This window comes from Heterocephalus glaber, unplaced genomic scaffold, assembly GCF_053883595.1.
Source record: "Heterocephalus glaber isolate CG9 unplaced genomic scaffold, H.glaber_assembly_v1.0 deba00001532, whole genome shotgun sequence".
Classification (NCBI taxonomy): Eukaryota; Metazoa; Chordata; class Mammalia; order Rodentia; family Bathyergidae; genus Heterocephalus; species Heterocephalus glaber.
The window spans coordinates 33,727,957-33,800,045 of record NW_028258330.1 but is presented as its reverse complement, the minus strand read 5'-3'; the positions used below and the strand labels follow the sequence as shown (position 1 = coordinate 33,800,045).

General features: G+C 35.5%; 3 pseudogenes; 2 read left to right on the top strand and 1 right to left on the bottom strand.

The window, feature by feature from the left end:
• Positions 1-19,210: 19,210 nt before the first annotated feature.
• Positions 19,211-20,166, top strand: LOC147824759 (olfactory receptor 7D2-like; annotated as a pseudogene).
• A 15,994-nt stretch (positions 20,167-36,160) lies between these two features.
• Positions 36,161-37,098, top strand: LOC101723600 (olfactory receptor 7D4-like; annotated as a pseudogene).
• Positions 37,099-58,430: 21,332 nt separating this feature from the next.
• Positions 58,431-67,473, bottom strand: LOC110346914 (olfactory receptor 7E178-like; annotated as a pseudogene).
• Between the last annotated feature and the right edge of the window lie 4,616 nt (positions 67,474-72,089).

Genomic DNA, 72,089 nt, shown 5'->3' with positions numbered 1-72,089 from the left:
CCACTTAAAAAAGAAATAAATATAACTTTATTTAAAAAGTAAATAGAATAATAAGCATTAAGTGAAAGAAGACATAAAATAATTTGATGATCTCCAAATAGATTAATAATTAAACTTGCAAAGACCTACCTGTAAATATGTATAATAAAGCATATTCCTTGAACTGTGCATCCTCTAGAACAGTGGTGGTCAATATATGGCATTTGTGCCACAGCAAGCTGTTTGTTGTTATTGAAAGCTCTAGAAGCTTTTGTCATCACAGTCCTAGCATGTGCCTAGTTTCCATTTCTTGAAGGAGTTGGGATTTATGCCTCTGCATAAATGGATATTTAACATATGACAAGAATATATTTCAGTTTACTTGGAAAATCCTGAACAGTTATATAAAACCTGGCATAAATGATCTACACGGAGGAAATTTTTGATCCTATAGATTATATTTCTTACAAGTACTAAACACCTCCTTAAGAAATTAAATACAAGAGAGCCCGGGATTTAGCTCAGTGGTTTTGCCGCCTGCTGCACAAGATCAAGGACATGAGTTCAATCCCCAGTACCAAAAAAAAAAAAAAAAAGAAAACAAGAAAGGTATTACAAGGAAGATATTAAATACCGCAGTATGAAAGCAAATGATACAATTTAGTAGAACATCAAAACATTATATAAACTACAAGTATGCACAAAATCATCTGGCAGAAGACATGAAACTCAGAATTAAGGATATAGACCTATTCAATGATAAAAATTTTAAATTTTAAAGCTAAAATATCTAAAATCTAAAACTCCAAAAATTGGTAGAGAAAAACTGAACTGGAATCTTCCATTGACATACTGACAAATGTAGAAGAAATGAGATAATAGAAAGCAAATCAAAATGATGTTACTACTCAGACATAAGAAATCCCTTGTTTTATTCAATGATGCTCCAAAGGTAAATACCCATTTCTCTATTACATTTAATTAATTGAATGAATCCTTGGATGGTGTTGTATGAGTAATGTAAAGTAATGAAAATACTTTAAGTCTCTCAATCCGTGTTCTAATTTAATTTAGCAATCTACATAAGCTTCATATTATCAGGATTCAGTGTTTCCTTCCCTCTTCAGCGTGTTAAATAAGCATATCAACAAATTAGTAAAACATATAAGCTATTAACTCCAGTAATATCTCAACTCTGGGCTGGTATGGTTTGGCTCTTGGGTATCTTAGGTATACATTCTTGTCTCCAAAGCACTCAGAAGCTTCTTGCAGCACATTTTGCACTGTAGTACCCACCTGGGTGGGTTTTCTGGATGAAAAGTGCTTTCTGGAAATCCAAATTCCACCCTGGATAGTTTACAATGCAACTAGAAGCTATGCTGCCACCAAGACAGTAAGAGCTTAAGTATTATTCCCCCAGTGAGATTCAGGAATCCAAAGTAAACAACTATGCCCTATCCAGACCAAGGCTGCACACTCCAAGGGGCTCAGGCAGGAAGATATTTAAAGCTCTGTATATCTTTTTGATAATCACTTTTCCCTCTTTTCATTCCACACCTGAGAAGATAAATTCCTTGTGGAATGTTTCTCTGCACAAAGCAATTTTCCTCACTGATTCTCAGATCCCTAAGACACCAAGTTAAATGTTGGATGAATCAGTTCTTATTACTTTTTTTTCCCATAGTACCTTCTGTTCTCCAATGGTCTAACCATCTAACACCTAGTCCTAAAGCTGGGCTACAGTTCTCTGTAAAGTTTGACACTGAGAGTCTTTCTTAACTAGGACCTTGTATTCTTATAGCCTTGATCTGTGGTGGACAAAACTGATATCTTCTGAAAATTTTCTATTCACTTCTCAAAGATGTAATGTAACAGTGAACTCTTAATATACAAACATGAATACTGCAATCCTTAGCTTCTTGATGTATTTTTCAAAACAATAAAATTACAATATTGTATTACAAGTAAAGAGCTTTCATTGAATCATATACTTATAGAACTTTTGATAATTGAAAGCGACTTAATAAGATTTTTATGCATATTGACCTGAGGTTTGAAATTTATAGGCCATCTTTAATGTTTTTAAATTATATTTCTTGTTTTCTGCACTCTTATGTCCTGCATTCTAGACTTATCCAAATAGTGCTCAGAATGGTTAAAAGATCTGCCCAACTAAGAGTTCATATATAAATATATGAATTTTGAGGTCTTGAAACATTCTGTCTATAGCAGAATGAAGAGTCATGCAACCAGGCTGTGAAGGCAGGGAACACAAAAGTTTTTCAGGAACTATTTCCTGTAGAATGAATACATGGATGATTTCATAGTACAATGAGTTTTGGATCTCTGTTGGAAGCACTGGTGCCACACATAGCTCAGGCTGGTGCATGAGTGAGAACATGCAGTGTTGTGAAGAATAGTGGCATAAGTTGTACAAATGTATAAAATGGCACTTGGTGCTAGGAAACCAGAAAACCAATATCTTGCAAATATCTAGGGAAATATGATTGTTATTCTCAATTTGAAGTATTAAGCTACCATGTTTCAAAAGGCCCATATGAGTAGAAGAAGCTGCCAGCTCCTAGTGCTAAAAGAGATACTTGTCCAACAACCAGCAGGATTACAAGGCCTCAGTCACAATGACATCAACAACTGAATTCTGCCAACAACTTGATTGAGCCTAGAGAAGGGTGCTTACCTGCAGTTGAGAACACATCATAATTAATGAATATATTTGGCCAACATGAGACTCTAAGCAGATAAATCAGCCATACCAATCCTGAATTCTTATCTACAGAATAAAGGGATAATCAGTGTATATATGTTGTTTCAAGGTCCTTAATTTTTGTTAATTGGTTTGTATGTTATATATGTGTATTTAACAGGGTTTGTTTTAATTTTCAAGGGACACAGTAGGATGTATTCATAATATGTAGTGGACTGTTTCAATGCACCTACAAAATGTACAATTACTTATTCTGTGCACATAGGATGTCTATAATCTCAAAATTGTATTATTTAATCATATGAAATGCAATTTTGCAGTCCAGAGCATGGCAAAGTAGAGGTGCACAGAAGCAGTTCGAAGACAGTTACTCAAAGCAACAGGTAGATGATTACATAAGGAGATGGATGTCCACATGAAGTTTGCAATACACTTGAGTGAGCCAGAAATCAAGGGAAATGAATAAATTTTGAAAGACTAAGACCTGAAACAGCAGAAGGAACACAGCATTGAAGAGAATACATGGCCTTTTAGCGGGTTAGGAAAAATGTCCTCCTTAGAGGGGTAAAATAAAATCTCAGTGTACACCTCAGCAGCAAACATTGCTACTGAACAATGTTTGATTGAATACAAGGGTGATCTGACCTCTGAAAAGAAATCAAGCCTAGAAGATATAATTGCTAGAATTTCCCAGTGGATTTAGATTTTGCGACTGTTATCAGAAGTTGGGAGGATCAAGGGTCCTTGTGTTCTTTGATTTAAGTGCATGCTTGTGATACATAAATAACTTCATTTGTTATTTGGAATAAATATGACCTTGATTGATTTATATCACTTTTCTTTTCTCCCTCTACCCATCTGTTCTCTGGTCAAATAAGAGGAAACACTAAACAAATGGTATACTACATACTGAAAATAATACAAGGACAAGATACAGTAAATATAACACTCAATATAAGTGGTCTTAACTCCACACTCAGGAGACACCAGTGGACATATTGAATCAAAAATAAAATCCAATTCTATGTTCCCTCCAACAGACAGACCTCAAATAAATGCACAAACTGAAAGTGGAACGATGCGAAATGGTAATCTCTGCTACCACAGCTCAAGTAAGCAGGGATATCTCTTCTAACTTCTGACTTGAACTCCACTCCAAAATTATGGCAAGAGACTAAGAAGGTCAGTAATTATTGGTAAATGGAGCCATTCTCAAGAAAGAAAAAAATAATTTTAAATATACAGAATGTTATCAAATTACATAAAATAAAAAATAGAAGATTTAACAGATATCAACACAATTATAGCGATATTTCATATAGATAAAGAGATCAACTTGATACAAAATTAAAGAAATAGCAGAGTTTAATTAATGCATTGAACAAATGGATTTCTCTGTTATCTATGGATTGTGTCATTTCACTACAACAGAATACACATGCTTCTAGGCAGCCCATGGAACTTTCTTCGAAATACATCATGTTTTAGGTCACAAATCATCTTCAAATAAATGTGCAGTAATTGAAATATCTCTTAAATCCTGTAAGATCATAGCAGAATGAAAATAGAAATCAACAGATAAAGAAATTACATAAATTACACAAACACATGTTGATTAAAATATTGTCAAAAATAATCAATGGATTAGAGAAGAAATCAAAGAAGAAAATGTTAAAATCAAACAAAAATTGCAATACAAAATATCATAACCCAAAGTTCATTTTAATATGTCAAATGGAAAATTGCCAAATAAATATCCCAAAGATGAATCTCAAGGTCAGAGTAAAATAAGAACTATCCAATCCTAAATTGTAGAAGTAAAGAAATATCAGAGTGGAAGTCAATGAAAATGAGACTTAAAACAATAGAAATGATCAATCAAATATTTGGTTTCAATGCAAGGATAAATAAGGCTGATAAACTTTTAGAGAAACATATTAAAAAGGAATGACACAAGAATTTTCGCTTCTGCGCCACCTCTTCAATATAGTATTCAAATACTGTATTGCCTAGAGAAAGGAAAAAAAAAAGGATTTGAATAGGAAAGGAAAAATGCAGACTATCTATACCCAGTTAACATAATTCTTCATATAGAAAATCAAAAAGAATCTCTATGAGAAAACTCATGCCTCTAAAGAGCAAATCCAACACAGTAGCAGGATAGAAAGTCAATGCACAAAATAAAATGTTATTTCTGTTCACCAATAATGAACTTACTGAAAAATAAGTCCATAAAACAAAACCCATCTTGATATTTTAAAAATTAATTTTCCCAGAAATCAACCTAAGCTAGGAGGAAGGACTTATACAACAAAAACTTAATTACTGTGAGGAAAGATTGAAATGGACCTTACAAAAAAAAGATATTCTTTGTTTCTAAAGAGGAAGAACTCATACTAATAAATGGGTAATTTTACCAAAAGAGATCTATAGATTTATTGCAACTTCTCTTAAAATAACAAAAGCATTTTCATAGAACTGGAGAAAGCAATTATAAAAGTATATGAGACCAGAAGAATATCCAGAGCAATGCTGAGCACAAAGAGAAAAGCTGAAAGAATTTCAATTACATATTTTACATTATACTATGAAATATTTTAACAAAACACTATGATAATGGCAGAGAAATAGACACATACCAATGTCTTAAAATAAGCTACACAGAAACAACACCAGGTACTTATAGTTGTCTGATCTTTGTCAAAGGAATTAAAAACATAAGCTAAGCAATGATCATCTTTTCAAAGAAAGGTACAATGAAAACTAGTTAACTACGTGGAGAATGATCAAACCAAACCTGTGTCTCTCACCCTACAATAAAAGCAAATGAAAATGGATTCAAGAATTAGATAGTAAAACAGAAACTCTAAATATGCTGAAGGATAAAGTAGGCAAAATACTTTGAGATAGCATAGGGAAGGAATTCCTGAAGAGAATACAGAAGGCATAAGAATTAACCTTAAGGATCAACAAGTGGGATTATATCAAAATAAAAGTTTCTGAACATCAAAGAAACATAGGACAGGGTGAAAATTTACAGAATGGAAAAATTTCCAGTTACTCCTTGGAGAGAGGACTAATACAATATATAATGAAAACAAGTATATATAAAGAATATATAAATAAAACTCAATAATATATTCCATAAAATGGGTAACTGAAATGAATAGGCACTTCTCAAAAGAAGAGTAAATGACTAACATGTATTAGAAAACACATTGAGCATTTCTGCTATTAGATAAATGCAAGAGAAAATAACACTAGGATTACATTTTATCCCAGAAAGAATGGTTATCATCAAGAGTGTTTTTAAAAAGTCAATTACTGTCCTAGTATCAAAACAAAAACAAACAAGAAAAACTTGGCTTAAAAAATCAATTACTGGTGAGGTTGTGGGGGGAAAGGAACTCTTTTACATTGTTGATGGGAACATAAAATAATACAAGTACTGTGGAAAGCAATATGGAGATTCCACAAAAAAGTAAAAATTGGAATTACATTTGACCCAGCTATACCCATCCTGAGTATTTTCTCAAAAAGTTAAAGATCATTTTACAGTAATTCAGGCATAGTAATTTTTATAGTTCTGCAATTCACAATAGCCAAACAATAGAAGCAGTCTATATATCCAACAATCCATGAGTGGATAAATAAAATGTGGAATATTTATGCAATGGGACATTATTCAGCCAAAAAAAAGGGATAAATTCAAATTATCTGTATGAAAATTGATGGAAATTGGAACTCTAATATTTAGTAAAATAGGGTAAATATATACTGTTAATTATTACCTGATTTTATTTCATATGAGAAACATAAACATTAAAGAATATTTTTAAAGGCAGTATATGCAAAAACCAGGAAGACAGAGTTCTAGAATATGGAGAAGGAAACCATGGCAAGTGGGGGAGAATGGAGGGAACAAAGAGGAAAAAAGTTTGAAAGGAACAAAATTATATAAACTAAATATATATGATTTGTCAAAGTAAATGGAATTATGTGTTGTAAACATATACCCATTAAAAAACTGTTCACTACAAACTCTCCTGGACTGTAAGTTCTTTTGAGAAATTTTCTTTAGTGATGGGATTGCTCTCATAAGTAATTTGGCATTCAGTTAACAGCATTTAGTGGTCTGTCTTGATTTCTGCTTGTAGGATTTGAATATGATGTGTTGTAAAGAAGTTCTTTTCCAGTCATGTCTATTTGGAGATCTGAATGCCTCTTGTACCAAGTATCTCTCTCATTTCCTAGATTTGCAAATTTTTTTGCAAAAGTTTGTATATATTTTAACATATCAAGATATATTTTGTATTATTACATTTAACTTTAGCTGCAATTCAAATAATTTTAGATTAGTTTTTCTGAGTGATCTAGGATTTCTTAGAACATTTTTGGTCATCTTTTTTTGTTTTTTTAATATTACTGAGTTGCTGTCCTACATCAACCTGTCCATAAGTATTAAAGTTCTATCTTCTGGCAAGGACATCTACTGCCAAATTTTCTACCGAATTTTTTATGTCCAGAATTTCTACTGCTTCCTTTTCATAACTCTTATCAGCAAAATGTTTGTGCATATTTCACATGTCTTCCTTAATTCATTCAGTTGTTTATTTATATCATTTTAGATGAATTGATCTTATTATTAAAAGGATTATCTAGCTGTTTACTTTTAATGAACATCTTAGTAAATGCTTCACTCATCTGCTTATTTTTCTCTTCTTTGATTTCCTCAAATAACTTAATTACTTGTTACAAGAACCTTTATCTAGAGATTCATTCATTTCACTACCTGTGAGATCACATTTTGGAGAGTTAATATATTTTAGTCATATTATGTTGCCTTATTTTCTTGTGATTCTTATGCTTTTGTGTTGAGAGTTGTAGGTCATGGGAGAAAGCTCTGCTGATATTGTGAAGATCTCTTTACTATCTGTGTTCTCCCCTATGATATGACTATTACTTTGGGTTGATTTTGGTGTACAGACACCATTCAAGATGTTCAAAGTGCTATGATCAGTCCCTATTGCTGCATTAAGAGTATTTCTGCCATAGCAGCACATACACAACTATCCGTATATCAACAGATAATTTAAAATTTGTTAAAATTTTTCACAAATTTTCACTAACCCAGGAATGCTACAGAATAGTATCATTGAAGAGTACATTGGGATATACAGGAAGATAAAGAAAAAGAACAAAGTGTTAAGAAAAACAGATAAAGCTGTAAAAAGATGTCAGAGAATAAAAGAAACAAACATGCAAGGTATTATTTTCATGCCTGGGATGGAAAAATAGTGCCAAGGTTTTGAAAAGTTATTTGTGGAGTTGGGAAGAATAAAGAAGAGGGAAGAAAATATAATTTTAAAGTAAAACAAACTTTAAGGAGATTGGATCAAGTTAATAAAGGGGTAGAGTCTAATATTCAATCACCATAGATAAAAACCTTGTTGAGGTTGAACCTGACAGGATAATGCAAGACAATACAAAAAATACAATAATTAACTTTATTTACAGTTGCATATGCAAATACTCCAAACATATATATTCTAAAAGATCATGAAAGGAGAAAATAAATAAAAAATAATAAAAAAATTATGCTGATAGCAGTGAATATCAGAAAACAAAGTAGGTAGGAAAAGAGATTTGAGAGGCTGTGACAGAGGAAGTTAAGGACAGAGGAGGCAGGAGAGACTTTAATGGAAAAAGATGGAAGATACAAATTGATTGAGTCAAATTTATGACCTAACCAAAAATCTGATTTAGGAAACCCTACTAAACAATTGGCATAGGTTTTCTTAATGTGACATAGTAAGGACACCTTAAAATTAAGACAAATAATTCACACTCACATGACTTACTAGACACATATAGTCCCATAGCACTTACTAAAAGCAAAACCAGAAGAATAAAAACAAAAAAAAATAACTTTACATTAAAGTTTACATTCACACAGATTGCTTTTCCACCTTAGTTCAAATATTGCTTTTCCACCTTAGTTCAAATATAGAGAAACCTTGTAGTGCATGAACAGGGTTGTATTGCATGGTCCTATGGTCGGTGTGGTTATGGCTGGGCACTGAGGTAAGTCAAGCAGTGCTTGAATTATTTCCTCACAACTAACTTCTTTGTACCTGGGAGAGAAGAGTTTGGAATGTTCAGAGGGTTGCCTGAGACCCTGAGACCGTTTCTCACTCCCTCTGCAGGCAGATGGCTACTCCTCTGTGAGTGTGGCTGCCTGTGATTTGTCCCCTATCTTAGCTCCATGTACTTCAAATGGCTCAAGTTCATTTAGCACTGATACAGCAGGACTCCTTGGTTATTCCAGCCTTTCACTATTCTCTACAGGAGTTTTCAAGTCTCAGAGGCTTTATCCCCACAGAGTCCTCTATTGATGCCTTTGACTTCTGTAACACTGAAATTGCCACCTTGGGATTACTTTCCCTGCAGAGTTACAATACCCAGGAACTGGTGTGAGGCTTCTCTTTTGCTCTTTTGAATTTCCACTCTCACAGTCACCTTTTTATAAGCCCTACTCTATTAAGCTCCTTCCCTATCACATGATGGTAGTTTCATTTTGAAGTTATGAAAAATATTGTGGCTTTCCATTGCTAGGCAAAAGGAGTGAGTGAAAATGTCTTTCTGCCTGAATTCTGCTTGAGTCTACCTCCTGCTCATTTTAGTGAGGCAAAAACATGAAGTGTGTGTGATCGCTATGCTGCTCCTCTTGAAATCTTGGGAGGAGAGGATGGGAGTTATCACTCTTCTCCTTGTTTAGATGGGTGCACTCAGACCCCCTGTTTGCACTATGTGTGTCCCAACATGAGTCAGAACCAGTGAGTACAAGGGAGTGTTGTGTCATTTGATTCCTAAAGAGGAAATGTTACCCACCCCATCTCAGCAGAAGCTCATTCAACAACTGAGATCTTTTGTTTCAGTTAATTATCTTATCTTAATAATTATGAACCTTTCTGTGTTTTGCCTGGTTACCTTCACTAGCAGGATATGATACCCATATCTCCTGGTAAATCTCCTTAAACAGCAATCTCCTGTTGCTTTTGTAATATACAAGAACTGATCATGATCCAAATTGCTTCTAGTCCATCAACATTCCATATACACTTTAAAGTTTCTTTTGATATTTTTGTGATAAATATCTTCTTTAGTTTGATAGGGATTACACCAAATCCATATTTTCTTTTGTACACAAGGACATGTTACAATATTAATATTTGCAAACCATGAACATGGCAGATTTTTCCTATTTTTCTGTCTTAATGAATTTAGGTCATCTGTGTTTCACTGTAGAGTTCTTTCACCTCCTTTGTTAACTTCATTTCTAGATATTTTGTGCAATTCTGGAAATGAAATTTTTCTTCTTTTCTCTTTTTATATTGAATTAATGTTGTAAAGAAATATTGTTTGCTAAATACTGACATTATTAGAGCTTTGCTGACTTTCTTTAGCAGTCCTAAATTTTTTGGGTTGAGTCTTTTAGATACCATATTTATAAGGTCTTATACATTAGATAACAGACAGCAAAACACAATTTGAGGAGATGAAAAATGATTGACAGCAGTTTACAACAATTAATCATATATTATATAATTAATTTGAATAGAGGAATTTGTAAATCAGAAACACAAAAATAATAAATGCTTAAAGAGATGAAAATAATATCAAGAAGAATGAAAGTGGGAAAAGAGGAATTCGAGAATAGAGGATGTGGGGAAGGAGATTATAAAAGAACAATTTGTGGCCTCTCATTCCCAGGCCCCACAAGATGTTCAGCCTCCCTGAAGCTACAAGGGCATCTTGTGGCTCAGGATCAATGCAGCTGAAGCATCTGGGGCCAGAAAGCCATTGATATGAGCTCAAGAAGATGGCACAGTGGTGAGCAGAGGGGAGAGGCTTGCTTTTGTTGAAAACTGAAGCCCACTGGGAGAGAGAAGACAGAGTGGGCTAGAGCAATAGATGAGATATTGTCACTAGAGCTTCCTACTGAACCTGGACCTACAATGAGGGAAGGGCAGCTCTAACCTACAGTAGAACCTTGTAGAGTTCTAACCTGCAGGAGGTCAGGGAGCTCCATTCTGGCCTCACAGCCAGATACCAGCCTGAATCTCATTGGACTACAGCTGGTTTGCTGAGATTAATTGACTCCGTTCTGCACACTGCTGCCCACATTGTCTACCAGCAATAGCAAAGTGAAGCCTCAAAGCAGACCTTTCTTTCTTTCTTTCTTTCCTTCTTTCTCTCTCTTTCTTTTCTTTTCTTTCTTCTTTTTCCTTCTCTCTTTACTTCATATCCCTCCTTTCTTCTTCCTAGTTTTGTCCTATTTATTCTCTTATTTTATTGAATTGTTAAATGAGTGTAAATATAGTTTCTAGTTTTCCCATTGCTATACATTTGTTCTGTTCTTGTTTCAGTTCCTTCCTTCTCTTTTCCTCCTATCTTTTTGAGATTCACAAAGTTTGTGTGATCATTCCATGTCCTCTAGCCTTACTTTTAACATCTCCTATCTTTCTATACCCCTCAACTTCTTCTAAGTCTTCTTCCCAGAGGGTAAAGCTGATAGATTGAAAGACTTACCAACTGTAAACATATTTCTGGCTGGTCCTTGATTTTAATAAATAATCACATGTCTAATTGATGCAGGTAAAAGTATCAGAATAATACCTACCCCAGTTTGTCATTTTCTAAGCTGTGTTTGATGCTATGTTGATGCTGACTGTATTACTTTGGCCAAGGTGACTTGATTGCTCTAGTCAGTTGTCTTTACTAGTATACCAGGACTGAGATTGGTTAAAGGCCGTTACAGATGCAAAAACCCAAAGGCCAACTACACCAAGAAGACAAACCAAGAGGTAGTCATTCCCTAAGGGTTTTAAATACTAGCAATAAAGATATTTGCAATAAGCAAAATAGAAGCAGCAAATAAATAAAAAACTTCAACAATAACAAAAAATAGAAATGAGAAGACAACTAAACAAGATGCTAACCCAGACTTTTAGAGCACCAAACAGAAATCGACAAGGTCAATTCTCCAACCCAGATTGATGTGTTCTTCAAAACTATCTTTCAAAATAAATGGAAATAAGATATTTTAACAAAATAGAACACCCAAACAAATTGATGAATACCAAACAAGCCCTCCAAAATATTTGAAGAATATTCTAGTAAAAGACAATGAGGTTCAAAACCTGACTATGCCCAACAGAATGAATCCATTAGGCAAGATAAGAATTTAAATGCAACACCCAACCAAGGTCCTGAGTCATGCGGAAGATGCCAAATCACCCTGCTGCAGACAGGCAGGTCATCCCATGCCCTACCGAGGTCCTGAGTTGCAGAGAACACGCCCAGTCGGCCCGCTGTGGACAGGACAGGCAGGTCTGTGAACACCCTGCCTAGGTCCTGAGTCACGCAGAAGATGCCAAATCAGCCCGCTGCAGACAGGCAGGCCTGTGCACACCCTACCAAGGTCCTGGGTGGTGCGGAAGACACCGAGTCACCCCGCTGCAGGCAGGCAGCCACCTGGTTCCACACTGCGGGGATGCAGAGGACATCAGAACACCAGGCCAGGGTGCTGGGTCCCACTGTTCCTGGCCTGGAGGTGGGGGGTTCTAAGAAGTCGTCCCACTGCTCCTGGTCCAGAGGATGGGGCTTCCCGGTCACCATCCCTCCTGCTGCTCCCAGCCCAGAGAAAAGGGCTTTTGGGCCACCTTCTGTCCTGCTGCTCCTGGCCCAGAGGAAGGGGCTTCCAGGCCACCATCATTCCCACCACTCTTGGCCCAGAGGGAGGGGCTTCTGGTTTGCCATCCAACTGCTCCTGGTCCAGAGGAAGGGGCTTCCAGGCCACCATCCCTCCCACTGCCCCCAGCCCACAGGAAAGGGCTTTGGGGTCACCATACCTACCGCTGCTTGGAGCCCCTGGCCCACCTCACCCAGCTCAGAGGAGGTAATCTGTGCAGGCACTGACAGCCCCCTGGCCCAGTCGAAATGAGAAAAAACGTAAATATGTCTCAAAACCAGACTTCCAGATCACCTACAGCAACCCCAAAGGGAAATGAGATGGAACATTCTGATACTCAACCATCTGGACCCACTGAACTGGCAACAAAAGGGGATCTGGAAAAAATGAAATTAGAAATAACTTCTCAGATAACAGGAGAAATTGTGCCCCTAATGCAAGACATGATTAATAAATCTAGAGAGGAGCTCAGGAACATGATGGAATCCCAACATAGGAAACAAATGGAATCCATAAAACAGATGCAAACAGATTTCCAGGACATGAAAAACTCCATTGAAAGTCTACACAGCAAAATGAGCCAATGTGAGGACAGAATTTCAGATATAGAAGATAAGATTGCAATTAGTGACCAGGAAAAGAAAAATTGCTTCAAAATTATAAGGGAACATGAGAAATCAATCCAGCAGCTGCTATATAATGCAAAGAAGAATAACGTAAGACTGATTGGGCTCAATGAAGAAAGTGGAGATGACATAAAAAATCTCTTCACAGAAATAATGTCAGAAAACTTCCCAAGCAGGGAAAAAGAGCCTGACATACAGATAAGTGAGGCATATAGGACTCCAAATAGCCTTGATTAAAAAAAAATCTACACATAGGCATAAAATTGTTAAGATTCCAGAAACACAACAGAAGAACAAAGTTCTCCAAGCAGTCAGAGAAAAGAAACAAATCACATACAAAGGAAAGCCCATCAGAATCACAGCACACTTCTGATTTTTGCTGGGTCTGTTGTAATTTCACCCTTTTCATTCCTAATTGCATGGATTTGGGTCTTTTCTTTCCTTTTTCTGACAAGGTTGGCTAAAGGTTTGTCAATTTTGTTGATCCTTTCGAAGAACCAATTCTTGGTTTCATTGATTTTTTTTGTATCATTCTCTTAGTCTCCATTGCATTGATTTCTCCTCTGATCTTTATAATTTCCTCCCTTGTATGAGCTTTGGGGTTGTCCTGTTCTTTTTCTAGAAGCTTGAGGTTCAGGTTGCACAGACATTAGTCATCTTGGCAGCCCACTTTCTCTGTCTTAGTTCTGTCTCCTATTGTATTCTTTTTGCCTGGCCTGCGTCATATACTGACTGGGCAGGTGGGGACTGGAACCTGACTACATGGGTCTCCAGTACATATTCATATTGCATCTTGATTCTTTATACTTTCTTTTTGCCTACTCTCCCTCCCATCTTCCTCCTCCCAAGGTTCCCTTCCCATCTCCACAAATGCTAAGCATATTTTTCAATTTCCCCTTGTAGTTTTCTAAATGAGGTTCCTAGCTCCACTTTGTTGAAAATTGAAGACTTACCAGGCTCAATACAAACTGACAAACTCTGGCCCTGGCCCCAAAGGACCTGGTTTAGCACGTCTTCTGTGTGATTCTGATGCAACGGGCAGCTTTCCTTCCTAATAGTTATTTTCTGGTACACAAGAAATCTCATGATACTGACTGGTTCTGATTATCTGTAACTTGGCATTCTTCAGTGTTTTGAGCAATCATATGAGCCCCTGATAGTGACCAGTTTTGTCTTTTATTTTATTTTTACAGTGCTGGAAATTGAACTCAGACCCTCACACAGTCTAGGCAAGGGCTCTACCACAAAGCTAAATCTTCAGCTTTCATTTTCTAGATTATATCTCATTTATTTTTTCTGTGATGGAACTTCTTCTAAATGATCAGAAATAATACTAAAAATAATGAAATATCCACAATTCCATTTTTCTGCCTTTTTGGTTTTTAAAAAACAATTTAGGTTTTCATGAAGTATTTGGCTATTCTTAGTTTAACATAGCTCTTTTTATCATATTTAGGTGACAGCCTCTTGCTGCACATAACTAAAATATTGTTCTGTTATATTCTAATCACTGATTATTAAATTTTATGAAATGAAATTTGTTCATGTTAAGACTGATTTTATACATTTATCTATTCCTGAAAATATTTTATTATCTGACTTTCTACTATTGAATACTTTTGCACTCATCCAATGAACACCAACTAGAGATGGAGTGCGCTATTTTGTCAAACTGAAAACTTTTGTACTTCCCTTTCAGATATTTGCATCCATAATCTCTGAGAGATTAGATTGTAGATTTTTTAGTGCTTTATATTATCCTTTTTGGATTCGACCTTTATTCAATTTTTGGTGCTCTTTGAATATAAAACATGGGGATATTGGGAGAAAACAATTAAAAATATGGGCTGAACTTGTACTCTTTATGGGTCAGTGTTGAGGATCAAAGATACTAATCAAATATAGTGATTTAATAATTTCAAAATGTAGCAATGATTGTCAAGAGGGTGCATGAATATGGGGACAGTACTTGGTAGGTAGGGGGCACAGGATGGTTTCCTCTGAGGAAGTCAGTTGAAAGTGAGGGACAAGAATCATCACAGGAAAGTGTGAAGGAGCAGCCCAGAGGGATGCAGAGGCATAACATTTTTTTAGGATTCCTGAAGTGAGATATTTTTGTGCTTTTGGAGTAAGAGGCCAGTTGGAAACTAGCCACTACAGGTCCTTGTCATCCCCACATTAGAGGGAATGTCCTTTCAAAAGGGGTAAAGGGCTTATGTTGGGCAACCTGCCTGGGGTTGGTGGTAATTCATTCAACCTAACTTTTAGTTATGAATAGGGGGGCATTGTTCTCCCTCAAAAACATGTATTTCCATGAGTTTGACATCTTAGCATCCACTTGTACGCAATACTATTATTGTACAGCATCTCCTCTATGTATCAGAAGGGTTCTTTTCTCATTTATTTAATTAATTCATTTGGGTTTTTGTTGTGTTTTTGAGGTAGAATCTTGCTCTGTATCCCAGGCTGGCCTTGAACTCATGATCTTCCTGCCTCTGGCTGCCAGTTGCTGGAATTACAGGCGTGCAATACCATCCCTGGTTCTTTTATTTCTGGCTTCTTTTCTCATTTTCTACAAGAATATCTGTGCTTTATATCTCTGCATCTCCTTCCCCTCTTCCTTTCTTTCTTCCTCATTTACCTCCCTCTCTTTCATTTCCCTCTTTTTCTTTTTTCTTTCATTTCCTGCTTCCTTTTTTTCCTGTCCTTTCTTTTGCCATGAACTGAACAGATGTTTGCATGTTTTACTGCCCTTAATTCTAGAAGTATGCCCTTGACTTTATGGCTCAATATGTTTGCATCTCTATTTACTTCATTTACACTTTAGGATTCTATTTTCTTTAACAGTGTATGAGATTGTGTTTCTCCCTCACTCAACATAGCAAGGCAATATTGTTTTCTTTGATGCTAGAGATCAAATGCAGGGCTTTGCACATGCTAGGCAAGATCTCTGACACTGAGCTATAGTTCCAGCTCCTCCAAACTATTAGTATTGAAAAATAGAATTTACATGTGTAGTTTTTGAACATGACATATTCATCTTGATTCAGTTTCAATTTATGTGGCTATTAACAAAAGTGAACAATTTTGTGGTTATCAGAAAGGGTTTTACTGACTGTGTTTAATCCCTTGAGGCTGTTTTGCTGTTTGATATTGGGTTAGTCCATGGTTTACTATAGGTTTTATTTATTTATTTTTATCAAATAAATAAGAAGAAAAATATTCATGATTAAAGTTGAGGTTAATTAAATAGAAAACAAAATGAACTAGAAAGGTCCATAAAGACCAATGATGGTTCTTGAAAAAGATGAATAAAACTAGTGAACTTGTGATGATCACAAAAGCAGATATGTTCATATTGATTTATTTGAAAATTTATATGACATAAATTGCAAGAACAAGACAACTTACTATAACCAACCGAAGAGCAAGCAAGCTACCTGGTCATTGATAGTTTATTTTAAAATGATAAATTCATAATTTAAAGGCTTACAAAGAAATTCCAGGTGTATCATGGTTCACAGTGCATTTTCCCAAATATTTAAGGGAGAGACAATGGGAACCACACACAACATCCTTGAAATGATATGAGAATATGGAACAAGTCCCAACTCAATGTATAAAACTTCCATTACATAAATCTGGAAAGGATGTTTAAAAAAAGAAAGAAAAATCACAGAACATGTTTAGGATGAAAGCACCTTCTAAGCATTTTACTTCTTGCTTTAGCTTGAGGATAAGTGTACAAGGCCACTGTGCATAAAGTTCTCCTGGATTAAGACTTCACGGTAACAAGGAATGTGAGACCCAAATATGTGAGTAGTGGCTACTGATATCTGATCCATTCTGTTAACATCTTGTAGATGGGGTTTTCCTCTCTTATTTTCCATACCCAGTACTATTTATTATTGTGTAAGAGACTTTTATTTTGACATAATCAGTATGTACAGAAAACTTGCAAGAACAATACACATGCCTATGTTTTTCCTTACCTAGATTCCCAATGTTAATGTTTTGGTACATTTAGTTTTCATTTATTTTTCCTTTTCAGCTTTCTCTTCCTCTTTCTCATTCTCTTTCTCCTTCTCTCCCTCCTCTCTCCTCCTCCTTCTTCTCTCAGTCTCACAATTTTTGGAACATTTTTCGAGGAAATGCATTGGACATATGATATGTTTTTATCTGTAATTTTTGTTGTTTTTTGCTTATACATTCAGTTCAAATTTAAATATTTATTACCATATGTTTATGACATGTACTAAATGGATATACATAGGGTTGCTACATATGCCTCACTCATTTGGATACTTTTTCCATTCCCTTTTCCTCTCTTCCTTCCCCTTCCCCCATCCCTTGATCCCCTTCCCATCTCCACAGAGTCTATCTCACTAATTCCTAACATCTGCCTTTTATTTTGCTCTTTAAAATATTTTATCTACTTTTTAAATTTTTATTTTTTTATAATTTTATAAGTACATGTTTGCAGTATATATGAATTACATTTATTGTGGAGAGTTGATACATGTACATAATACCCTGTAATTCTTTTTTATTCCCTTCCTCTCTATCCTCACTCCCTCTCCCTTGGGCCCCTTCTCTTTTGCCAAAGAGCTATCTCCCTCTTTTTTAATATCTTTCCTTTTGCTCTTTATATATATTTTGGATTTCTCATACAAGAGAAATCATCCAATATTTAATCTTCAGTGTCTGCTTTATTTCACATAGCATTTTGGACTCCAAGTGTATTCATTAGTAGACAAAATGTCTTTCCTAAACACATGGACATTGTTTCATATAATCATAATACAATGGTCACAATCAGGAAATTAAAGTTAAAGTAATACTACTATTAAATTTATAGAACTCACTGGTATTTGAATGATTGTCCCATAATGTCATCCATGGCAAAATAAAGTCCCAAGTCATTCACTACATCAGATCACATTTTTTAGCCTTGTTTAATCTTAGCCTCTCTCTCTCTCTGTGTGTGTTTTTCTCCATCACTCTCTCTGCAGTGATAGGTACTGAATCCAGTCTTCTGCATGCCAAGCAAGCACTCTACCAATAAGCTACACTTCAGCCTCATTTCCATTTCCTACACTTTCTTTGCATTGACAGCTGTGAATTTCTAAGGGTACAAGTCAAAAAATGTGTAGAATGCCCCTCACTTTTAGTTTGTCTGAAATCTTCTCCACTTTATTTCTTTATTTTTATTATTTTTATCAATATGTTTGCAGTATATAATCATTATATTATTTGTGGGGAGTATATGCATGTAAATAACACAGCTTAATTCATTTCTGTCCCTTTACTCTCCCAATTCCTTCCTGCACCCTCCAAATATTATTCCCCTTGCAAATGCAATAGAGCATTGCAAAAGTTCCATTTCATTTTTTTCTTCAATTCTTTATTTCATGCCTTTTCCCTTTTTCTTTCACTCCTCCCTCAATCTCATGTTTTACTTCTCATTTGAAAAAAACACACCTCTTTACTTCCTAGTATCTATCTTTTATTTTGCTCTTTATTTATATTTTGGTTTTCTCATATGAGAGAAATCATGCATTATTTAAACTTGTGCATGTGACTTATTTCATTTAACATTATGGTTTCAAGGTATATCCATTTACCTATGAATGCCTCAAGTTCATTGTTCTTTATGGCAAAGTAATAATCCATTGTGTATACATTTTATTTATATATTATTCTTCACTTTAGAGTGAACTCCTTTATCTTTGACAGGAATCCCCGAGAAAGTATACTTTGGCCATTTCAGTGAATCCAACAGAAAGAACAAGATGTTAAATTGTCCTATCACTGAATCTCTATGTCTGTCAGCCAAATTTTTTAAAAACTGGATGCTTCAGATAGGAGTTGGAAATAGCCAGTCCATTTTCAAGGATTCCATCTTGTTTTGACTGTTATAAAATTGGTTAACAAGCTGAGCTGTTGGGATGAGGAGACTGCTTCTTAAGAAATCAATTTATGAGTGAAAGGCAATCTACCATTTAAGCAAGGTAACTGACTTCATAAGCAACTTGAGCGACAAGTGTGGGCACTTCTGTTATGTGGAGGACATTCATTTATTGTGATTGATTATCTGGTCTCTTCTTTCATAGATACATCTGTTATATGGAAGCAGGAAACCAAACACGACTTTTGGAATTCATCCTCCTTGGGCTTTCAGAGGATCCAGAGCTACAGCCCATTCTCTTTGCACTCTTCCTTTCCATGTACCTGGTCACAGTGCTCGGGAACCTGCTCATCATCATGACCATCAGCTCTGACTCCCACCTCCACACCCCCATGTACTTTTTCCTCTCCCACCTGTCCTTTGTTGACATCTGCTTCAGCTCCACTACAATCCCCAAGATGCTGGTGAACATCCATACAAAGAACAAAACCATCTCCTACTTGGACTGTCTCATTCAGATATATTTTTCCATGAATTTCCTATCCTGGAAACTCTACTCCTAACTGTGATGGCCTATGACCATTTTGTGGCTGTCACCCACTACATTACATGTTCATAATGAATCCCCACCTTTGTGGCCTGCTGATTTTAATTACTTGGTTTATTGGCATCATGATATCTCTCCTCCATGTTTCTCTGATGATGGATCTCACTTTCTGTAAAGATCTTGAAATTCCACATTTGTTCTGTGAGCTGACCCTTATTCTCAAGTTGGCCTGCTCTGACATTTTCTTTAATAACACATTGATCTACATCATGACTGGTGTGCTGGGTGTTTACCCATCATTGGGATCCTTTCCTCCTACTCACAACTTCTCTCATCCTTAAGGAAGATGTCTTCATGTAAGGGAAAGCAAAAGGCATTTTCCACCTGTGGGTCTCACTTGTTGGTAGTGTCTTTATTTTATGGTACTGGTGTTGGGGTCCACTTCACTTCTGCAGTCATCCGCTCCTCCCAGCAAGTCTCAGTGGTCTCTGTGATGTATACCGTGGTTACCCCAATGCTCAACCCCTTCATCTACAGCCTGAGGAATAAGGATGTGAAGGAGGCCCTGGGCAGACTCCTGGGCAGAGCATCCTCTTGTCTGTGATGTGTCCATTGGCCTTATAGCAAGAAATCTTATGTTTATTAAAGGTAGTCAGTAAGAGGAAAGAAAGAAAGAAGAAAGAAAGAAAGAAAGAAAGAAAGAAAGAAAGAAAGAAAGAAAGAAAGAAAGAAGAGTATTCTGAAATTTTTATCTCTGAATCTCTTAAGCCATTTTGTTCTTTCACTTAATGCTGGAGGGTCTACAATTTTGCCCTTCTGAATTTTATATACTGTTCAGGAACTCGTTTCCTAGTAATGCCTCTGATGGCATCTCAACCCTAGCACTGTTCAAAATTTGCACCTTTTATCATCTGTTTAACTTCCACACTGGTGAAATTTAAACTTTAACTTGAAGCATTTACTATTGCATTGTTACCTCCAGTGTTGCCATGGGGATCTTAGATTTTCTTCCTTCCCTCTTCTTTCCTTCCCCTATCTCTTTTTCTTCCTTTCTTTTTCTTTCCCTCCCTTCCTCTCTTCCTTCATTTTTTCCATCCTTTTACTTGCAATACTTTAACCCAGGGCCTCACAGATTAGTGCCCTATAGCTGAGATATGGTCTTGCCATTGGGTTTGTAAATTATGGATTGTGTTCTCTTATTTCTATGTGTTTCCATGTGATTTTGTATTTTTAATTAAGATTTTTGCTGCATTTTAGTTTTACAATATGCTGACATTCATCATTGAGAATTTGTGCCTTTACATAATATATCTTGATTCTTATTTTTTTCCTCATGCTGTTGCCGTCCCTTCAACCCCTCTACTCCTCCCCATTTAGAAAGACTTTGTTTCTGATTTTTCCTTTTCTCACATGTATTCCTGTTCCTTCTTTCCTTTTGCCTACAGTTCCTCTTTCCCTTTGGGCCTTACGCATAGAACATGTTTAAGTAAGTGGAAAGGAATTGCAGTTATCCCCTGTTTATTATCAGACCATAGTGTGATGAAAGTGGAGATCAATAACAAAGGAAACCACAAGAATTTCATGAACACATGGAAATTGAACAACACCCTGCTGACCAACCAATGAGTCACAGAGAAAATTAAATAATAAATCAAACTGTTTCTACAATTAAAAGCCAATGGCAGTACAGCATATCATAATCTATGGGACACTATGAAAGCAGTCTTAGGAGGGAAATTCATAGCAATGAATACTTATGTTAGGAAAACAGAGTGCGCTCAAATAAAAAAGCTAATGTTGAAACTCAAGCTACTAGAAAAAGAAGAGCAGGAAAAACCCAAAGCTTATACAAGGGAGGAAATTGTAAAGATCAGAGCAGAAATCAATGCAATTGAGACTAAGAGAATGATGCAAAAAATTAATGATTCAAAGACTTGGTTCTTTGAATGAAATAAAAATTGAAAATCTCTTAGCCACCCTTATCAAAAAAGGAAAGAAAAGGCTCAAATCCATGAAATTAGGAATGAATGGGTGAAAGTACAATGGACCCAGCAGAAATACAGAGAATCATCAATACCTATTTTGGGAAACTATACACCAATAAGAAGGAAAACATAGAAGAAATGGACAGATTTCTAGATACATATGAATTAACAAAGTTGAATGAGGAAGACCTAAAATTTATAAACAAGCCAATATCAATCAACAAATTTAAAAATGTAATTAAAAATGTACCAAGTAAGAAAAGCTCAGTTCCTAATGGCTTCACTGCTGAATTCTACAATACATTTAGAGAACTATCGCCACTACTGTTGAAACTCTTCAATTTTGTGTTGTTTCTATGCATTATCAACAGTGTTTTCTAAAACTGAGCAAAGCATGATTAAAGTATGTGTTAAATTATAACTGACATTTTAGTGTTTATTATGTATTAGTTGTGCTAAATATAATCTCTCTATTATCTTTGGCAGGTTTCCCAGTGGCAGGCATTACCATCACACTTATAGGTGAGGATATTGATGTTCTAGTAGAAAACATGTACACACACAAACACACAACACAAAGCAAAATAATAAAAACTTTCTCAAACTCACAGAGGGACTAAGCAGAAAAAGCAGTGTTCAAACTTAAAACTCTAATCTAAGCCCATAGTTTTGCCTAATAGAATGCATGGTGTTTCATGGATTCTGATGTTGCATGTGCCACTATAGTGGAGTTTACTGGTGATTAATGATATTTCTGGTTATCCTCACTTATGGAACACCCAAGGACATTGCATTTTCTTTTTATTTTTAAGTTATGCATGAAAAATATTTTGGTCTGTCCAATGAAATACTGGTGAAAATGATGTGTTACTTTTAAGCCAATACATTTAAGAGCTGCCACAATATTTTTAATATTAATTCTTCCCCAAATTAAAAAAAAACTTCTGCATAGCAAAGGAAAGAACAAAGCAAAGAGACAGTTTACAGAATGGCAGAAAACCTCCACCTACTATCCTTTGAATAGGGTACAGATATCAACAACATATAAAGAACCACAAACAAATAGCTGAATCAATAAATAGACAAATTAACTAACTGACAGTTCTCAAGAGAAGAAGTACAAATGTTCAATAAGTATAATATACATGTTCAATTTCTTTGCCTATATGGAAATGCAAATCAAAACCACAGTGAGATTACATCTCACTCAAGTCAGAATGGCTGTCACTAAAAATAAAAGAAACAAATGCTCATGAAGGTGTGAAGATAAATGAAATCTTCCACATGGTTGGCTGGAATGTAAATGTGTATAGGCACTATGGAAAATAATATGTAGGTTTCTGAAGGAAAAAAAATCAAAAATTGAGATACTAGTTAATCTATCAGTACCAATTCTCAGTATATCTCAGAATAAATTTAGCATACTACAGACCTATCTGCATATCCATAGACCATGGGGCCCTGTTCACAATAACTAGGCTATAGAATCAGCCTAGATGCCCATCCATTGATGAATAAATAAAGAAAAATTTTGTAAATACACACAGTGGAATATTATTCACCATAAAGAAGTATAGAATCATGTTATTTGCAAGAAAATGAATGAAACTGGAGATTATCATGTTAAACAAAATGAACCAGGCTAAAAATCTCAAATGGGTTTTCTTTCATATGTAAAAAAATAATACAAAAACACTCATAAAGAGATGACATGAAAGTAGACAAGGGCTATTAGAGGATAGGAAAGAAGCAATGCTAGGGGAGAGAAGAGGAAGGGAAGTCATAAGGGTAAAATTATCAAAGTATATTACATATATATATATATATACACACACGTGACAAAATAAAATCCATTAATCTGCATGACTAATATTCATTAATAAAAACACAATTTTCCAATTTATATGGCATTGTGGAGGTATAAATTTATGTGGATATATTACAATATCTAAATTGCCTAGAAATCTGACCTTATACATGGAGAACTCTCTTTTTTAGTTGCCCAAGTTGGTAGATAATTTAGGAGGAAAAGAAGTAAACTTGTTTTGTTAAATTAGTAACATTTTGGAGATGTTACAGCTACATAGGGGTACTCTGGCTATTACAAATTCCATGCCTTGAAAGTTGAATGCATGTCTACTCCCATGATTTTTACCACTATGCTAACAGAAAGTTTGATATTTCCCTTTCATTCATTTGGAATCTTTCCATTCTTTCATGAGAATTGTAATTCAATTTCACTTTAATATGTAAATAAACTGTTGTAGTCAAGGTTTGCAAGTAAACAGATATACTAGATAGATAGATAGATAGATAGATGATAGATAGATAGATAGATAGATAGATAGATAGATTAAAGTCAAATACAGAAGAGTGCAAGACCTCTGTCCATGAGCTAGAGACCTTAAGAATCCAGCGAAGGGCCTGGATCTCATGGCAATGTCCTGCATGAGTCTAGCTGAAGGCTTAGAGGCCACAATAGCATCTCATGCAAGTTCATATCAAAGGTCTGACATGTAAAGGTCCAAGGGCCAATGCTACAAGCTAGAAAGTATGCACCAGAATGGTGAAGGATTTGTGCCACCAGGCTAAGGGATCTACACTGGAGCTAGAAAGTGAAACTCAAGAAAATGGTGAAGACTAGATCTCCTCTGAAAAGAACAGCAGACATCCTGGTGACAGTGAGGACCTGCACTCCTCCAACACCAGGAAAAGCCAAGTTTGTACCAGGAAATCCAGTCACAAAAAAGCTTATACTGGGAGATCAGCAGCATGCAATCTTTCCCTCCCATTCTCCTTCTATGTCACCAGCAACAATCTGCAGGTGCACTTTTCATGCCCAGAACCATGCTGACTCAGTTCAGCCGGGTGTTCCCATTAATTAATCTACTGCATACACATATGCATGTAGATTATGCATGTATACATAAATACATATCATAATCTGATGTGTGTGTATGTGTGTGTGTGTTACTGGAAATTGAACTTGGGATCTCATGCATGCTGGGCATGTGCTCTACCATTGAGCTACATTTCCATCCCGTGTCTTAATTTGTTTTATCCTGTTCAACAAAATGCATGAGACTGAATACATTATAGGAATAGAAATTCAGTTCTGGAGGCTGAAAATTCCAAAATAATGGCACTGGCAGGTTTATCTGATGAGGGTGTTGTCCTCTGTAGGTGAAGAATACAACGTCTCCTCACATGATAGAAGACAGAAGGGCAATGGGGACAATAGGTATCTTTCATGAAACTCAATCTCATTCAAGAAGGAGGAACACTACTTTAATATTATTATATGCTTGAGATACATGACAATTACATTTATTTTGTGGAACACACACACACACACACACACACACACACACATATATATATATATATATATTCCTTGGTTTTGCAAGTTCAAAGCCATGGTGCTAATAGCCTGTTGCTCAATTGTGTCATGCTTTTACAGAGGTATGTGTAGGTAAAGGATTATATCACCAAGGAAAAAGAGAGCATCTCAGAAGGAAAGAGAGAGAGATAGAAACAGAGAGAGAGAGAATGAGAGAGAGAGAGAAGAGGGAGGATGAAGGAGAAAGAGAAAAGTGGACAAAGGTATGCACAATCCCCTCTGATGGTATGACCTCAATGATCCAAGCACAAACCCTATCACCCCATAATTCCACAGCACTTCTCAATATAACCACCCTTCAGATCAAGCCTTTAACCACAGGAAACTTTAGGAAGCACAAATCCTATTCAAGCCATAAAACAACAATTTTTCAAAAGGAAAATCGAAGTTCAAGTAAAATTTACAACATTATTTTGTCTTAGTATATTACTGACCCTAAAAAATTGTTGTTTAATGAAGTACTGGAAAATGCCTCATTCCCTGATTTTAGCCTCGGATACTTACACTATTCTGAGCTCTTCTCTTTCAGTGTCTTTGTAAATGGGGAGGATTTGAATGGACTTTCTGTAGAGAGGATGAAACAAATGAGAGAATATTTTTAGTATTATTATTAATACTGCACATGAGTTTTATGCATTATTGAGTTAATTTTGCCTGATATGTAAGCGAATATAACATTCCCTCTCCTCTTTGATTTTTTTCCCTCTTTGATTTTTTAAAAAATTAATTTTATTGATACATATAAGGTATACAGTATAGTGACATTCATCATTGGAAATTTGTACTTTTATATAATCCATCTTGGTTCTTATTTTTTCCCAATTCCCCTGCCCTCCCTTCAACTTCTCCACCCCTCCCTATCTACAAAGACTTTATTTCCATTTTTTCATTTTTCTCATATTAATTCCATTCCAATTCCCTTTCCCTTTTACATCTGTTCTTCCTATTTCACATTATCTATTTTACCTTTTAGTCCTTATTTACACCTTCAGTTCTTCACATCAGAGAAACATGTGCATCCTATTTATTTCGCTTAAAATTATTGCCTCAATGTGCATCTTTTTAGCTATATATGCATTTAGTTTCTCATTCTTTATGGCTCAGTAATATTCCATTTTATTAAAAAAAACACATTTTTTTTAATCAAGTCTCCAGTTGATGGTCAAATGGGTTGCTTCCAAGTTGTATCTGTCACAAAATGTGTGGCTATATGAACATGGGTGCACATATATCACTGTGGTGTTATTCCTTTAATTCTTTGGGGGAGATATCAAGCAGGGGAATACCTGGGACAAATGGAACTTCCAATTGTACTTCTTTGAAGTATCTCCATAAAGATTTCTACAGTGGTTTCACCAGGCTACACTCCCACCAGCCATGGAGCAGAGTTCTTCTTTCACTATGGTGAAAATTTTGTATACATTGATTTCATGATAGCAGTCATTCTTACTGGCATGAGGTGGAATTTTAGTGTTTTCTTCTGCATCTCTTGAATGGCCAGTGATGTTGAACATTTTTTCATATGTCTATTTGCTGCTTTTATTTCTTTACCTGAGAAATGTCTATTCATTTCAGATGCCCAATTTTGGATTGTGTCTTTAAATTTGAGATGTCTGACTTTTTCATGTTTTTTATAAATTCTAGATAGTAGACCTTTGTCTACAGCTGATGAAACTTTTTTTCCCAAATTGTGAATTGTCTCTTCACAATGTTGGTGGTTTCTCTTGCTGTGCAGAAGATGTTTAGTAACAAGAGATCCCACTTGTTGATTGTTCGTGCTAGCTCTCGGGCAACTGAAGTTTTGTTCATAAAATCTTTTCCTACACCAATATAGTCAAGAGTTCTATCTAACCTCCGTTCCAGCTGGTTCAGCATTTCTGTTTTAATATTTAGATCTTCAATCTATTTCAATTTTAGTTTAGTGCATGGTGAGAGATATAGGTCTAGATTTAGTGTTTGGCAAGTTGAAACCCAATTTATCCAGAACAATTTTTTAAAGAGGCTATCTTTCCTCCAGTGAGGGTGTTTTGCTCCTTTGTCAGAGATGAGGTGGCTGAGTGTCTGGAGTTGTTTCTGCATCTTCTAATCTGCTTCACTGGTCCTCAGGTTTGTTTCTTTGCTAGTCTCATGCTCTGCTTTTTTTTTTTTCACAGTAGCTTTATAGTATAATTTCAAGTTGAGGATTGTGATACCCAAAACCTTGGCTTTTACCCTAGGATTGTGTTTGCTATTCTAGGCCGCTTCTTGTACCACATGAATTTCTGGATTGTTTAATCCAAGTTTGAGAAGTATGCTGCTGAGATTTCAAATGGCATTGCATTAAATCTGTATAGCAGTTTTGGAAATATGACGATTTTCACTATGTTGATTCTTCCTTCCCAGGAGCAAGGGATGTATTTCCATTTTCTGATATCCTCTTCAGTCACTTTTTTCATAGTGCTATAGTTTTCTCAGTAGAGGTCTTTGATTTTTTTGTTAGGTTTATTCCTAGGTATTTCAAGGTTTGGATGCTAATGTGAAACAGATTGTCCCATTTCTCTCTCAGTGAGTCTGTTTTGCGTGAACAGAAAATCTATTGGTTTTTGTGTGTTGACCTTTTATCCAGTTACTTTACTGAATTTGGTTATTAAGTCTAGAAGACTTATAGTGGAGTTCTTGGGGCCTTCTGCATAGAGTATCATGTCATCTGCAAACAATGATAATTTGACTTCATTTTCTTTTTTTTCCCTTTTATTTCTTTATCTTGTCTTATCGCTGTAGGTAATGTTTCCAAAAGTATATTGAACAGGAGTGGTGAGAGTGGACATCCTTGTCTTGTTCCTGATTTTAGTCTGAATGATTTAAATTTTTGACCATTTAGTATGATATTGACTGTTAGTTTTTCTTAGACGGCTTTTATCAGATTGAGGAAGAAACAGTCTATTCCAATTTTTGGAGTGTCTTTTATCATAAATGCATGTTGGATTTTGTCAAATGCTTTTTTGCATCTATTCAGATGTTCATATGACTTTTGCCCTTGGCTCTATTGATATAGTGTGTTACATTGATTGATTTGCACATGTTGAACCAACCCTGCGCCCATGCAATGAATATTAGAGTGTATGATTTTCTTGATAATGTTCTGCATTCTACTTGCCAGTATCTTAATAAGGATTTTTGCATCTATGTTCATTCGTGTAATTGGCCTATAGTTCTCATTTTCGATTGGGTCTTTCTCTGGTTTGGGGATCAAGGTGATGCTTGCTTCCAGAAATGAATTTGGGAGTATCATTTACCTTTCAATTTCATTGAGTTTAAACAGTAATGGCAGTAGTTCATCTCTAAATGTCTTGTAGAATTCAGCAGTGAAGCCATCAGGACCTGGGCTTTTCTTAGTTGGTAAGTTTTATTTACATTTTTAATTTCATTGATTGATAATGGGTTGTTTAGAATTTTTAGGTCATCTTCAATCAAATTTGGTAATTCACACATATCTAGGAATCTGTCCATTCCTTCTGCATTTTCCATCTTTTTGGCATATACATTCTTGAAGTATGTATTGATGTTCCTCTGGGTTCTGTGGTGTCAGTTGTAATTTCACTCTTTCCATTCCTAATTGGATGGATTCGGACCTTTCCTTTCCTTTTTCTTTTTTTTCTTTTCTTTTTCTTTTTTTTTTTTGGTACTGGGGATTGAACTCAGGACCTTGTGCTTGTGAGGCAGGCGGCAGAACCACTGAACTAAATCCCCAGCCCTCCTTTCCTTTTTCTGATAAGGTTGGCTAAGGGTTTGTCAATTTTGTTTATTCTTTCAAAGAACCAACTCTTGACTTCATTGATTTTCCATCATTGTCTTAGTCTCCATTGCATTGATATCTGCCCTGATCTTTATAATTTCCTCCCTTGTATCAGCTTTGGGTTTGTCCTACTCTTCTTTTTCTAGAAGCTTGAGGTTCATCTTCAGTTTGCATAATTGACCTCACCCTGTTTTGCTTATGTAATTATTCACTGCTATGTATTTCCCTTGAAAGACTGCTTTCGTTGTGTCCTTAGCTTCCAATATCTTGTATCATCCTTGTCATTTGTTTGTAGGAACTGTCTGATTTTATCTTTAATTTCCTTGGTGACCCATTGGTTTTTCAGAAGTGTGTTGTTCAGTTTCCGTGTGTTTATGAAATTCTTGTGGGGTTTTTTGCAGCTGATCTCCAATTTCATCACGCTGTTGTCTGATAATATACAGGAGATAACTTCAATTACTTTCTACTTACTTAAATATGTTTTAAGAGCAAGTATATCATCTATTTCGGCAAACTACTAATGGGTATTTGAGAAGAATGTTTATTCTCATTTTGTGGGGTGCAACACACTGTAAACATCTGATAAGTTCATTTCCTGCAGAGTTTGATTGAGTTGTAGTATTTGATTGCTTGTTTTTTGTCTAGTCAATCTATTTATTTGTGACAGTGGGATAATGAGATCACCCACTACTATTGTATTAGTGCTTATATGAGTTTTCATGTCTTTTAGTAGTTGTTTTACATAGTTGGGGACACTATTGTTTGGTGTGTTTGGTGGATAGATATTACGATTGTCATCTCATTCTCCTGGATTGTTCCTTTACAAGGATGTAGTGTGCTTCATTGTCTCTCTTAATCATTGTTGGTTTGAAATCCACTTGATCTCAAAGAGCATAGCTGGTTCTACTTTTTTTTTGGATTCCTGTAACACGGAGTATTGATTCTCACCCTTTAACTTTCAGTGCATGAGATTCTTCTTGAATTGTGTTTCTTGTATGCAGCATATTGTTGGATCTTGCTTCGTGACCCATTCTGCCAGTCTATTTCTTTAGACTGGTGAATTGAGACCATTAATATTGTTGGTTATTGCTGGTATGTATTGACCTATTCTTGTCATGACTTTTTCTTTGTGTGGGATACTCTTCAATTGCTTTTAATTTCTTGTCATTCTGTAGGGCTTCTAGGGGTTTTGATTCTCATTGACTTTTCCTATTATATTGTTTAAAATCTTTTGGGGTGTTGGTTTTGTATTCATGAAGTTCCTCAAGTGCTCCTTGTCATGAAAGTATGTCATTTATTCATCAATTTTGAATAGTTTTGCCGAGTACATCAGTCTGGGTTGGATACAGTTTTCCTTTAGGGCTTGAAATACGTCACTCCAAGGTCTTCTTACTTTGCATGTTTGTATTGAGAAGTCTCCTGGGATTCTAGTAAGCTATCCTTTGTATGTGATTTGTTTCTTTTCTCTAACTCCTTGTAGGATTTTTTTCTGTTGTGTTTCTCAAATCTTAACTATTATATGGCTATGTGTAGATATTTTTGATCATGGCTAGTTGGAGTCTTATATGCCTCACTAATCTGTATTTCAAGTTCTTTGCTCATATTTGGGAAGTTTTCTTCCATTATTTATGTGAACAGTTTTTTTTTTTTTATGTTGTCTGCACTCTCTCCTGTTTTTTTTTTTTTTTTACTCTGGTCAGTCTGATGTTATTCTTCTTTGTATTTTCTAGCAGCTGATGGATTTATTTCTCGTGATCCCTTACTATTTTTAAGAAATATTTTTCCTGCTTGCTAATTGTCATCCTATCATCTACATCTGAAATTCTGTCCCCATATTTCCTCATTCTGCTCTATAAACTTTCAGTGGAGTTTTTAATCTTCTTGAAGTCTGTTTGCATCTGTGTTATGGATTCAATTTGTTTCCTATGTTGGGATTCCATCATGTCCCTCACCTCCTCTATTTTTTTATCTGTCTTCTCCAGATTTATTAATCATGTCTTGTACTATGAGCACAATCTCTGCTGTTAAATGAGAAATTATTTCTGATTTGATTTTTCCAGGCCTTCTTTCTTTGCCAGTTCAGTGAATCCAGGTGTTTGAGTACCAGATTATTCCATCTCTTTGCCCTTTGGTGTTGACTTAGGTGATCTGGAAATCTTGTTTTGAGACTTATTTGTGTGTCTTCTCATTTCAACAGATACAGCCTGCTGTGCTTACATTTGTTGAGGTGACTTTTTGGTCACCCAGTGGTTTTGAATTCTTAACAAGCCACTGAGCAGCTTTTACTCTACTGCTCACCAGTACACCAATTCCTGGGCTCAGAATGCTGGTCTTCATTATCCCTGATCTGACCTCTTGTCTAGTTGGGCTTCTGGCTGGAGCCTCTATGTAGCTGTTGTGCACACTTGGGACGGTATGTAGGTGTGCCTCTCACTGAGGCCTCTATGTAGCTGTTGTCTGGGAGGGCCTTTGGCTGGCGGTTGTGCACTCCAGTTCCTGTTGTCTGCACAGGCTTTGGTTAGAGTCTCCATGCATGTATCAGTGGTATTGGGGTGAGCCTCTAGGTATGGCTTGTGTGCGTGTATATCTCTTTTCCAGGTAGGTCAATGGTTGTGGCCAATTTTATGGAAGGCCTCTGGCTGAGGCTTGTGCACATGTGCAGCTCTTTTCTGGGTTGGAATTTGGCTTGGGTGGGTGTTCAGGAGCCTCTGGTTTTGGAGTGGACCCCTGGCTGTGATCCCTCTTGCAGCTGCTCAGGTCTGGGCCTCACAGCTACTTCCTGGGATATGTGCACAATTACCGCTGGAATGACCAGGCTCTGAGTCACCCCCTTGCTTTTTCTCCCCTCTTGTTCCCTTCCTTTTCCCTAATAACCCTCTCAGCTTTCATGTTTCTCTGTCTCTGTGTGTCTGTCTCTCTCTCTCTCTCCCCACCTTCTCATCTATCTCCTGTCTCTTATTATTACTGCAGTACTGGGGATGAAACTCAGGGATGGATGTATGCTTCAAAATTCTGGCAATAATGTACACCTGCAAACCATACTCAATTTCTGTGTCTAACAATCATCTCTGTTATTTTTCTAAAATTTGTCATTGTCAGTTCCTTATGAGGAAAGAAATATCTTCCCTGATTCATGTTTTTAACCAGTGAGCTGAAGAAACTTTCTTGAAAAATTGTTCTGTGAATGGATGAATCTACAGTTTTGCATATACACACACACAGAGAATAAAAAAAAATTAATAAATGAAGCATTAGTCTTGATGGAAAAGTTAAATCTTATCTTACTGATCACCTATTTTCAGTAGAGTTGATGTTCCATATTATTCCATAAGAGGCAGGAAATAATCTTGTAATTAATTATTTATTTCAGTGCATCAGATGGAATCCAAGGCCTTTTCCATGCTAGACAAACACTCTACCACTGAGCTATTTTCCAAGCCCATAAAATAATCTTTATAATGGAGATTTCTCTTATAGTAAGCATGTCCCTTAAGCCTCTGTATATGGACTTGGAGGATTGGTGAATTTGCTGGTGATAATACACTTCGAGTAGGCAGTATTGAAGTGTAAAGGTGTTTTCTTAACCAGAACCAAGAATTCCTCTCAAGGTTAAGTTATAGCTCACTAGCAGAGCAATTGTCGAACATTCATGTGGCCCTGTGTTGGATCCTTAACAACACACACACACACACACACACACACACACACACGCACCTTTAATCACTTCCATGTGATTTTTTTCTCTTAGAATTGCAATTCTGTCTTCTATACAACTTTTTAAAAATAGCAATGCATTATTTTCTATATCACCTTTCTCTTTGAACCACAAGATAACAGATGTTCTTGATGTCTTCTTATTTATTTTTTCATAAACAATTTTATTGACATATAATTCTCTTGTCACACAAATCATACATCAGAAGTGCATAATTCAATAGTTTTCAGTGTATTCTTAGACATGTGCAGTCCTCATGGCAATCTCAGAACATTTCTGTCAACTCACTAAAAATAACTTTGTACTCTTCAGTTATCCTCCATCGTTTAAAAAATAAAAGCAATACAATAAAATAAAAAATTTAAAATAAAGAACAAGGGAAAGCAAAATTTTTATCATTTTGCTGGTGTAAATACGTATAATATGTAAATACCATATATCTCTATTTTTTAAAAGTATTACAAGTATAGGGATAAGATTATAATTACTTCACTATCTACCTTGATGTGATTCATTTTCATGTATCTAACATTGTGGACAGCAAGTGATCTACAAACTTTCAAAGATTCTTTAAGGGAGGCTCTACACAGATAATTGTTGTTAAGTTTGGGACCTTGTTGAAATTTCTTTCCTTAGGGGATACTTTGTGACTTTTAAATAAAACAAAAGAAAATAAAAAGAGCCTTTCTTTCTGAAAGAAATAATTCTATTTTCATTTATTGCTGCCTACATAGATGTGAAATTGGCTTAGACTTGTTCCTTCTGTTATCTTCTCTGCACCGCACAGGAGCTGAATTATTTGGAAACCAGGAAGAAAATAGAACAATTTATTTAATGAGGAACTCTGAGAATTCAACAGTTGAGATGCTAGGAACTGTAAATATGCCCTATTGCTCCTTATCTATAATTCTTTCTTCCCGACCTCTGTGAAATCCCAGCAGATTTTGAGGGAGAGATCATGGAGACAGGATATCTGCAGTGCAGCCACTGGAGAATGTCAGTGTTTCCTAGTGAGCCTGTTCGAGTAAGAAAAAAGAGGAAGTGGGTACTGGCCTTTACTGAAAATAATAGTTCTAAAACAGCTCAATGTTTATTTAGTATATGAAGTTTCTCTATTTGTAAGGTACTTTATTTTCCACTGAAACATCTTTTTCAGTTTGCACTCTTTTATTTTTTTTCCCTACAATTCATAATTTTTAAACTGGAAATTAATATTCTGTGAATATCAAATTTTCTGGAGAGTCTCTGTATATCTTTCTGAACTCTCTGTCATAAATTGCAGATTCTGATTCAAAAATAATTTATGTTTAAAATTCTCATTGACGATCTATTATGCGTGACACATTGTCTATCTTGTTCTTAATGTGATTCCTTTTTTCTTTTATAATTTATTTTTGCTGGTTAGTTTGATTTATTCATGTCACTGAATAGTTCTATATTGTTATTTTTGTCCTTTATATTGCTTCTTATTTTTGGTGTCTTCAAAATAATGCAATGTTATAATTATTTCTGATGCTTGGTACTCAGCCTAATTTTCTTTCTCATCTTATTGATCTCTTTCAATTTTTCGGTAAATATTGAATGACTGAATTTGGACTACACTGTCTTGGCATGTTCTGAAGTTTAAAAGATATTGTAGAACTTGATTTAGGCATATTTTGTTGACTATGGACACAGATATTGTAGTAATTGATCTTGGTGTATCTTGTTGGATATGATTTTCAACAATTTTTGTACTGGATTAAAAATTTGTCCTTGATTTCCTTATGTCCCAAGAGAGTCTGCCTTAATTGCTAAGAACAATAATGACTGTGAAAGCTTCTCAAAGCCTTTTTTTCTGTTGTGATTATGGTTATGGTTTCTCTTTGCTGGCCTAGTTTTTGTAGGCTATGATTTGCATTTTCGTCTCAATATTTGCTGCCCATCAGACATCTGAATTTGTTGAACACCTACAGTGTGATGGGGATTATGTGAGACCCTGAAAATACAAATGATTAGATAAAACTGTCACAACCTCAGACCCACAAATCAATATTAATCTGTGAATGTGATAGGGAGACAACGAAGATTCTAGGAAGCTCTACTGTGGGCCTCACACACAGTGTCCCTCATGACCCTGGTCCCTGCTCTACACTGCTATGGCCTTTCAAATCCCCTCCTATCCAGCTCATTGTCTCAAAAAACAACTGCACATTCTTTTCTTTTAAGCTGGAATGTTTGTTCCTTCTGTGCTTCCCCTGATTAATAAATATCCATCCTTCCTGTCTCAGCTCCAACTTAAGTATTTCAAGAAAAACTCCTCCTAATTTTCACAGGATGAATTAATCTTCAATAATGTCTTTTCTATTTTGAATTAATTAACTTCTTCAGGCTCTCATAGTACTGAATCTTTTATATAATGAAGAATGGAAACATTTATTTTTAATCATAAGTTTGCATTTTAATTTCTCTAGCATGACTCAGTTTATACAATGACAGAATATTTGTAATCAAATCCATCAATTGTACATTTTAGTCATTAACTCTGATTATTTTAATACTATGTCTTACATAGATGAGCACAACAATACAAGTTGCCTTTTATTTGATTTAAATGATGATGTATGTTTTCTCCTCCTTTCATTGAAGTGGTGCAAATAACTTTTTCTCTTTTTGGAATAATTCATCTGGTTCTAATTCTTTGAAAGGAGACTTAGGGAACTTTATACATTAAAAATGCTGAATAGTGTCTAAAAGAGGTAACCCACCTGTTATATTTATGTTGATCAGAATTTCATCCTTGATGGCTGCCCCAGTTAAGTGGCATATTGATAACTGATAGTCATGCAGGACAGATTTTTTGTGATGCTCACAACAGATGCTTGTGAGTATGAAATTTTCACAACACTTAGGAGAACAATCATACACATTACTGTCATTTAATTTATCCTCTAATTTAACCTCATTGTGAATATTTATGACCCCTAGTGCAGAAAGGAATCACATATTAAAAGTTGAAATTATTTTCTCAAGATCACACAGAGGGTATATTGATGAAATAAAACTATATTAAAGGAAGTCTGACTTAACAATCCAGTTTGTAAATCACAGCTCTCTACTGTACCTTGGAAAATTTAGGTATCCAAACAATTATCATAAAGAGAAAGTTTAATCATCATAATATTAATAATAATAAAAACACTGAGACTCTACTATGAACAGTACATTTTGAAGCTCAACAATGTAGTAATAACAATAAAAATACATTTAAAAAGAAAAATATTAGGAAGTGGTGTTAAGTTTCACAAATCTATGAAGTGCCACTTCAAAGAATGAAGGTTATCTGAGTTGAAAATTTATATTTAATCACTATCATAGAGCTTCAGTTATAAGTAAAAAATTAAGATTATAAGGAAAAAATCATGAAATATTTTCAAATATTTTGGAAGGTTAATATCAAAAACTTAGTTGATGTCCATAGATTCATATATAAATGCTAGTAGAGTGCTTTTGTATAATTTTTAAACATTCTGAGTAATAATATATAAATTTTAAGTATTTAAAGATGTAAAACTTTTCATTTAGAATATTTTAAAATGAAAAAGAGATAATACATGGCTGACTGAATCACAAACATTGGGTAGATCTATTAGACACTGAAGAACATCTATCCGTGAACGATATTATAAAGTGAGAAATATGTGCAGTGGCAGGTGGCTGTCCTTAAAGTTTGCATTATTTTCCTTCCCAGTATAAGCACCAACCACATGGAAGTAGCAAACTATATGTGTACCTCAGAACTAGTCCTCCTGGGCCTTTCAGAATATCCAGAATTTCAGCCTCTTTTTTTGGACTGTTCCTGTCCATGTACCTGGTCAAAGTGCTTGGAAACCTGGTCCTCATCCTGGCTATCAGCTCTGACTCCCACCTCCACATCCCCATGTACTTCTTCCTCTCCAACTTCTCTTTTGTGGACATCTGTTTCACCTCTACCATGGTTCCACAAATGCTGATGAACATCCAGGCACAGAGCAAAGGTGTCTCCTATATAGAGTGCCTCACTCAGGTATACTTTTCAAATAATTTTGTTGGGATGGATAATTTCCTTTTGTCTGTGATGGCCTATGACCACTTTGTGGCCATCTGCTACCCACTGAAATACACAGTTATCATGAACCCCTGGTTCTGTGGCCTTTTAATTCTCTTGTGTTGGATCATAAAGTCCTTGGCTTCCCTGATCCACATTCTATTGATGAAGCATCTTACTTTCTCCACAGTCACTGAAATTCCTCATTTCTTCTGTGAACTGCATCAGGTTCTCAAGGCCGCCAACTCTGATACCCTTATCAGCACCATCTTCCTATATGTGGCGCCTGCACTGCTGGGTGTTCTGCCTGTCACAGGGATCCTCTTCTCTTACTCTTAGATTATCTCCTCCTTACTGAGCATGTCCTCCACTGCAAGCAGTTAGAAAGCATTTTCCACCTGTGGGTCTCACCTATGCGTGGTCTCCTTGTTTTATGGAACAGGACTTGGAGTGCACCTCAGTTCTCCTGTGACTCATTCTTCCAATGGAAGCTAGATCGCCTCTGTTCTGTACACTGTGGTAACCCCCATGCTGAACCGCTTCATCTACAGCCTGAGGAACAAGGATGTGAAGTGGGCCCTGGGAAGACTCCTCAGCAGAGCAGCCTCTTGTTTGTGATGGACCACTGACCTCAGAACAAAATGGACACTGTGCAAATGCTTTAAATATACCTCACATTTCCCATTCCATATAACTTTGGTTTTATATATATATATATATTTCTCCTCAACAACTCCCTCAGTAGTTTCTTTGTAATTTTCTTTCCTATAAATGAGCCATAAAGTTCCAAGTTTGGCAACTTTTTTATATACATTCCTGATATTTTCACCTTGACTTAAAGAAAAATACATATAATGTTGACATTGTTTTCTCAAAATATATTACTAGGTGTAAATATTAATGCTATTCATTTTAATTTTATTTTGTTCTTGTTTTCCCTGGAAGAAATAGAATGAAGACATCAGAGTGATAGCCATTTCAGTAGTGTGCATCATTATTCTTATGAGTTTGTTAGGGCAAGAAGGAAAGATAAGAAGGGATAGCCTGACACCTGGAACTCGAAACCACACACATTCCCACCTTTTCTCTCTCTCTTGTTATAGCAACAATGATTGGATTCACAAATTCTACAGATTTGCACTGCAAAAAACGTAAATATTCCCAGTTCCAAACTTTAGCATTTCACTCTCTTTTCAAGGCCTGAAGTCTGTTTATTTTATTGTGTACTTTTATATTTCTACTGAATAAATCAATTTTTGCCTCTTAAAATGATTGGATTTTGAACACAAATGCTAGAATCTAGCCTAGAAAGCAATTTCTCATATGACTCATAGTGATATAAATGCCTATGATAACTCTTGAAATGTTACTTTGTTCTTTGTGATCTTTGTTCTTTTCATTCTTCCTTCCCTCTGTCCCTTGCTCCGATTTTCCTATGTCCTTTTCTCTATTTTATTAGTTGTTGCTAAACAATTTTTCATCCTCTCTGTGACTGAATAATATTTTATATTAAGTGTACACTACATGTTGTCTATCCATTCATCCACAGATGGACATTACTAATTTCCATCTTTTACATAGAGTTGCTAGCACAGCTGTGGTTATGCACGCACATTTGTTTGCACACAGTCATGTGCTGCAATTATGTTTTGGTAATTGACAGACTCTATATATAATAGTGTCCCCATAGAATTAGATTACCTAGAGATATCAGAACCATGTTAATGTTTACAAATCCACTGTACAAATCAAATCTACTCATTTGTAAGATGATAAAATTGCCTAGTGGTACATGTCTGAAAACCTATCCTATGCTAAGCACATGAATATATTGCTTATCAATTTTGGGGGTCATAATATAGCTGTTTCATATGGTGATTGCATTTTTAACTTTTTGAGGAAACTGCTAAAGTGTTTTTATTGTAGCAGGATTTTTTTTACATTCTAATGTATGTAGTTTGTGATATATTCACAGTTTTGGTAACACTTTGCAAATTTTTAATGGAAAGTACAGAATTTGATTGGCTATGGAGTGCTCTCTCACTGCATTTTTATATGAATTTCCCTATGATAAATTGAGCACCTTTTCTCGTATTTATTGGCAGTTTATATATTTTCTGAGAATTATCTCATTAACCCTTTTCTCATTTAGCAATTTGTGTGCATTTTACTTTTGCTTCTGACTTGTAATAGTTCATTATTACATATTTTGGATACTTGACATATCAAATATGTGTTTTTCAATTATTTTCTCGATTCCATTTGATAAATTTCCATTTTTCTCAAATACACAATTTATTTTTATCAACCGTATTCATCATGTTGTACAATAGAACTCTTGTAGTTATTCCTGTCTTACGTGAAATGTGTGCTTTGACCCTAACTTATAAAATCCTATCCCTGTGGCTTCTGGTAGCTGTCATTTTGCTCAGCTTCTATGACTTCTGCTTTTCAGAGGTCCATCCATATATAAGTGAACTTGTGTGGTATTTGCTGCCTATGTCTGGGTCTTTAATTTCACTTTACATAATGTCATATGGGTTCTTCTATGATGTAGCAAATATCAGGACTTACTTCTTTTTATGTCTCAATTATGTATACATGCCACATTTCTTTATTAATGTGATAACAGATGATGACAATCCTTGACTATTGTGAAGGATGATTCTATGATAAAGGGAATGTTCATGCATGTTGTCCTGTGAATAGCATATCCTTTGGACAGAGATACAGTAATGAGATTTCTGAATCTTACGTTAGTTCTATTTTAAGTTTTTTGAAGAACCTGCACACTGTTTTCTGTAATGACTACACCAGTTTACATTGACAACAAAAGCATTCAAAGTTTGTTTTTCTTTATATCCTCACCAATATTCGCTACCTTCCGTGTTTTTCACAATGACTTGTTAGGGATCAGCCATAAAATGTATAGATTGTTGGGGACCAGTCCACATTCCCTGCAGTCCTAAGTACTGGTATTCACTTGCTTCAGGAACAGAGAAGTTTGAAATAGTTACAGACTTCCTGGCTGTATGGCAAAGCCATAAGAACAGTGCTCCTGAGGCAATATAAAATACAAGTATCCAGATATGGGGAAGGACCTTAACTTGTTCCCTTTGGGATGATTAACTTGTTACTTATCTTGCTACCCCAAATCTTACTGCAGTCACTGTTCCTGGAAAACTACACTACCCCATCTCCTGTGCTTCTTGCTGAATAATAAAAGCATGTCCATGGTGAAGTTAATTGAGTCTATCCACTAGAGGCAAGCTTCTCCTGGTCCTAGGGTACCTTGAATATTGTCTCTGTCACTTTTTTATTCCCCATCATCCTCCCTACAGGTATTCAAGGATCTGATCAGTCCCACAAAATAGCCCCTCTAACATGTCTGAAATTATATCTAATTGTGGTCTTAATTTTAATAACCCTGATGATTAATGATAGAGAATATTTACATATATGACTTGGCAATTTTTATGTTTTCCATTGATAACTGTCTATTAAAATATTTTGCTTGTTCTTATTCATGTGATTTGTTTTCTTTTTTTTTCATTAAGTTTATTGGTAGCTTTTAGGTATACAATACAGTTACATTCATCATTGGGATCTTGTACCTTTACATGATGTATCTTGGTTCTTATTTTTCCCAATTCCCCTGCCCTCCTTTCACCTCCTCCACCATTTCCTATTTATAAAGAATTTTTTTCTATTTTCCTTTTCTCATATTTTTTCTTTTCCCTTTTTTCCTTTCCCTTACCCCTCCAACTTCCCCTAGTCTTTTAGACCTCTTCTTCCTATTTCACAATATCAATTATACATTTTAGTCTTTATTTACACTTTTAGTTTTTCACACAAAAGAAACTATTCAGTATTTTCGCATGTCTGTTCTATTTATTTCAAAAGATTATGGTCTCAATGCACATCCACTTAGCTATAAATATGTCTCTAGTTTCTCATTCTTTATGGCAGAGTAGTACACCATTTTACATTAAAAAAACCCACACATCTTCTTTATCTAATCTCCAGTTGATGAACAACTGGGCTGTTTCCAAGTTTTAGCTATTTCAAACTGCCAATATAAACATGGTTGTGCACATATCACTGTGGTATGATACTTTTAATTCTTTTGGGAAGATACCTAGCAAAGGAATAGCAAGGTCAAATGGGTCTTCTAATCCTAGTTGTCTGAGGCATCTCCATATTGATTTCTACAGTGGTTGCACCACTCTGCACTCCCACCAACAATGAAGAAGTTTCTCCCCACAACTCCCACCCCCAGCATTTGTTATTGATTGATTTCTTGATAGCAGCCATTATTTCTGGTGTGCGGTAGAATCTCAGTGTTATTTTCATCTGCATCTCTTGAATGACCTGTGATGTTGAACTTTTTTTCATATGTTTATTTGTTGCTTTTACTTCTTTGTCTGAGAAATATCTTTTTGGTGTTCCCAATATTTTTGATATGGGCTTCTTTTCCAATGCATGATTCTCAAATATATTCTTTTATTTTATAGGCCATCTCTCCACTCTGAGTTTTGCTAGTTTTGCTGTTTGAATTCTGTTTAGTTTGAGCGAGTCTTTTTTTCTAGATTTTTTTTTTTGAATGAGGATTGAACTCAGGACCTTGTTCTTGTGAGGCAGGCATTGAAACCACTGAACTAAATCCCTGGCTTTTTTCTTGTTTTGCCATTGTTGTCTATTCATTTCAATAATTTAAAGAATCATTGTCTAAATCAATATCATAGAGCTTTCATCTATGTTTCCTTCTAAAAGCTTTAAATTTCCTAGTTTAACATTTAAGTCATTAAACCCTTGTTAGTTACTTTTTGTATATGGTGTGAAAAGAAGATGTGAATTCATTCTTCTGAAGTGCATATCTATTTTCCACAGCACCATTTACTGAAGAAAGTGTTCTTTTCCCACTATGTCATTGACATCTTTGTCAAAATCAATTGCTCATGAATTGATGAACTGGTCCACCAATTTTTTCTCTCACTCTCACTCTCCCAAATTGTTTTTCATCTCCCTTTTTGTTCCTGTTGCTGCCCTTATTCGAGTTTCTTCTTTCTTTTTCTTTTCTTCTCTCTTTTTCCTTCTCTCAATTGTCATTAGTTTCAAAGAAAAGTGAGTACACTTAATAGCTTCCCTATTGCCTTGAGGTTCTTCTGTTCTTGTCTTTTTCTTTCATTCTGTCATTACCTCTTCTTTTCAACAGTTTCCTAGAGCTAGCATGATCTTTCTGTGTCCTCTGACCTCACTTCTAAACTTTCCCTATCCTTCTACCTACCTAACCCTCCCTCTCCAACTCCTTCTACATCCCCATCCCAAAGGGTAAAGTAACTATATTGAAGAGTTTATTCACTATAAATGTATGTTGGGCTGGTGCTTGATTTTGATTTAATTCACATGGTTAAAAGTGACAGATTAATAACTACCAGAAATTGTCATTTTCTAAGATGTAGTTAATGCTATTGTGTTGCTAATTATATCACTTGGGCTAAGATGTTGTTATTGATATGATCAGTTATCCTTTCTGGTATAATGAAAACAAGATTGCTCCAAAGTCATTAGAGACTCAAAACCTAAAGATCAGCTCTATCTGGAGGACAGCTCTGAGAAGAAATCATTTCATGAGAATTATAAATATAAGCAACAAAGATAAAATGAACAATAAAAATTAACCCAAGAATTAAACCAAGGATGGTAGCAAAAACAAAAGTAGAAATGACAAGACATTTAAACGAGGCAAAAACCAAGATTTCCAGCACACCAAAGAGAAATTCTAGGGGAAATGAGATGGAAAACTCTAATAATCAACCACATTAACATCTTGAACAGATAGCACAGGAAGTAACAAAACAGGTAAATGAGACTCCAGAAAAATTCAAATCAGAAATAATTTTCCAGATAACTACAGAGATGGTGAGCATATGGAAAGACATGATTAGAGACTCTAGAACAGAAAGAGCTAAAAACTAGATGACTTTAGGACCATGATAGAAGCCATGAATGCCCTGCATAATAAAGAAATGGAAACCATGCATGCCCAATGTAGGAAAGAAATTGAGTCCATGAAACAGAGTCAAACAGATATCCAAAAGATTAAAAACTCTATTATAAATGTACACAGCAGATTGAGCCAATCTCAAGACAGAATATCAGATATAGAAGACAGGATGCTGGTCAGTGACCATAAAAAGAGAGATCTCTAAAAATTAGTAGGGGATCATGAGAAATCAAACCAAGATCTCCTAGATGAAACAAAGCACAGTAATATAAGACTGATAGAAGTCCAGAAAAAAAGCAGAAGAAAGTAAAATGACAAAAAAACTGTTCACAGAATTAATGACAGAATACTTTCCAAACAGAGCAAAAGAATTGAAAATAATGATAAGTGAGACATATAGGACTCCAACTAGCCATGATCCAAAAAAACATACATCTAGACATATAATAATCAAGATCCTGGAAATCCAACAGAAGAGCAAAATACTACAAGGATTTAGAGAAAATAAGCAAGTCATATGCCAAGAAAAGCCCAACAGAATCACATCAGAGTTTTCAACAAAAATCCTCAAATCAAAGACAGTCTGGAGTGAGGTATTCCAAGCTCTAAAAGAAAACAACCTCCAACTTAGAATGATGTATCCTACAAAACTATCTTTTAAAATTGATGGGGAAATAAGATACTTTCATGAAAAAGACCACCTGACAGACTTCATGAGAACCAAACCAGCTCTCCAAACAATTCTAAATAATATCCCAGAAAAAGACAATTATGGTCACAATTTCATGAGACACAACAGAGCAAATCCATCAGGCAAAGCAAGAAATTAAAAGGAGAGGGGAGAAATAAAAAAGAGTCAACAGGAGGAAAATAACATGACAATAATAAGGCAATACATATCAGTTGTAAACATAAAGATTAATAGACTCAATTCATCAATGAAAAGAAATAGACTGGCAGAATCTATTAAGAAGGAAAGTCCAACAATGTGCTGTATACAAGAAACTCACGTCATTCAAACAGAAACTCATAGACTAAAAGTAGGAGGATGGAAAACAGTTCTCCATGCAACAGGAACCTGGCAAAAAGCACAGGTAGCTCTCCTATATACAGAAAAAATAAATTTCGCACCAAAACTAATTACAAGAAAGAAAGAAGGTCATTGCATCCTTGTAAAGGGAAAAATCCAAGAGGAAGGGATGACAAACAGAAATATATATGCACCAAGTATTAATGCCCCCAGGTATACAAAACCAATATTAAGGGACATGAAAATCCAAATAAGCACTAATACAATAGTACTGGGGGACATAAATACATCACTGTCACAAATAGATCATGTAGACAGAACATCAACAAATACTAGAAGTGAACCAAGCTTTTGAACAAATGAACTTAGTACAGGTCTACAGAGTGTTCCAACCCATAAAATCAGAATATATATTCTTTTCAGCTGCATGTGGTTCATTCTCCAAATCAGACCACATACTAGCTCATAGAACAAGTTTAAGTCAATACAAAGGGACTGAAGTTATCCCATGTATATTATCAGATCATAGTGCAATTAAACTGGAGATCAATAGCATAAGAACCTGCGAGAACTTCACAAACATCTGGAAATTGAGTAACGCAATCCTGAACAACCAATGGATCACAGAGGAAATTAAAGAAGAAATTATACAGTTTTTACAATTAAATGATAATGCCAATTCAACATACAGGAATCTATGGGACAGAATGAAAGCAGTTCTATGACAGAAATTCATAGCAGTGAATGCCCATACTAGGAAAACAGACTGAGGTCAAATAAACAACCTAAAGCAGAATCTTAACTTCCTAGAAAAAGAAGAGCAAGAAAAATCCAAAGCTCATATAAGGGAGGGAATTAAAAAGATCTGAGCAGAAATCAATGCAATGGAGACTAAGAGCATGAGCCAAAAAAAATCAATGAATTGAAGAGTTGGTTTTACAAAAGAACAAATAAAATTGATAAATTCTTAGCCAACCTTATCAAAAAAGGAAAGAAAAGCCTCAAATCTATGCAATTAGGAATGAAAAAGGTAAAGTCAAAACAGATCCAGCAGAAATCCAGAGCATCATAAATACCTACTTTGAAAACCTGTACTCTAATGAATTGAAAAACACAGAAAAAATGGACAGATTTCTAGATGCATATGAATTACCAAAGGTGAACCAAGAATATATAAAAATTCTAAACACCTCAATTACAATTGGTGAAATTGAAAACATAATTAAAACTTTACCAATAAAGAAAATTGCAGGTCTTGATGGCTTTACTGCTGATTTCTACCAGACATTAGGGAAGAAGTATTTCCACTACTCTTTAAAATGTTCAATGAAATTGAAAGGGAAGCAAGACTTCCTAATTCATTCCCAGAAGCAAGTGTTACTTTGATTCGAAAAGCAAGGAAAGACCCAACCAAAAATGAGAATTACGGGCCAATCCCCTTAATGAACATAGGTGCAAAAATCCTTAATTAGATATTGACAAAGAGAATACAGAGGTTGGTCAAGAAGATCACACAACCTGACCAAGTCTGATTTACCCAAGGATGCAAGGATGGTTCAACATACATAAATCAATAATTTTAATACACTATATTAACAGAATCAAGGAAAAATACATATGATCATCTCAATAGATGCAGAAAAATCATTCAACAAATACATTCTGTCTTTTAAAAAAAGTCCTTTCTCTCCCTTCCATTCCACCACCCTTGTTTCCCTTCTCATTTGAACATATTTTTCCCACTTTCCAATATCTAGCCTCTAAAAGAATAATTCACTGTTGTTCCAAATGTATCTCTGTTTTACCCTTGTAAACGTACTTTAGTTGATTATCTCTAGAGTAGATGTATCAAATGAGATGACTAGCTCAAAAATCAATTATTAAACAAGACTGATAAGATTGAGTTTCTCATAGGTGAGAAATGTTGAGTTCCTCTGCCTCAAATGTCAGTACTGTTACCAATGAAGTACATTCTTCCAAAATATAGACATAAGGCTGGGTACTAATTAAGCAGTGACCAATCAAATTATTTAAATATCGAATGGTCAAAAATTACTTATTTTCCCTTAATGTGTATAAGAAAATATAACAGAAAATATAAAAGTGACAATTTTATCAAATATATTCAATAATTTTTCTGTGTATGGCATATCTTAATGCATTTAATACACAACACAATGTTACAATCTGGACAGTAGAATCTAGTCTCTGAATTCTTCTTACTTTAATATCTTTCTTTGAACAATGCATTTTACACTGTTCAGTTGGCCTTTCCTATTTTTTTCTGTGAGTGACAGAATTTCAATTAATTGTCTACACATGATATGTAATGGTGAAGACATTGATAATGGACATATTGGTTAGCAAATTGCTATCCAGTGTTTTTCAATTATTTTGTGTATTGGACCTAACCATTTACAGTTTTGTAAATGAATTTTTAAATCTCCTTGTTTTGAATAAATAAAAAACAATTTTCATATTATTTGGCCCAGAGGTGCACAAATAATTTATAATAATATTTTCCTCACTTTCTGAGTGGAGGACAGCTTGTTACATGATGATTAACTCTGTGAATACCATGAATAAAATTATTATAATCATTGGGCACTATTGAATTTTTAAAGTTTTACTTCTTTCAAGTCTACAATTTCTATATTATGAAGAGTTGATAATAAGGAGAAGTATTTTGTCTTCCCATTTCACAACACAGACTTTTTCTCTCTGCTCCATTAACATTTCTTCCTCTTAAAGAGGAATTTAAAATTTAAAATTTTTTCTTTTGCAGATATTTTGGCACTTACTTCCTATTCAGTCTCAGTGACCCAAATGTATTTTGTATTGTAAAAGACTATCCTTGAGTTCTGGGGAAGTATAAAACTTACAGCTTATGTACTTATGACAAGAGTTTTCAAAAGTTGTAGCACAAGATTTTGTTATTTTTCACAATTAAAATAAACTAGCACTAGTGAAAAAAATAACCAGAACTTATTATTACATTTCACCACAAACAAATATCAAAGGCAAACACAACATTCTAAATAAACAAGTATGCTGAAATAATTGATAGAAGTCAACAGACATACAAGTATATCTCATGCAAACAGGAGTCGAGTGGTTGAAACATCACCTGTCACAGGATCACTCGGGACAGTCAGTAAGTAAATGAATGCACTATCCAAGTGACACTTGGGGTAAACAGTTAAGTATGTAACTAATTCCTTTTATTTTTAGAAAACATTTGCTTTTTTCAAAAGCTGTCCAAGCAATATAAAGGCACAAAATCTAACAGATGTCTCATAATTTCATCTCATGTGTCTCACAGATGATCCAGGCCTACAGCTGAACCTTTGGGGCTCTTCCTATCCATGTATGTGGTCATGATTCTTTTTTTTTTTTTTTTTTGGATTAAATTCTTTTATTGGTACATTGTAGGTATAAAACACAATAACATTTCACATTGGGAATTGTACCTTTATATAATGCATCTTGGTTCTTATTTTTTCCCATTCCAAGCCCTCCCTTCACACCCTCCACCCTTCCCTATTTACAAAGACTTTATTTCCATTTTTTCCATTTCTCATCAATTTTTCCTTTCCTATCATTTTTCCCTTTCTCTTCTTTCTTTCCCCTGCCCATCCCGCTACCTGTACCCCTTTGGACCTTTTCTTCCTATTTTACATTATCCATTATTCATTCTAATAATTGGTACACTTTAGGTATACAATATAATGACATTCATCATTGGAAATTTGCACCTTTACATAGTCTCTCTTGATTCTTATTTTTCACACTTGCCCAGCCCTCCCTTCAACCCCTCAAGTCCTCCCTATTTACAAAGATTTTGTTCCTATTTTTCCATTTTCTCATATTAATCCCATTCCCTTCTCTCCTTTCCCCTAGCCCTCCCACTTCTTTCCCCTTTGCCCCTTTTCTTCCGATTTCACATTACCTATTATACATTTAGCCTTTATTTACACTTTCAGTTTCTCACACCAGAGAAAATATTCGGTATTTACATACGTATGTCCTACTTATTTCACTTAAGACTATCGCCTCAATGTGCATCCACTTAGTTATAAATGTCTCTAATTTCTCATTTTTTATGGCTGAGTAGTACTCCATTTTATTAAAAAAAAAACCCACATTTTCTTTATCCAGTCTCCAGTTGATGGGCATTTGGGCTGTTTCCAAGTTTTAGCTATGACAAACTGCGCTGCTATGAACATAGGTGCACATATATCACTGTGGTATGATTCATTTAATTCTTTGGGGAAGATCCCTAACAGTGGAATAGTGAGGTCAAATGGGACTTCCAGTCCTAGTTCTTTGAGGTATCTCCATACTGATTTCCACAGTGATTGCACCAGTTTACATTCCCACCAGCAATGGAGCAGGGATCCTCTTTCCTCACAGCCCTGCCAGCATTTGTTATTGGTTGATTTCATGATAGCAGCCATTCTTTCTGGAGTGAAGTGGAATCTCAGCATTGTTTTCATTTGCATCTCTTGAATGACCAGTGATGTTGAACATTTTTTCATGTATTTATTTGCTATTTCTACTTCTTTTTCTGAGAAATGTCTGTTCATTTCAGCTTCCCATTTTTGGATTGGGTCTTTAAATTTGGGAGGTCTGATCTTTTTAAGTTCTTCATAGATTCGAGATAGTAGACCTTTGTCTGAGGAAGAGCAGGTGAAGATTTTTTCCCACATTGTAGGTTGTCTCTTGACAGTGCAGGTGATTTCTCTTGCTGTGCAGAAGCATTTTAATAAGAAGAGATCCCATTTGTTGATTATTTGTGCTAGTTCATGAGCAACTGAGTTTTTGTTCATAAAATCTTCTCCTACACGGATGTCTTCAAGTGTTCTACCTAGCCTCTGCTCCAACTGGTTCAGAGTTTCTATTTTAGTATTCAGATCTTTAATCCATTTTGATTTTAGTTTAGTGCATGGTGAGAGATACAGGTCTAGTTTTAGTCTTTGGCAAGTTGAAGCCCAATTTTTCTGGCACCATTTATTAAAGAGGCTATCTTTCCTCCAGTGAGGGTGTTTGGCTCCTTTATCAAAGATGAGATGGCTGAGTGTGTCTGGCATTGTTTCTGCATCTTCTAACCTGTTCCACTGGTCCTCAAGTCTCTTTGTTTTCCAGTACCATGCTGTGTTTAATCACAGTAGCTTTGTAGTAGAGTTGCAGGTTGGGGATTGTGATACCCCCTGCCATGTCTCTGTTACCTAGAATTGCTTTTGCTATTCTGGGTCTCTTCTTGCTCCAAATGAATTTTTGGATTGTTTTCTTGAGGTCTATGAAGTATGCTGCTGGGATCTCAATTGGAATTGCATTAAATCTATATAGCAGTTATCGAAGTATGGCCATTTTGACTATATTAATCCTTTCTACCCAGGAGCATGGGATGTCTGTCCATTTTCTGATATAATCTTCAATCTCTCTTTTCAGAGTGCCATAGTTTTCAGAGAAGAGGTCTTTGATTTCTTTTGTTAGGTTGATTCCTAGGTATTTCAGTTTTTTGGATGCTATTGTGAAAGGAATTATTTGCCCTATTTCTATCTCAGTGAGTCTGTCATTGGTGTAGAGGATAGCTATTGATTTTTGTGTGTTGACCTTGTAACCAGCTACTTGACTGAATTTGTTTATTAAGTCTAGAAGTCTTTTGGTGGAGTTCTTGGGGTCTTCTATATAGAGTATCATGTCATCTGTAAATAATGACAATTTGACTTCTTCATTACCTATCTTTATTCCTTTTATGTCTTTCTCTTGTCTAATTGCCGTGGCTAATGTTTGCAAAACTATATTGAACAAGAGTGGTGATAGTGGACATCGTTGTCTTGTTCCTGATTTGAGTGTGAAGGATTTCAGTTTTTGACCATTTAGTATGATATTGACTGTTAGTTTTTCATAGATGTCTTCTCTCAGTTTGAGGTAGAGACCATCTATTCCAATTTTTGTAGGGTTTTTATCATAAATGCATGTTGGATTGTGTCAAATGCTTTTTCTGCATCTATGGAGATAATCATATGGTTTTTGTTCTTGGCTCAATTGATATAGTGTATTACATTGATTGATTTGTGTATATTGAATCATCCCTGCATCCCTGGGATGAATCCCACTTGATCAGGGTGTACGATCTTCTTGATGGTCTTCTGCATTCTGTTTCCATTATCTTATTAAGGATTTTTGCATCTATGTTCATGAGTGAAATTGGCCTGTAGTTCTCTTTTTCAGTTGAGTCTTTCTCTGCTTTGGGGATCAAGGTGATGCTTGCTTCCAGGAATGAATTTGGGAGTGTTGCTTCCCTTTCAATTTCACTGAAGAGTTTAAACAGTAGTGGCAGCAGTTCCTCTCTAAATGTCTTGTAGAATTCAGCAGTGAAGCCATCAGGGCCTGGGCTTTCCTCAGTGATAAGTTTTTAATTACATTTTCAATTTCATTGGTTGATATTGGGTTGTTCAGAATTTTTAGGTCTTCTTCATTCAACTTTGGTAATTCATATATATCTAGGAATCTGTCCATACCTTCTGTGTTGTCCATCTTATTGGTGTATAGGTTCTGGAAGTAGGTATTGATGATCCTCTGAATTTCTGCTGGGTCTGTTGTAATTTCACCCTTTTCATTCCTAATTGCATGGATTTGGGCCTTTTCTTTCCTTTTTCTGGCAAAGTTGGCTAAACGTTTATCAATTTTGTTGATTCTTTTGAAGAACCAACTCTTGGCTTCATTGATTTTTTTGTATCATTCTCTTAGTCTCCATTGCATTGATTTCTCCTCTGATCTTTATAATTTCTTCCCTTGTATGAGCTTTGGGGTTGTCCTGCTCTTCTTTTTGTAGAAGCTTGAGTTTCAGCATCAGGTTGTTTAATTGGGCTCATTCTGTTTTCCTAATATGTGTATTCACTGATATGAATTTCCCTCATAAGACTGCTTTCATTTTGCCCCATATATTCTGATATGTTGTATTGTCATTGTCATTTAATTGAAGGAACTGTCGGATTTCTTCTTTAATTTTCTCTGTGACTCATTGGTTATTCAGAAGTGTGTTACTCAATTTCCACGTGTTTATGAAATGTTTTGAGTTTCTTTTGCTACGGATCTCCAATTTCATCACACTATGGTCTGATAATATACAGGGGATAACTTCAATTCCTTTGCACTTTCTTAAACATGTTCTATGTGTGAGTATGTGGTCTATCTTTGAGAATGACCCATGTGCAGCTGAGCAGAATATGTATTCTGATTTTGTGGGGTGGAAGACTCTGTACACATCTGTTAAGTTCATTTGTTCAAGAGTTCGATTGAGTTCTAGTATTTCATTACTTATTGTTAGTCTAGTTGATCTATCTATTTGTGACAGTGGGGTGTTGAGGTCCCCCACTACAATTGTATTAGTCTATATATGACTTTTCATTTCCGTTAGTATTTGTTTTATATAGTTGGGTGCACTAGTGTTTGGTGCATAGATATTTTTGATTGTCATCTCTTCCTCTTGGATTCTTCCCTTTACAAGGATGTAGTGTCCTCCTTTGTCTCTCTTAATCAGTGTTGGTTTGAAATCTACTTTATCTGCCAAGAGGATAGCTACTCCTGCTTTTTTTCACATTCCTGTCACATGGAGTATTGTTTTCCACCCATTTAACCTTCAGTCTATGAGTTTCCTTTTGAATTAAGTGTGTTTCTTGTATGCAGCATATTGTTGGAGTTTGCTTCTTGACCCATTCTGCCAGTGTATTTCTTTGGATTGGTGAATTGAGACCATTAACATTGATGGTTATAACTGAAGCGTATTTACTTGTCATTGCCATGACTTTTTCTTTTTGTTGAGTTCTCCCCATTTACATTTAATTTCTTGTCATGCCAGATGGCTTCATTCTGCTTTGCTTCCTGGGGTTGTGATCCTCAATATCTGATCCTAGGATACTGTGTAAAATTCTTTGGAGTGCTGGTTTGGTATTCACAAAGTTCCTAAGGTGCTCTTTGTCATGAAAGTATCTTATTTCTCCATCCATTTTGAAAGCTAGTTTTGCAGGGTACATCAATCTGGGTTGGAGGCTGTTTTCTTTTAGGTCTTGGAATTTGTCATTCCAAGCTCTTCTTGCCTTGATGGTTTGTGTTGAGAAGTCTGCTGTGATTCTGATGGGCTTTCCTTTGTATGTGATTTGTTTCTTTTCTCTAAGTGCTTATAGAACTTTGTTCTTCTGTTGAGTTTCTGGAATCTTAACAGTTATATGCCTATGTGTAGATTTTTTTTGATCAAGGCTATTTGGAGTCCTATATGCCTCACTTATTTGTATGTCAAGCTATTTTCCCCTGCTTGGGAAGTTTTCTGCCATTATTTCTGTGAAGAGATTTTTTATGTCATCTCCACTCTCTCCTGTTTCTTCATTGAGCCCAATCAGTCTTATGTTATTCTTCTTTGCATCATCTAGCAGCTGCTGGATTGATTTCTCATGTTCCCTTATAACTTTGAAGCAATTTTTCTTTTCCTGGTCACTAATTGCAATCTTATCTTCTATATCTGAAATTCTGTCCTCACATTGGCTCATTCTGCTGTGTAGGCTTTCAATGGAGTTTTTCATGTCCTGGAAATCTATTTGCATCTGTTTTATGGATTCCATTTGTTTCTTATGTTGGGATTCCATCATGTTCCTGAGCTCCTCTCTAGATTTATTAATCATGTCTTGCACTAGGGTCACAATTTCTCCTGTTACCTTAGAAATTATTTCTGATTTCAGTTGTTCCAGATCCCCTTTTGTTGCCAGTTCAGTGGGTCCAGATGGTTATCAGAATGTTCCATCTCATTTCCCTTTGGGGTTGCAGTAGGTGATCTGAAAGTCTGGTTTTCAGACTTATTTACATGTTTTCTCATTCCGACTGGGGCAGGGCCTGGTAGTGCCTGCATGGATTACCTCCTCTGAGCTGGGTGAGGTGAGACAGGGGCCACCAGCAGTGGTAGGGATGTTGACCTAAAATCTCTTTCCTTTGGGCTGGGATCAGTGGGAGAGATGATGGCCGGCAAGCCCCTTCCTCTGGGCCAGGAGCAGCAGGACAGAAGATGGCCCAAAAGCCCTTTCCTCTCAGCTTGGAGCAGCAGGAGGGATGGTGACCAGGAAGCCCCTTCCTCTGGACCAGGAGCAGTTGGACAACAACTCAGATGCCCCTACCTTTGGCCTGGGAACAGCGGGACTCAGTACCTAGTTCTGGTGGTCTGGTGGCCTCTGTGTCTTTGTAGTGTGGATCCAGGTGTCTGCCTGTCTGCAGCAGGGTGATTCAGTGTCTTACACATGACTCAGAACCTCGGTAGGGCATGCACAGACTTTCCTGTGTGCCACAGGCTGATTCGGCTTGTTCTGTGCAACTCAGGACCTCATTTCCTTTATTCTATAATGCATCATTTTGTTTTTGCCATTGTATAACTATAGATATGTATTTAGAGAAGATTGGCACATTCTTTCATTTAAGATTCCCTAGATTTACCTTTATCCTAGACCATAGGAGGATTTACAAACAAAAGTCTTTGTTTAACACTGAATAGACCCATATTTGTTTCACTCTAAGTGAGTATGAACACTGTGGCTCTAAAGACTGGTACTTCCCAATCTACACTTTCATCTCTATTAGGAATCTCCTAGTACAACTGGAAATGAGGTAAAATAGCTCTCGTATGTGTTTGTAGTATGCACACATTTGTTTTGTATCTTCATTCAAGAGCTAAATCACTTTGTTTTCCAAACATTAGAGCAAAATTTTCATAAGTATGAAAACTGTATACATAACAAGAAGAGTGCAATATCATGAATGTGGCTTTAGCATTTTACACCATTCCAGGCTTGAGCATCCTCTGACAATTTAATCCATGAGTAAGCCTTCTATTTGTATAAAGATAGAGGCTTTATTTGAAAAGAAAGACACAGTAACTAAATATTTAAGTTCCAAACATCTTTGAGGTGCACATATGTTGTGATCATGAGTGGTAGTCTCCATATTTCCATCAAGCAGTAAGAACAGATAGAAGTGGATAGAGATTACAGGTAGTAGCAGGTCACTGGAAAATGTCTTACATGTTAAAGTCCTGTCTCTCATCCAAATTTACAGTCTGCTGTAATGCAAAATGAAATTTTTCCACCATTAGTGATACAATGGTCATTACTAGAATTATAGAACAGATATTACTGACTATAAATCTGAAGAGTAATATGATATATTTGATAGGGGCAATTTTCAGAAATAGAAGTGGACAAAAATATAAGAGCAATACTGATTATACATCAGTTGTTGGAGTTCAAACAAATGACCTCCATCTACATCATATCTGGTAATTTTTACTGCACAACATGAATAAAGGCATAAGGGTTTTGAAGAGATATTACTATCATAGTTATATATTAACAAATTATATCATATCCTCTTATCTATCAGAGCAGTGCATCAGTGAAAACATTTGAAATAGCTGTATTGCCTTTGCAGAGAGAAATAAAACTACATGTGAGTGTAAACTACTATATTTTTGGACAATATGAGCTTATTGTAAACTAATTAGAATAGCATCAGTTAATTTTAATGTAAGTTTTTAAGAAAACTCCTTATGGACACTAAATCTCATGGCAATCCTCCTGCCTCAACCCCCCAAGTGCTGGGTTTATAGGCATCTGACACCATGCTTGGTGCATAAGTCTATATTGATGTATATTGAGACTTTGAAAGTAAACATTCTCACACAATTATTTTTCCCATTTTAGACCCCCACTCCAGGCTTCCCATGAAGCTGTCCACGACCTGTACTATTTTTTAAACCTTTCTCTTATATTTCATCAAGAGAGATCAACCTTTTTCTTTTAGACCTATATCTCTTTCCATGCACTAAACTAAAATTGAAATGGATCAAAGATCTAAATATTAGAACAGGAACATTAAACTAGCTGGAAGAGAGGGTAGGTAGAACTCCTGAAGACACTGGTGTGCATGGTGACACCATGCACAAAGCCACAATCACATGGAAACTAATACAAAGAATAAAAATGGGATCTCATTTTATTAAATAGCTTCTGAGCTACAAGAGAAAAAAACAACAGTGTAAAGAGACAACCCACAATGTGGGAAAAATTTTTCACCAGCTGTTTCTCAGACAAAAGTCTACTATCTATAATATATAGAGAACTTACAAAAATCAGACCTCCTAAATTTAAAGATCCAATCCAAAACTGGACATATGAAAGGAAGAGACATTTCTCAGGCAAACAATTAGATACACCAAATAAACATATGAGAAAATGTTCAACATCATTCATCATTTGAGGGATACAGATGAACACAATGCTGAGATTCCACCAAACTCCCCAAAGAATGGATGCTATCATGAAATCAACTATACTGGCTGGGCTGTGGGGATAAAGGAACACTTCTTCACTGTTCGTGGGAGTGTAAACTGGTGCAACCACTGGAAATCTGTATGTAGATACCCCAACAAATTGAATAAAATGTTCTATTTGACACAGCTGTTCCTCTGCTGGGTATCTTCCCCCCAAAATTAAAAGAATCATACCACAGTGATATATGTGCACCCATGTTCATAGCAGCAAAATTTGAAATAGCTAAAATTTGGGAGCAACCCAATTGCCCATCAACCGGAGACTGGATAAAGAAATTGTAGTATTTTTAATGGAGTACTCCTCAGCAATAAAGAATGTTAAACTAGAGACATTTATAGCTAAATAGATGCACAGTGAGGCCACACTCAAGTGAAATAAATAGGACACACATGTACGAATACTGAATAGTTCCTCTGGTGTGAGAAACTAAAAGTGTAAATAGGATCAAAATGTATAACAGATAATGTGAAATAGGTAGAAAATGTCCAAAATGGAAGACAAACAGCAATGGGCAGGGAAAAGGAAAGAAGGGAAAGTAATAAATATGAGATAAGGAAAAAACAAAAACAACATCTGGGGCTGAAGATAGCGCAGGCGCATTGGGAAAAATAAGAACAATCCTGTAAAGGTACAAATGCCCAGTGATAAATGACATCATATTCATCATGATATGATGAATGCCATCATATCTAAAATGGACCAATAAACTTAATGGGGAAAAAAGAGCAATCAACTCATGGTTTCATTTCATTCCTGCTTAGGAATTTAGGAGAATTTAATGTTTCTCAGACAAAACTGTGGTTTAGAACTCTAAAGCTCTGCTGAAAACTTTGTGATGGTTTGCAATAAACCTCCCCAGAAAACAAAAAACAGAAACAAACAAAAATTACTCATGGATCAGACATGGAGAATGACAATTTAATTTTGAATCCTGTATCTATTCCTCATTATTTCTGTGACCTACTGCAGATTATTTCCATCTCTGCAATTCATCGTTGACACCTGGGTTGATTTCTAGTTGAGATAAGTACATAGAGAACTTATCACACAGACAATAAACTCTTCTCTTATTATTAATAGGAGTTTTTTTAAGTGTTGGGAAATACTCTAAGGTAGTGTTTCTCAACTCCAAGTTAAGAAAGGGTCATTAAGACTATCAAATGAATTTATTCCTATTAGATGGGTTTTAAATTGGGTAGAGCTCCTGAGTACTTAAAGATATTCCCAGATAAATACGTTGAAAATCTAGACAAAAATACCCTATCTGTGCAGTCTTAAAGATTTTTTTTGGTACTAGGAATGGAACTCAGGACCTTGCATTTGCCAAGCAGGCATGGTGCCACTGAGCTAAATCCCTGGGCCTATCTTGAAGATTTTTTGAAATACCTTTTTGCAAAAGCCGGATGAGGTAAGAATTTCTTTTCTCCAATTACAAATGAGGAAGCAGCACAGGTGTGTTACATTTTTTTTTAGTTTTCAATTTTCATTTTCTTCAATTGAATCATCATGTGACCTGAGTTGTAAACATGCTTTTTCCTACATCTCACTGTGGAAAGACTGTAATCCATGTGTCGGATAGGGATGATGTGACTGTTAACTAAGCATGAGAAAGTTAGGACTGAAACCTGGAATTTTGATCTTATCTCAGTGCTAAAATGTTCAACTATAAATGAGAAGTTTTATGAACAGAAAAATGATGAAGCAGCATTTCCAGTCTAATATAGTATAGAGAAGAAAAGACCAAAGAAAATGTATTCATTTTCACACCACATATTTTGTTGAGGACAGATGAGTTTGATACAAACTAACTTGTAAAAATATAAAAAATTTCAAAGATGTAATTATACTTTATTACTTTTTAATCAGGTAGATGCAATGTACACTAATGACTCATATGTGATGAGTGATGTCATATGACTATGTGATTGATAGTGAGATACATATTTAAAGTCCATGGAAGCCAAGGATGAGTTGTGTATATTGCATAACAAAGAAACAAAATTTGTATGAGGACCTACATTCACAAAAGAAGGAAGTCATAAATTCAAGGAATAATAAAATTCCTAGAAGATAACTGGAGCATAACAATGTCCTCTGATCATGAACCATCCACTTTAGTTTAGTCCTCAGATAGCACAGTTACAAATTTGCTGTCTTCAATTTCACATCCTGCTACATAACAGAATCATAAGGAAGTGGTGGAAATTGGGAAGGTGAGGTAGTATCTCTAAGACTCAGCATTTTTGTTAGAGGTGATTTTTTAGTGCAGACAAATATAATGAGGGAGGATTAAAATAGATCATAGACACCCCTCATGATGTTGAGGTAGTAATTGCATAATATAAGGTTAACATTAATTACAAGGTTAAACTCTATACGATTTACCTAAATTATCTTGGGATCTTAAGTTACCATTTTCCTATTTCTGTGAGGAGTAATTTCATTTATGTCCTCACATAAGTATGTACTGTATATTGGAAGAAAACCACCTAATGCTCTTTCCTTTCTATTACCAGGTGAACAATAACTTGCTTGGCACAGAGGAGACATCAAAAATAAAAAGGTCCATTAAAAAGTGAATCAGTTCTTCCTTGGTTCAAAATATTGGCCACGGTCTTTGTGGCTTCAACACACTTGGTGCTTTACTGTCTATACATTAATCAGTATTTGGACTATCCTGTACAACTAAAGATAGCATCAAAGGTGATATTTCAAATGTCTTTGACATTTAGATCTGAGACACACAGCCTTACATGTTTCTATTTTAACATTGGCATTATTATCAGCAGTAATAAAAGGTCATGTTAGTGGTGTGTGTTGTAAATGCTAGGAAATATTCTCAACAGTGTTTCTCACTGTTTAAGGAAGGATCACCAAGAACTTGGTTGGATGTCCTCTAAATTGTGTGGATATTTCTCCTCTTTAGGAGGACTTTTTTGTATAATATTCAGTATTGTTTTTATTAACACATATTAATTGTGGATATTAATAGGATTCAGAGTGATATTTAGCAACACGTATAGAATCTGCATTTTTCAAGTCCAGGAACCCTTATTCTACCCCAAACATCTTTCCCAGAGCTTCTACCCAGCTAAATTCAGGATAAGTTTGTTCACATATGAGGCAGAACATGCAATACTAAGCTTTCTGTGTCTGGATTTTACTTTGAAAGAGTCATGGGAATTTTATTTCTATTGATTATTGTGATAAAATATACATTAAAATACCATATTCACCATTTCCAAGTCATAGTTCAATGACATAAATGACATTTAACTTTGTTGTGTGTGGATCCATCAATGTCATCCATCATCCATAAACTTTTCACCCTCAGAGTTTGAATGTTTAAACAATTTTAAAATATTTTCATACTCACCTCCCCCAACACTAGTTACTTCAATTCTAGTAGGAAATAGTGCAGGGTTAGTCATCACACTATAAAAATAACATTAATGGTGAGGCATCATTTACACATCTAGATGTTTACTCTTCTTGTTTTTCCAAACTACATTGCAAATGATTCCCACAGGCCATGGAATTAAACTGTTCTGCTGTGGATGCTCTGCATGACATTTTTCATGTGCCTGTTCCACAGGCTGTGGATGAAGGGATTCAGCATTGGAGTCATGGCAGCGTACATCTCTGAAGCCACCATACCATTTTGGGGTGAAGATACAAGTGAAGCCATGTACCCTCTAAAGCCTGTGGCATAAAATAAACAAGCAACTGACAAGTGAGACTCACAGGTGGAGAAGGCTTTATACTTCCCATCTGATGATGGGATTTTTAAAATGGTAGAACTTATTTTAAAAGATGAAAGGGGCTGGGGATTTAGCTCAGTGGTTTCACCACCTGCTGTGCAAGAACAAGGACCTGAGTTTGATCCCTGGTACCCTCCCCCCCAAAAAGATGAAAAAAATATCCACAAGATAGGAAGGAAAACAACAAGGGCAACAACAAAGTTTCTGACTAGCTTACTGATAAGAGTATCAGAACAGGCAAGAATAAAATGTTGTGCTATATCACAGAAGAAAATCATTTCTACATCCTTGAAATACGTAAATTGTAAACCAGTAAAATTGTGCAGGAGTGAGTGGAAGAGACTAACTAATACAATCAGCATTAAGAGAAGACATAGGCATCCACTCATGAAGACTGAATAATGCAGGGGGTGACAGATGGCCTGTCACCTATGACAAACCTGTCATAGGCCATCACAGCCAGAAGCATGGCATCCAGACATTCAAAAAAAGAAAAAGACATCTGTGTCAGGTAGCCCCCATAGGAGATGACCCTGGAGTGAGTTAGGATGTCCAAAATCACCTTTGGGACCATGGTGGAGATGAAAGAGATGTCATTGAGAGACAGGTTGGAGAGGAAGATGTACATGGGAGTGTGGAGGTGGAAGTCAGAGATGATGGCCACAATGATGAGCAGAATCCCAAGCACTGTGACCAGGTACATGAACAGGAATAAAGCAAAGAAGAGGGGCTGCAAATCTGGATCATCTGAGAAGCCCAATGATGGAATTCTGAGACTCTTGTTAGATTATGTGCTTGTGTATTGCTTGGACAACTTTTGAAATAGAAACTGGTTAGAATAAAAAGGAAAGTAATTTGTACTCATTGTGTATTTTGAATTTTAATATTCCCAAGCACTCAAATGTGATTTCCATATCCCTTTAGTAATATTTCTCTATTGTGACTAATCAAATCTTCTTTGTAGCCTTCCATGATTGTTTCCTGTGTTGACACCCTCCATATATGTCTATCTGAGTGAGACTTGGATGTGAAGTATCAGAAGACAAAAACATTATTCAGAACAAGACAATGATCACAATAAATACAACCCACTCTATTAAGAAAAGTAGAGAATAGGAAATATCCCTCCCTTTAAAAAAAAAATCATGTTCCTTAAAGAAAATTAAAAAGCTGTCAAATATACTTCATTTTATTCTAAAAATGGAAGATTCCTTTCAGTAAAATCACTATGAATACTGTAAGAGAACTAGGACTACATTACTGAAACATTAAAGTCATTAGTTCATAATAGGAAAACATTGTTAGGAGATAATGTCTCAGGAGTTTTGCATCATTCTTGCATTTTCTGGGTATAGTCTTTTGTGAAGTGTGTATTCAAATTTTGTTTCCCTTTAAAAAATTACTTATACTTGTGTGTGCACTTCAAGTTTTGAAAATTACAGCTTCCTTATGGACACATAACTATATGATATTACTGACCACAAATGTGATATTAATGGTTGCTAGAGTGGTCAGTGGTTAAAGAAGAATAAATTGTTAAGAAATTGGTCTCCACATTTATACCTAAATGGATGGACCTTGAGACCATGTTCTTAAGTGAAATGAGTGGGACATGTGTAAATTATGATTTATTTCTCTGATGTGAGAAACTGAAAGTGTAAATGAGGAACAAAATATATAATAGTTATTGTGAAATAGGAAGAAAAAGTTCAAAGGGGCAGGGGAACTATGGAGAGGAGGAAGGGAAAAGGAAAGAAGGGAAAGAAAAAAAGTAGAAAATAAGGAAAATGGAAACAAAGCTTTTGTAAATAGGGAGAAGTGGAGAGCTGGAAGGAAGGGCAGGGGAATGGGAGAAATAGGAACCAAGATGTATCATGTACAGGTACCTATCCCCAAGGATGAATGTGATAATGATGTATACCTAAAATGTACTTAATGAAAAAACTTAATGAATTAAAAGAAAAGATATTGTTCTTCACCAAAAGATTCTTAGAAGTAATAAACAAATTCAGTAATATAACAGGTTACAATGTCAAACACAAAAATGATTTCATACATAAATAATGAACCCACTGAGAAAAAAATCAAGAAAACAAAACCACTCACAAGAGCATAAAAAATAAATCAGAAATCTAGGAATTAACCTAACTAAGGAAGGGAAATACCTGTAAAATAAAAACTACAGTACTCTGAAAAGACATTGAAGAGGGCATCATAAAATGGAAAGATATCCGCTGCTCATGGATAGGACAGAACCAACATTATCAAATTGGTTATATTATCAAAAATGATATGGGGGGACCGGGGATTTAGCTCAGTGGTTTCGCTGCCTGCTGCACAAGCACAAGGACCTGGGTTCGATCCCCGGTACCAAAAAAAAAATGATATGGGGATTTAATGCAATTCCAATAAAGATGCCAGCATTTTTCATAGAACTACTAAAAACAATCCTAAAATTTATATGGAGCCAGAAAAGACTCAGAGTAGCTAAAGCATTATTGAGTTTTAACAGCCTGTTGATGTTGTGCCTGTTTGTTCTGATATTCAATACAATGACTACTATGCTTTTGAGTAATTGAATACTGGGGATGTGATTAAAAGAAGTCTATGGCCCATATATTCATGATATCAACACAAGAAACACTGTTATAAATTTTCTGTACTACTGTGGGGCAGGATGGAGAGCCCCAAGGATGCTGAATCTCCACTGATTACAGCCAATTACTATGAACAAATGAAAAGTCTGTTCAATGTCTAGTGGAGATTTCTTTTATTTTGTACCAGGGATCAAACTCAGGGCCTTGGGCTTGCACAGCAGGCGGCAAAACCACTCAGCTAAATCCCTGGCCCAAGTGGAGATTTCTATATATCAACACCTCCTTTGTGCCCAGCAAGGTACGAATTGATACTAATAGAAATGAAAAAGAGCTCATTGTTTCTTGCCAATTACATGGCTACACTGTTTTGTAAGGACAAAAATGAACTTTCTCATGTGAGACATTATGTCACACCTGATTATAAGGTATTGTGGTTGAATGGTAACTTTATTATTAATATTTACATTTTATTTTTCCTTATTTTATAATATTCACCACCTTTAATTTCATGAGGCTCCTCTGTTCATGAGGCTCTTTGTTTAATCTTTCCTTCCTGAACTTGTCTCAAACAGAAATCCCTCACTTGCCAATGCTTCTTCCCAAAGATGGTAACAACCAGCTCTATACTTTACAAACAAACAAAGGCTTGAAAAGGAGGGAAAAATAAGTTTTCAGTTCTAGAGTCTTTTACACCATATCACTCATTTTTACCCACTCTCAGAGAGGAAAAGAAGATATAGAAAAGTCTCAATCCCACCTAATTCTCAGGCACATTCTTAAACTATCCAATTTCCTGAGTAAGAATGAATTAAAATCCTAGCCAAAGTCACCTGTTGTGATTAAGAGGAATGATGACAGGAATGTGTGATGGTGTGAACAGTTGTAATATTATCCTGGAATGGAGGGAAGGAAGAGAGACCAATGTTGAACAGTTATGTGCCTATTCTTTCTGTGAAACTTGACTGTGGTCTACAGGTCTCATGTAGGGGTGCAGCTGAGCCACCAAATGCTCTGTTCAGCTCTGCTCTACCAGGAACCACCAAAGAGATGAGCACAGTGAGCAAGGTGGTCTTCCTTGACTGACAGGTATAGGAAGTGTTATTTGAATTGTCAAGGCTCCAACATGACAGAATAGTCATAGCAAAATGCCTGAAACAGCAATCAGACTGTCTAATTGAAACTTGGTTTAGCCTTTCTCATCTAAAAATGTAAAGCAAGTTATTTAAAAAGCTACTAATTTAGGTAAAGTAATAATAATGTGGGAAATGTGTAACAAGAGAAAATCCAGATAAATCCAATAAAATGAGGTACACATTACGTGCAGCTCAGTGATGGGCTACTAGAAAACTGTCTCTAATGATTCAGATGTAGCTAATGTAGTCTTCATCATCTTTGCAACCATTGCATACTTGATCCATTTGGAGGCTTACAGAACAGTTTTGAGGGGCCCATTTTCTCCGGAAATATGTGTGCTGCTTATTGGAAGTGGATCTAATGGGGGAAGGCAAGGAAAACTTTGGAAGAGATGTCCATGACCCTCACACTAAGATAGGTGCATGGTCAACATAGATTCATAGAACATAGGTTCACAGGCCACATGATAGAAATTGTTCACCTTATTGGCCTCCATCATGGCTACCAAAATGCCTGTTATTCCTGAAGACAAGGAAATGGTGCTTCTGCTAGACCCTTCTGCATCCACTATCTCCTCAGCACTTACTGCATACTGCTGTGTCTCTGCCTGGTTCTGACTGAGGGATGAGAGTCAACTCCACATCCCACAATTCTCTAGTTAAGGCTGGATCTCTGTCCTCAGCTTTGATATCAATATAGAGTTACATAGGAGCTGCCTGATGCAGACAACCATGGAGACAACCTGCACAGGCAGGGAGCTCGCCAAACTGGAATGATCAGCATGAAGGACTGGAGGAACAGGCTCGTGGTTGACTATTAATCACACGACCTTGGTGCTTCCAGACACAGGATGCATAATTAGTCAAGTTGTCCTACAGCCTCCAAATCTCTAGGGACTTCTTAATGTAAGTGGAAGAAGAAAAAGGAAAGAAAATAAATTTCCTCTGAATGGTGTTTGCTCATTCTTAACAGCAGAAAGCTGATGAGCAATTTGGACTTCTTTTTTGTCTATTTTATTAACATATATCAATTGTACCTGTCAGAGTGATCCACGGTGATGTTTTCCTGCATGCATATGATGTGCGTTTGGCATAGCCAAACATTGTTCTTCCACTCTCACTCCCTCCCTGACACCCTTACTAGTGCTTCTCCCTCTTTCTTCAGGTGCACTTTGTGTAGCTGCTGCATAGGACAAAGAAAGAACAGTGCTAGTATTTTTGTATCTGGTCCATTTTTTGAAAGCTCTAACTGCATTTTATTTCCATTATGTATTTCTATTGTGGTAAAATATAGATAAAATTAACATTTGCAGAAATTTTATACTCATGATTGTGTAACACTTATTAGTTCACATTGTTATGAATGTACAAATGCCAGTTATCCATATAAGTTTTTCATCCTCTTGAACTGGATGTGTGTATCCATTTAAAAATTTTCCAATTCCTCCACCCTCCAAACTTGACTGACTTCATTGCACTAAGAAACATGATGAAAAGTTAAAGTCCTCATGCTACAAACATACTGTGACCAACAGTGCCTGATTTACATGAGTACTTGTTTGGCTTTGCTCAATTTTCAAACTCATATTCCAAATGCATAGCAAATATCACACAATTACAGTGCTGTGGTGTAGAACTTCTTCAGGCCATTTTTAATATCCTTGTTCCTCAAGCTTTTGGTGAAGGAATTCACATTGTACATCACGGAAGCCACTACACCATGTTGGAGAGAATATGGTACAACTGAAGCAATGTACAATGCAGGCCTGTGCCACAAAATTAGCAAACAATTGACTGGTGAGACCCACAGGTGGAGCAGGCTTCCTGGCATATGCTATATTCCTCCAATTGGAAGAAATGATTTTATAGTAAGAGTAAAAGATCCCCAAGATAGGAAGACATCCCAAGAAGACAATAACAAAATATATGATGATGTATTTGATAATAGTTTCAGAACAGGCTACATTAAGCAGTTCAGAAGAGTTACAGAACAAAATCGGCAATTTTCACCCCGTGAAATATCAATTGTGAGACACTCAAGTTGTGCAACAAAAGACTGAAAACAGACACCAAAGCTAAACTACAAAACTGAGGATTCATCATGACCTGGTAATAGAAGAAGAAAGAGACAGCTACAAGGTAATCAGAGCCCATCATAGGCAGACGTGCCACTCATACATATAAAAATGATGCAAATTATCATCCTTGGAACATGAAGGGCCATCTATACACTAAAAACACTAATAAGGAATTACTTAAACATGGCTAAGGAGAAGCAAATGCAAACACATACAACAAGGCTATAAGAGCTTTGGAAAAAGAATAAATGAAGAAACATACCTTGTAGCAAGTAAAACTTCTTCTTGGACAATGCATACACTTTTTATTTTTTTATGTTTTTCTCTTGCCTGATTGCTCTGGATAAAGTTTTGAATACTATATTAAACATGAGTGAGGGTAGTGGACACCACTGTCATTTTTGTGCTTATAAAGAAATAGCATTTAGTTTTGCCCCATTAATTATTATGTTGGCTTGATTTGTGCTAAGTGGCATTTATCAGTTTGAGGTAAGGACATTTTATATGTTTCCATTAAGATTATTTTATCTTGAAAGGCTTTTGAGTTCTGTCAAATTCTTTTCCTGTATCTATTGAGATTATTATGTGGTTTTCACCCTTCTATGTAACACCTATCTTAGACAAGAGTGTTACACCATTTTGAGGTAGCTATTCTGAACTTTACCACATTTTACCATGGAAAGTGCTACTACATCATAAAATTTTTCTAAATCATTGAATAAAAGAGAAAAAAATAAAACTTTACCTCCAGGGAGTGTCCACTATATGACATGAGAATGCAATGTTATTGTTACAATTATCAAAGACTTTGGTTATGAATTAGGTTAAAAAATTGGCTGACTTTCCCAGGTAGCATGGACCTTGGCACTTTTAGGGTAAACTAAAAGAAGCAAAACTCAACTTAATAATAATGAGATGTTGACAATAATCTTCATTCCTCACTACCACCATAGCATAACTAAAAACATGAGACCACCAGTGACTCTTCAGCTGGACATCAAAACACAACCATATATTTAAAACCAGTTTTATTTCTTAAGCTTATTTTGAATTATTTCATTTATAGACAATTGACAACATGACTTTTTCCCATGTTATGATGTATCACTCAGAGTTTTGTCAAGAATATATATATGTATATATATATGTGTATATATATGTATATATATATATACATATAGAGGTTTTTTTAGCAAAAAAAATTGAATATAGACAATGGGTTGAATAGTCACTGCAAAATAAAACCAAAAGTGAGCTATGTTAACACAGAGATTCTTACTAAAGTTACAATCTAAACACAGAGGTCTTGGAGGACATGAAAGAAATACTGGAATATGATGAATTTCCAAGGTAGTGAAATATGGTGAGCGAGTGTTTAGACACAACACCAAGTGGAAAATAGAGTAGGAATATCAGAAATCCCCACTTAACAGTAAAATGTAAATATTTGAAGGGCAGTATGGAGCAGGAAGATACATTTAACACCAGCTATAGTAATGCTAAGATGCATGCTGTTGAAGGACAATGGATTCCAAGATGACATTTGAAGGAAAAATGTCACCTACTGACTGCTATAGTAAACTCATTTCTCTTTGTCCAGTGGAGCTTGATCCTTTTAAGCACCACATCAGAGGCTTTTCTGAAGTCTCTGAGTCTTTATAAACATCTCATATTCATTCACATGTTTAAATCATAAACTTTGGTGAAGGGACCCAAGTATTAGTGTTTTTAACCTCCTTAGGTGATTTTAATGAAAGACAACCCTGAGAATCCCAGATATGGACTCAGGATATAACATGCTTAAATGCATATTTTAGATACAATTTTGAAAGAAAATATACATTAGTTGTGACAAAGAATGTAAATTTTAAACACATTTATAAAAGGAGTTTAGCATTTCACTTGGCGGCCAGTGTCATTGCACAGAAACTACAGAGACTGCCTGGGTTTACTGTCGAAGTCATGAAGTTTATGATAAAAAGAATTCCAGAACACTCAGTAAAATTAAACACAAAGAAAAGGAAAGAATATTCCATTATGGTTCATAGAGCGCATTGAGAATCAAGAAACTGCAAGAATAATTTGAACAAAGAGGGAGGAGTTCTAGAACTGGATGATTGGTCTTCTGATGCAAAGCATACAAATAAAGGAAATAATGAAATTACTTTGTTTTATTCCATATCCTCAACTGGGCACTTTTAATGTCCTTGTTTCTCAGGTTGTGGATGAAGTGATTCACCATAGGGATGAAAAACTATACATCAGAGAGGCCACTGCACGATTTCTAGGAGAATTTGATGCAGCAGATGCAAGGTAATCTCCAATCGCTGTTCCATAAAATAAGCAAACAACTGAGAGGTGAGACCCACAGGTGGGGAAGGCTTTATATTTACCCTCTGATGATGGGATTCTCAGAATGGAGAAAATAATTTTGTAGTAAGAGAAAAAAATTCCTGAGAGGTGAAGAAAACCAGAAATGGCACCAAAAAAATACACAACTATATTTTTGGTAGTGGTATCAGAACAGACAGGATTAAGAAGTTGCAAAGGGTGACAGAAAAGATTAGTAATCTATGTATCCTTAAAGTAGGTAAAGTGTAAAATCATCAAATTTTGCAGCTGAGATATCAAAAGACTAAATAAAAAAGACACAAAAATGAAGAATCCCCAGAGATGATGTTTCATGATGCTATGGTGTCACAGTGGGTGACAGATGTCCACAAACTTGTCATAAGCTATCACTGTCAGAAGCATATCATCCAAACGTATGAAAATGAGAAACAGAGACATCTGCATGAGGCAGCCCGCATAAGAGATGACTCTGCTCTGAGACTGGATGTCCACAATCATCTGTTGGATTATGGTGCAGATGAAGCAGATGTCAGAGTAGGACAGGTTGAAAAGGAAGAAGTACATGGGGTTGTGGAGGTGTGACAGGAGTTGATTTTTAATGGAGCTTTCAGGTAATGGGAATTTCTCTTGGTCACTTCCTCCAGCCAGCATAGTGGTCATAGTAGATTGTGAGATCTCAGCCTAGGCAGCTGGCTCAGGCAAGTGACTCTCTGGATTAATACTGCAATATCTCAATCTGTACAGACAATGATTACTTAGAGTATAATGTCATTGTAAAAAAATTTCAAAATTATTTTAAATTGCATCAAATGATAGTGGGGTCTCATTTATGAATATATTTATGTGTAAGTATTTTAAAATATGAAGATTGCTTAGCACTGAACCAAACCTAAACTTTACAAAACATCTGGATATTATGTGCTTGGTGATCCTTTCCAATACCAGATTTGAGAACCAAAGTCTTTGACTATTTCCAGACATTTGGAAAATAAACCATTAGTATTATCTAAAAATATGGCCAGTAATGGTTGTATTTTAAAAATATATGTTTAGTAATATGTGCTTCAGAACTAATTTTTTAGAGAAATTTTACACACCAACTATGTAATTTGAGATGTTGGTGTATCTGCATGATTTCATTCTCCTGAATTCATGCTCCCAAAAAGAAACTGCAGACACAGTGTCAGAGGGTGTGTTTTAATGTCAATATATACATATCCTTACTGATTTATGAATCCATAGCATTGTTTATAGAATTCTTACCTACAAAGGACCTATAGCTCATCTATGTAGTCTACAATACAACAACATCTAGTTCCATAAACTATATTGAAAGGACACATGCTTTAAGTCTCTCTGTGAATTACATACATCAATTCCAATTATGTTAACTCACTCACAGCATTGCCAGAGGCAGGAACATCACTTAGTGAGTTTGTTATTGTTATTACAATCTATTCAAATCCTGCTGCTTCTTTTAATATAACACAAATGAAAATTTCTAGAAAATATGTTGGTAGGGATAGTTATATAAATTACAATACTTGGGACCCATTTTATTTTACTTTTAATCATCTATATTTTGTTGCAAAAAGTTTCTAATCAAATACAATTTAATACTGTTAATGCATGCTGTCAACAGTATCACTGATGTATAGCTAGTAATGATCTTTGTATGATTATTGACCCCAGGCCCTTCATGTGTCTAGCCTTTCCTAGTTCTAACCTACAGATTTTCTCATCAATCTTTCTTGATACATAAATTGTATTTCTGTTATTTTAGCTGTGTAGAAAACAGGGACACATTTTTTGGTCAGGTCACACTGTGATTTAATTGGAAATCACACATTAAACAGATATTATATGAAATAATATAAATAGACCTTAAAACTCAGCTGTAATAAAAAACTTACATTAAGTTTTATAAAGACGATTGTGAATAATGTAATCCTCTTCATCTGTAAAATGGGGATTAGCATTACCTACCTTATATGGCTGCTGTAAGAAAATCTTTTAAAAATCATTTAATTTGCATCACTGTTTCTTCTAGTTTAGTAATATATTTATCTGGGGATATTTAGAAATGTACAGATACTCTAGACTTTGGTGAGTAAATTCAATCAAAATATTTATATTTGAAGATTTCATGTTACTTTCTTAAGCCAGATTTGAAAAACATTCTCTTAGAATATCGTTGGCATTTAGAAAAGACACAATTTATATTATCTTTATAGATATGAACTTGTAAAGGTTTAATGATATTTATATCAGCATTAATATTCTTTAGAGATATGAACAATTACCTAAGAAAGTTGGGTACTTGGTGTCGTTCCATATTTTCACAATCCTGCTTTCTTATCTTCAAAGGAATCTGTTGTCATTAATTTTGGGGGTAGATTTTCCTGTCAGTGTGTCCAGGTCAATGTTGATTTATGAAGCCACAAGCAGCTTTTTAATTAAACTTACTCTAAAATTACCTGAAATGAATGTAAATAAGAAAGAAAACATCTTTGTCCCCAAAATAGATTAGGTTAAAACCACAAGTGATTTTAAGTCTCTTTGAACTAATGCACAGCATTATCTGACAGAAAGATCTCATTTAACATGTAAGTTTATTATTATGACAATCTTTTCTAAATTTTTGTAGCTTTTTCCCTGTCACTGAAGTAAAAAGGTGTATATAAGGAAGAAAAGTTCCAAAAGAGTAGGCGAAGTGGTAGGGGAAGGGGAAAGAAAAAAGGAAAGGAAAAATTAGGAGAAAAGAATAAAATGTAAACAAAGTCTATGTAAATAGGGAAGGGTGAAGGGGGTGAAGGGTGCACAGGTATTGGGGAACAAATAAGAACCAAGATGCATCATGTACAGGTACAAGCACACAATGATAAATGTAAACGTATTGCCTGCCTAAAATGTACCAATAAAATAATTTAAGCAAAAAAGAAATAAAGCTGTATATAAGATATTGGTGAAGGATATGTTTCTGATTTCCCAAATATAATGCTGGTAAAATTTCACAATTTTTTTCCAATAAAAATCAGTCACTTACACTTCTTTATTCTTCAGAAATTTATTCAAAATATCCATGCAGTCTGTCCAGTGATGAGCTCTTCATTCTGACACAAAAAGTAATTTCATCCTCATATGGGGAATAACATTTTTACTCTGCTCCAGTGGCACAGAGGAGCTTGTGCCAAGGGAAGGTGCTGAGGAAATGAACACTAAGTCAAGCGTCATTGACCTGCAACAATAGGCAGATGATGTTTGAAACGCTCCTCTTCCCTATGCTCGCACTGTTTGAGAAAAATAAGAATAGCATTTATCTCCACATGGAGGGCAACTCAAGGATGTTTGGAAATTATTTACTCATTTTGAGAATTTGTTTTTAAAATAAATAATTGCAACTTAAGCAGATAGGTAGTGTATTAATAAATAGTGAAATCTGTATACAAATGATAATGGTGCCTGGAATGATATAGAGTTTGATACCACACCTCAGCCTGAGTCATACAGTCACCTGCTCCCTATACTTTGTGGCATTTTTAACTGAAAAATATCTGCTGTGTTTTTGAATATCAATATAGATGCAATTAAATACATTGTTGGGGTCATGTCCCCGTGACATGGATACAAAGAAGCTACTGTATCTTGTCCTAAATCTAAGGTAATTTGTGAAAGGAATGAACATGCAGACAAGAACACACCAAGCATGCTCATATCAGGCTGATTAAGGACAATTATTGGGACTTAGGGAAAGGTACTTTCTGTAATTACTGGGGTTTTTATTTTTGATTTATCTTCTGTGCCAAACAATGTGTAGGCTCTGGGAAATCAGAGATATATGAAAGTGCCATCATTCTTCTCTAAACACATGCATATATTTACACAAACAGAAAAATAAATGCCTTGCAACAGAAATAGAAGAAGAATAATTTCAGGTCAAATGACATAATCTGTATAAAGGTTGTTTTTATCATTAAGGGCAATGATGGATAAGTTTTATTTTGCTCTAATTTTATACACATCAACCCCAAAGAGAGCACATTTATCTGTATAATCTTCAGGGCATTTCTTTAACTAGAAATCAACACTGATGACAATCCTCTCTCAAAGATATCACAGTCCTCCCATATACTCAAGTAAAAATAAATGGAACTCAAAGGATTAAAAAATAAATTGAAAGGTGCACAAAACTTTTCAATCTTTCTAAACCCACAGAAAGATGTAAACAGAGATAAAAAAGTTCTTAACTCAGGTGCATCTGAGATACATTTTGCACTTTCATTTCCTAAATGGAAATGAAACCAGAACATGACATCCCCCCTCCCCACTTCAGACTGTGTGAAACAATTGCAATCATGTGAAGGGTGTAAGGAGCTGCAAGAACATCCTGCAGTGGTGGCAGGAGAGAAATCTCTGCTGAATGTTCAAGGGAGTGCTCTCTGAGATTTTTCCCATCTTCGATTTCTATCTATGGTGGATGCAGTTGGGAACATTCACTGCTCTGCTCTGTGAGCTTACAAGAAGCCCCAAAAGTTAAAAAAAATGAGTAAGGGTTTTGTTTCTGAACTGAAAGAGGAGTTAAATATCTTCCTGTGTTAAGAGGACAACCTGCCAGGATTATTTCTCTATGATGTCCTTTGTCACTAACTAGATAGCTCAGTTCACCTGACTCAACTCTCTACCTATCAGCCTACTATAATATCTATTAAACTGCTAGACTGTGCCATTTTTACAAGCAATAATAGCATATATACTTATACCTTTGATAAAACAAACAACATGAAATAAAAGAAGCTACACAGAAAATGTACCTTCATGACTAAGATATAAGAAGCTCTCATAAGCTCATGATGTTATGATCACTATCTTTCTCTACTACATTCTTATATCACACCCATAATCCTGTTGACATTCTTAGGAATCACTGAAAAAGACACATTTTTTCCTGCCATGGGTGAGACATCCTTGGGAAGGGGAAATAGGATGTGTAGAAAAGAAATTTCAAAAAATACTGCTTTCCCCTCTAAACCCCAAAACACAAAATTTCCATTTCTTATAACTGATATTTTCATATTTGTACCATCCCACTGGCCACCTAAACATTCATGTTTGTCCTCACAGTGAGTAAACAATACTGGAAAGGATCCTTCCATATCAATCAGGTCCATGTGCACTTACTGGGTAATGCTATTTCTCTGCTGGGTCATAGTCAAGGAGAGGAACCCAAAGATGCTGCTATGTCTGCTGCCCAATGAATCCTCAGTCTCTGTCCTCAG